The sequence below is a fragment of the Hemibagrus wyckioides genome, linkage group LG22 (assembly GCF_019097595.1).
Source record: "Hemibagrus wyckioides isolate EC202008001 linkage group LG22, SWU_Hwy_1.0, whole genome shotgun sequence".
Classification (NCBI taxonomy): Eukaryota; Metazoa; Chordata; class Actinopteri; order Siluriformes; family Bagridae; genus Hemibagrus; species Hemibagrus wyckioides.
The window spans coordinates 11,480,981-11,550,659 of record NC_080731.1 but is presented as its reverse complement, the minus strand read 5'-3'; the positions used below and the strand labels follow the sequence as shown (position 1 = coordinate 11,550,659).

General features: G+C 38.9%; 7 protein-coding genes across 10 annotated transcripts; 5 read left to right on the top strand and 2 right to left on the bottom strand.

Moving 5' to 3' along the window:
• Positions 1-5,889: 5,889 nt before the first annotated feature.
• On the top strand, positions 5,890-9,068 carry LOC131343059 (protein FAM163B). The gene is made up of 3 exons (XM_058374434.1): positions 5,890-6,357; positions 7,469-7,584; positions 8,085-9,068. The coding sequence occupies exons 2-3, from the start codon at positions 7,492-7,494 to the stop codon at positions 8,613-8,615; spliced, it is 624 nt and encodes a 207-aa protein (XP_058230417.1). The 5' UTR covers positions 5,890-6,357; positions 7,469-7,491; the 3' UTR covers positions 8,616-9,068.
• Positions 9,069-9,323: 255 nt separating this feature from the next.
• adamtsl2 (ADAMTS-like 2) lies at positions 9,324-20,189 on the bottom strand. Its single transcript, XM_058374433.1, has 19 exons — positions 20,051-20,189; positions 17,995-18,097; positions 17,687-17,829; positions 17,462-17,537; positions 17,139-17,241; positions 16,912-17,057; positions 16,627-16,750; positions 16,468-16,548; positions 16,070-16,245; positions 15,312-15,639; positions 14,267-14,612; positions 13,181-13,281; positions 12,938-13,064; positions 12,497-12,710; positions 12,098-12,253; positions 11,755-11,925; positions 11,264-11,440; positions 11,038-11,182; positions 9,324-10,873 (listed from the first exon to the last, which is right to left on the bottom strand). The coding sequence occupies exons 2-19, from the start codon at positions 18,094-18,096 to the stop codon at positions 10,752-10,754; spliced, it is 2,838 nt and encodes a 945-aa protein (XP_058230416.1). The 5' UTR covers position 18,097; positions 20,051-20,189; the 3' UTR covers positions 9,324-10,751.
• Positions 20,190-23,718: 3,529 nt separating this feature from the next.
• mymk (myomaker, myoblast fusion factor) lies at positions 23,719-27,256 on the top strand. 2 transcript variants are annotated; one of them, XM_058375352.1, is made up of 6 exons: positions 23,719-24,133; positions 24,691-24,805; positions 25,099-25,247; positions 25,663-25,779; positions 26,123-26,303; positions 26,416-26,541. In XM_058375352.1, the coding sequence occupies exons 1-5, from the start codon at positions 23,999-24,001 to the stop codon at positions 26,267-26,269; spliced, it is 663 nt and encodes a 220-aa protein (XP_058231335.1). In that variant the 5' UTR covers positions 23,719-23,998; the 3' UTR covers positions 26,270-26,303; positions 26,416-26,541. The 2 variants fall into 2 exon arrangements, with proteins under 2 accessions (XP_058231335.1, XP_058231334.1); XM_058375351.1 differs by having other exon boundaries at positions 23,723-24,133; positions 26,123-26,263; positions 26,416-27,256.
• Positions 27,257-31,054: 3,798 nt separating this feature from the next.
• On the bottom strand, positions 31,055-40,668 carry LOC131343021 (tetratricopeptide repeat protein 16). Of its 2 annotated transcripts, XM_058374368.1 has the most exons (13): positions 40,444-40,668; positions 39,251-39,393; positions 39,080-39,170; positions 38,845-38,988; positions 38,519-38,619; positions 38,119-38,248; positions 37,795-38,009; positions 35,633-35,910; positions 35,208-35,349; positions 34,466-34,631; positions 32,192-32,328; positions 31,913-32,063; positions 31,055-31,651 (listed from the first exon to the last, which is right to left on the bottom strand). In XM_058374368.1, the coding sequence occupies exons 1-13, from the start codon at positions 40,465-40,467 to the stop codon at positions 31,487-31,489; spliced, it is 1,887 nt and encodes a 628-aa protein (XP_058230351.1). In that variant the 5' UTR covers positions 40,468-40,668; the 3' UTR covers positions 31,055-31,486. The 2 variants fall into 2 exon arrangements, with proteins under 2 accessions (XP_058230351.1, XP_058230352.1); XM_058374369.1 differs by lacking the exons at positions 31,055-31,651; positions 31,913-32,063; positions 32,192-32,328; ... (1 more) ...; positions 35,208-35,349; positions 35,633-35,910 and adding an exon at positions 36,017-37,197.
• Positions 40,669-40,938: 270 nt separating this feature from the next.
• On the top strand, positions 40,939-50,155 carry slc2a8 (solute carrier family 2 member 8). The gene is made up of 10 exons (XM_058375397.1): positions 40,939-41,194; positions 42,391-42,553; positions 43,188-43,394; positions 44,986-45,085; positions 45,833-46,044; positions 46,297-46,446; positions 46,830-46,938; positions 47,046-47,222; positions 47,566-47,711; positions 49,445-50,155. The coding sequence occupies exons 1-10, from the start codon at positions 41,103-41,105 to the stop codon at positions 49,589-49,591; spliced, it is 1,503 nt and encodes a 500-aa protein (XP_058231380.1). The 5' UTR covers positions 40,939-41,102; the 3' UTR covers positions 49,592-50,155.
• A 667-nt stretch (positions 50,156-50,822) lies between these two features.
• lcn15 (lipocalin 15) lies at positions 50,823-55,319 on the top strand. 2 transcript variants are annotated; one of them, XM_058375398.1, is made up of 8 exons: positions 50,823-51,005; positions 51,265-51,337; positions 52,621-52,756; positions 53,040-53,116; positions 53,259-53,369; positions 53,460-53,561; positions 53,936-53,960; positions 54,048-55,319. In XM_058375398.1, the coding sequence occupies exons 1-8, from the start codon at positions 50,907-50,909 to the stop codon at positions 54,070-54,072; spliced, it is 648 nt and encodes a 215-aa protein (XP_058231381.1). In that variant the 5' UTR covers positions 50,823-50,906; the 3' UTR covers positions 54,073-55,319. The 2 variants fall into 2 exon arrangements, with proteins under 2 accessions (XP_058231381.1, XP_058231382.1); XM_058375399.1 differs by lacking the exon at positions 51,265-51,337 and having other exon boundaries at positions 50,832-51,005; positions 52,614-52,756.
• Positions 55,320-60,220: 4,901 nt separating this feature from the next.
• nrarpb (NOTCH regulated ankyrin repeat protein b) lies at positions 60,221-61,679 on the top strand. Its single transcript, XM_058375655.1, has 2 exons — positions 60,221-60,381; positions 60,476-61,679. Exon 2 carries the CDS (start codon positions 60,795-60,797, stop codon positions 61,128-61,130), a length of 336 nt encoding a protein of 111 aa, XP_058231638.1. The 5' UTR covers positions 60,221-60,381; positions 60,476-60,794; the 3' UTR covers positions 61,131-61,679.
• Positions 61,680-69,679: the final 8,000 nt, after the last annotated feature.

Sequence of the window (69,679 nt, the reverse complement as noted above, 5' to 3'; positions counted from 1 at the left end):
CCAAGGCCTTAATCAAGTCATAGAGTAGTATCGCTATCCTCTGCCTTTAGTGCCAGCGGCTCTTTAACAACTATAAGAGGCCAAAATCTTCACAGAGCTCAACCTATGCAGTGCACAAGTGCAAAGACTGCATAATGCCATATGTGTTGCCTTGGCTGCTTGAAAACCATCTTTATGTCAAGGGTGAGAAATATGAAGTCCATGCCTACAAAATAGCATTTATGGACTCTATCATTTGGCCAGAGGGGGTTCTCATGGTCCAGGACCAAGTCTTTGCAGTCACACAATGGGCAGTCCCCACCACTGTGAAGGAGCTGCAATGCTGTCTGGGTTTTAGCAAATTTAATTGATGCTTCATCAGAGGAATTAGCATCATAGCATCCCTGTTAAGTGCATTGATGAAAAAAGGATAACAAATGAATGCAGTGGACGTCAGACTCTGGGCAAACCTCCTCCAAGTTTAAGGAAGCATGTAGATCAGCTCCCATCCTATGTCACCCCAATCAAAGCTCTTCAATGTGGAGATAAATATCTCAGAAGCAGTTATCGTGATCTCATAGCAATTCAGAAACTAAATCTCCACCAACTGCCATTCTTTTCTTCTCAAGGAATCTGAACCCCACCAAGCAGAATCTCTGTTTTTTGCTTAAAGGAATGGAAACATGGTCTTCTGACACCCATTTCCCATTAATCCTGTTCACCAAAATCTTGAAAAGACCAATGGCTGAACTCCCAGCACACGGTATGCTATTCTTCATTTCACTTGCCAAGGGCAATTCTCTGACCTGACTATACCCACCTCCACCTTGTGAACTCACCAAGGAGTGTATTCTGTCTGAGTGCTACTTTGTGGAGGCCCTGACTTAGAACCTGACACAGAGACTGACAATGCCCCACAGGTGAGAACCTCCAGACAGTGTCCAGTGGAAAAAACATGTGCTTTCCCAGTTCTGAGACAAATTGATCCTATAATCATGAACCACAACATACAGCTATCACAGACAATCTCACATTCACCCACCCCATATTCTTTCATAGTTCATGTTGACTGTTGAAGCCATTGCCTGCACTTTGACCTTGTTTCTAGATCATGTCTCTGTTTTCTTTGCCAAGTTCAATAAAGTCCTGTATACCTACACTTGTCTGTACAAGTGTCTGGCCTTGCCAACCTGAAATTGATAAGTATATGTTCATAAGACTCAGATAAGGATAAATATTAGGTTGTTAAGGTATTACAAAACAAGTGTCTTTGTAGGGTTCATTTTTTATAGGGCAAATTGTTTACAGGACAGCTTATAAGATCAAGGTCATCTGTAACATTGTTCTGTGGAACATATCCATCTTGAAAATGTATGGACTAATCACAAAGTTTTCAATATCAGTTATCAGAGATAGTCGACTAGGACCAGTACCAGGTTTGGAGTCAGCGGATAGAGGCTTGGGACCAGGACCAGGAACTCGAGTACCAGGAACTCCAGGGCCAGGAGCTCCAGGGCCAGACTGGACACCTAGCTCACTCTGGGAGAACTGCTCATAGTGTACTTCCCTCATTGCTGGAACCACATGGAACAGGATGAACAGGGAACGCATGGCCTGCCTGAATAAATCATGTGCTCTGGAAGAGTAAATAAACAAAATAATGAAGGGAAAAAAGTTAAATCAACAGTAAAAAAAATTGTGCATACTAGTAGATCAAATAATTTGATTAGTTCACAGACATTTGTGGCAAACAGCATTTTAGCATTTAGTTTTAGTTGTTAAGTCACAGGGCATGAAGGTTTGCATTTAATGCAGATGAGAGTTTCTTAAAGAAACCAAAGCAAACAGGCCAGTAGTGAAGAGCATGAATAAGAAATTATATTTAGCCAGGAATTTAGGTGATCTAGGCAAAGACCTAGGCAAAGACAGTCAATCATTCATTATTTTGTACAGTATTTGCATACAACATTACATCAGTGCCCTGATGTTGAATTACAAGATTGCCAGGGTGATTTACAGGATCACAGGAACATCAGTTTATAGAGTATTATTAAATATTATAGTATTCAATAATGTCAATACACTTGTTTATTTTGACCAAAAATCCTGCACACTTTAGCCTTAAAAAGAGGCATATAAATTGAATGCACTGCTTGGTATGTAATCATTCTTGTAGTTTCTTGGCAGGCTGGAGATTTTAGTTATTGTAGATCAGCGTAAGCAGAGAGATGATGCACTAAAAGTCACCTCATTACTGCAACCACCCTAAATGCTGTGTTCTTTCTCAAGCAAGCAATATATCTGTCTCGACGTGTTCAAGAACAGCAGGGGGCATCAAGAGATACAAAATACTGTGAAATATTTCTGTTTCAGAATTCTGTTTCTGTTTCAGACAAAAGTTGTGTCTGAAGCCTGACATCTGAGGTGGAATTGTTCAAGATTTGGATTCTGATGTTCAAGTCCTTTAAGTGGCAGGTACTGTGTTGTCAAAGAAAACTAACTGAATTATTATTATGGCTAGTTTGTCAAAATAGAGTTTAATTTCTTCATTCATGGCCAAATATTCTGAGGTAGCACTCTGTTGTGTGTTTCAACCACAAATGCACTAAAATTATTGCATATAGTCTTTGTGGAGTGAGTAAAATAGAAATAGAGATGGAAATCCAAATCTTTAGTATATATATATTTTTTAGTATTTTCTGGCATGCTATACTGAAAATCCAGCATGAACCGCAATGATTTATATTTAGTGTATGAAAAGTCAGGTGGTGGGGGCCATAGTTGTTGTCATCTCTACACTGCAATAGATGCATGAGTGTTTTTTTTTTTCACTTTGGACTTGCCACACTTTTGGATTTTAATAAATAAAATATGCTATTCCACTTTTGCAGTTCTCTCTTCTAGCTGAGATAAAATGCTCTAGTACATTTTCATTCATGTGGAATAACAGGTATACTCGGTATCTGTCTGCTGCCTTTGTCCTCCAAGCTTTATGTCATTGGGATGTAGGCCAGTGCAACTCTGAATCATCTAATTCAGGCTAGCACTTTTAAACGAAATGACCAAAACGGATGTTTATTAAATCACGTCAGAAATCATATGATGGTAGACATTGCTTAAAGCTGAAGCTTTTTTGATGAAGGGATGTTCTTGTACACTTATTCACTTAAGATATACACAGACCAGGCATAAGATTATGACCACCTGCCTGCTGCCAAAACAGCCCAGCGTTAACTTCTTCAGCAAGTTGAGCCACAGTAGCTCTCTGTTGGATCGGATCACACGGGCCAGCCTTCACTCCCCACGTGCATCAATGAGCCTTGGCCGTCCATGACCCTGTCGCCGGTTCACCACTGTTCCTTCCTTGGACCACTTTTGATAGATACTGACCACTGCAGACTGGGAACACCCCACAAGAGTTTTGGTTCTGCAGTTTTGGATCACAATTTGGCCCTTTGTCAAACTCGCTCAAATCCTTACGCTTATCCATTTTTCCTGCTTCTAACACATCAACTTTGAGGACAAAATGTTCACTTGCTGCTTAATAAAATATAGCCTAATATAGCCTAAAATAATGATGTGGAGATAATCAGTGTTATTCACTTCACTTGTCAGTGGTCATAATAGTCTTACAATACAGAATATCACCCTACTAGCAGGAAGATCTAGCATTAATTAACTTGACACCCTATAAATCTGATTGTTGAATGTAAATGATGCCAATGTCAGTGTGAGTATGGTAACAGCTTTTAGTTATTCAGAGTGGATCATATTCTGCTGTCCATGAATCCACAGTGCATTGAACCATCCTATTAATCACTGAGTCCATTCTTTTACATACATTCTACATTGCACAGAAGCAAAACAGTATGCTATTATATGCTAATATTATGTTAATATTCATTTTGAAATGATGAGTGTTAGTAATAAATGATCAGGTTATCAGGTCGATGAAATGAGATTGAATTTTTTGGGATTGGGGTTAATTCCAACTGCAAACTTACTTCTAAACCACTGCTTCTCATACAGAATAGAGAGGACACTGCCTTGTACTTTATCAAATATGCATGGCCTTTTGTCTTCAACACTTTTGCATGGCAAGGCTGTGAGAATACCCGTCTCCCCGCATTCATGTAAGCGTACATAATGCACATAATTCAGTTTGCTGACTTTTTTTTTAATTTAATAACAATGTTATGAACTTATGCCAAAACTTTAGACTTGCAGTTAAGGCCAACAGAAGCAAGACCAAGGCCTTATTATTTTCATCCTCATCAAACCATTAATTGAGCCAAAGGACTCATTGGGAGATAATGAGTTAAATGATAAGTATTAAATTGATGTAAATCCTACGCTACCGTGTGTGATCTATCTGAACTATCATAACCTCTCACACATGCTATCACACGCATGCACGCACAAAAACACACAGACACAAACGCTATCTTAAAGTCTCACAAGCTATCATAATAATGCTGTAAATATGAGTTAACCAGTGTCCAATCCACATCTAGGCTTCTGTAACTGATTTGTATGCTTGCAATACTATTAGACACAAACACCCTCCAAAGCAATCACACATTTTTCCTCTCCAAAGTATTCTTCTCTATAGACCCAATTTTATCGTGGGCACATACTCGGGATTGTGATTTAGGGGGTTTTTTCAAGGCAGCCATGCATGTGTATTGCCCCCAGCTCATTTATCTTTAAGTTTAATTAGACAAACTTCAAATGACAGACAAGCATAGAAAACCCAACACTGAGCTACAGGAAACCACATCTGCAAAAAAAATATATATAGTATATTTTGAAAGTTTGGGATCACTTGCATATTTCAGCTTGATTTCAGCTATGGAGGAAGAATCCATCTTGTGGAAGATGCTCTAGGAAGCATGGGGTGAAATCTCATCAGAGATTATCTTGAAAAATTATATATTATTATATATACACAAAATATAAATATAAATATATTATTTATAAAAATGCTGGAGAACAGAAGCAGCTCTTTGTACCTGAACCATTAGCAATGAAAGAAAGGGGATTGTTTTGGCCTCCAAAATATCTTTAACAATTTTCCTACTCCCATTAACATTACAGTAAACAAGTACTACTAAAATGTTAAGATATTATAATTCGGGTTGATACGAAACATCAGAACTATGCTCACATATTTCAAATCTTCATATATTGCTTTAAGGCAATCATTTATAGCATGTTAGCCGAAGTGAAGCAATAATTATTTAAGGAAAGAAAACCAAACGAGGATATACAGTGCATGCACAATAACAGCATTTGGAGGTCTTTGCCCTCAGCTCTACCAGCTGCTGCTGAGCTTAAGAGGCTCCTCCAGGGATTGTGAAAACTGTTCCTGAAAGACGATGCAAGCGAAATGGGAAAGAGTGGGGAAAATGACCACTCCATACCCTGCATCTTCTTGCATGAATATTTCACAGCCTTGTCTGTACAATGCACTGAAATCTCTGCTCCCTTTAATATTTGCAAGTTTAATAATGCATGTAATAAAAATCTGGTCGTCCTGCTACATGGGGTAAAAAAAAAACAAGAAAGGAAAGTGAAAATTTGATATTAATGCAAGTTTTGTCACGTCAAAATGCCAACAGTTAAAGCAGAGGTATGGTGCAATGATCAATTGTACTGTAAATACCATGAATGCACAAGGCAGACATTAGATTGCAACTACTTATGAATGACATTAAGGATCATATCTAAATTTATAATGGGACATGGCAAGCGTGAATAACAAGCTACGTTCAGAATAACATTTAAATCTCTCCAACCCAGAGTGACTGATTCACGTGTGTGTGTGTAAACAGTGCTCTCTACATGTTCCACACTGTGTCCTGAGGTTTGGGACCATGCTCGCCGGAGGGGCGCGTGCCGCCGCGTGCGCTTATGGAGTCACCAAAAAGCGTCGCGCGCTGTGGACTGTGAGAGAAATGCTAAGCTAATTGTTAGAAAGCCGCACTTTACCTCAGGACATGGAGCCGCATGTCGCCATGCTGCTCGTTTTCAATAGCGATTAGGGAAATGCTACATTTTGAAGAAAGGTTTTCCTCTAAAAAAGGAAGCGGCATCGTGTGTCTCATATCGTAAAATTCCTGAGGAGAATTAAGGAGCTGAGGAACAGCAGGTAACATTTCAGGTTTTATATTAGGGGTAGGGTTTTTTGTCGAATATCTCGACACATGGAAGTGTCCAGTGTTTTTCCTGGAATAGCCTCTATATGTTAGAGGTGTTGGAGTGGACTGAATACAGTGGCTTGCCGAGTTGAAGACTTTTGGCGCGAGACTCAGAGATCAGAAGGGCGGACAGTCACAGAGCCACTGGACCTCATCAACACTCAGGAGCTTCTGACCGGTAATAACTGTTTATTGTTCTCTATTGTTCTCTCTATCTGTAAATATAACTGATATATAACTGACCTGAGACCTAAAAACGCAAATTATTATATATATATATATATATATATTTGATAAATTCATATATATATATATATATATATATATATATATATATATATATATATATATATGTATAAATTTCATATATATATATATATATATATATATATATATATATATATATATATATATATATATATATTATATATATATATATATAATTATTTTTTTGCTTTGTCTCTGTGGTGGAATCAACAAGGTTACAAATTTTTTCACCTTCATTAGGCTCTAAATATTTCACTTTAAAACCGTTCCATATAATTTAGGGTACTTAATTGGACTGTAATTGGTCATAGGACCACTGCTATACATCACTTATTTTTCTGGGCAAAAAACATACATTCAAACACCGATCAGGCATAACTTATATGACCACTGACAAGTGATTTGATTATCTCCTCATCATTATTTTAGGCTAAATTATATTAAGCAGCAAGTGAACATTTTGTCCTCAAAGTTGATGTGTTAGAAGCAGGAAAAATGGACAAGTGTAAGGATTTGGCCGAGTTTGACAAAGGGCCAAATTGTGATGGTTAGACGGCTGGATCAGAGCATCTCCAAAACTGCAGCTCTTGTGGGTGTTCCCGGTCTGCAGTGGTCAGTATCTATCAAAAGTGGTCCAAGGAAGGAACCGTGGTGAACCGGTGACAGGGTCATGGGGGCCAAGGCTCATTGATGCATGTGGGGATGGAAAGTTGGCCTGTGTGATCCGATCCAACAGACGAGCTACTGTTGCTCAGATTGCTAAAAAAGTTAATGCTGGTTCTGATAGAAAAGTGTCAGAATACACAGCGCATGACGGGTCAGGGCTGTTTTGGCAGCAAAAGGGGGACCAACACAATATTAGGCAGGTGGTCATAATGTTATGCCTGGTCTGTGTAGGTCCTCTTATACACATCAAACAAATGCACATTGATGCTCACAGACAAATGCTCACTTCAAAAAAAAAAAAAAAAAAACAGGGCATTTTTGTGGAAATTCGTACTTCTTCTCTTCTAAATATGCAGGTTGTTGATGGAGAAGATTTCGAATGACAGCCGGAACGGTGGTCATCACAGGTGGAATCATAGCTGCGGTCATCTTACTGACTATTGTTACGGTGCTGTGTTGCTGTAGGCTGCAGGTAAACAAACATTTTTCCACTAAAAGTTTGCTACTGCTGGGTAAATAAATCTAGAAAGTAGCTGTAACTAAGCTCATTATAAAAATAGAAATAAAATTCTAGGTTCATATAGGCCTATTAACTAGAAGAAAACGAAACATTGTGTATTAAAGCTGCAGACACCATGTTTTCTGACAGACATGTAAATTTTGATAGCAATTGTGATAGGATCTGCCTGAGATTCCCAAAACATACCAAGTCTACTATTCACTACTTCATATAGGTTTTATGTTGACATTTAATATGGTAGCCTGGGATTTGTGTGTATGTTTTATGGTTATGTAACATTGTTTAGGGTATTATTCAGGGTATCCTTTGGTACCCAGTCAAAAATATAGATTGTAAATATTTGTAAATATTTATTATTCAGAATCAGTCACCTGTTTTGTTTTTTTATCTCTCCTAATTTTTTGAAACCCACTTACATCATCAAACCTCTTGACCTCCTATGACTCTGCTAGTATTACTGTTGTAAGAGTGATGGGTCGGAGATGGAGGAGGAGGAGGAGGAGGAGGAGGAGCCTGACTTCACCAAATCCTTACCCAGTTCAGCACATCAGTCAGACTCTGCAATCCACCCGCATTCTCTGCAACCACCAAGCCCTCCAAGTCCTCCAAGTGTTTTGACTTCACCAAGCCCACTGAGTATTATATCTCTTCCAGAACAATCATTCTCTAAGCAGTTTCTCACAACCGCAGAGCTTCACAAGCCCAACGGGCCGGCAATCTGCAGACGCTATAGCCCGGCTCTATCCCCTGCTCCCATACGCTCATACATGTTCTGCCCCTCATGCTCTGGCCTACTGCCCTTCTACCTACCCCCAGAGCAGCAGGAAGTAAGGAACGGAGGAGGAAGGATCAGCTACAGGAGCTTAGAGCAGCAAGAGTTAGACTTGCCTACAGACATATCGAGCTTTAACCAGCTTAACCTCATACGTTCTATAACTATGAGGGAGGTGGTCACACACCAGAGCATCAGTACTGATGTGTAATTCTTATGAAGACCTGTGTTGAGACTTCATTTACTAGAGCGGGTTCACGTTGCTTTTTATCTGGAAAGGATATAAAGATTTACATGGGGTATCTGAACTGTGGAAGTGTGTTGGAGGATAATTAACAATATAAACCTTGATAGTGTTAAAAGACTTTGTGTTTATGGACAACAACAAAGAAGAATATGATAATGAACCTGAGATATGCTATCAATATCTGTACATGCGTTTATGTTTAAAAAAAATGTTTTATGGAATTGTTGTATGTTTTGTTTATCACAAGACTAATTAGACTTGTACAAGGTACACAAATTAGATATAAGTTTATCAGTAACAATTAAATTTTAATTAATTAATTAATTAATTAATTACATTTTTTTAAAACTACTATTAGTGACCGAAGGTGTTCATAAATATGTAAATATAATAATAATGACAACAACAACAACAACAATAATAATAATAATAATAATAATAATAATAATAATAATAAACAAACTGTACCATGTGCTAGAACGATTGATTGCTGTCTTTCTCACAGCAGATACAGCTTTGTTTTTGCTTTGGAATAGTAAAAAGCCTCCAAAAATCCATCGCTGTCATGAATGAGCGGAGACAGATGGACTCAGAAAGGATAGAGACACAGGCTGTTTATCAAAGCACAGGTAATATTTATTTTCATTTTTTTTATAATATAGAATTACATGCACTAGTGTAGTGGTCAAAAAAATAAAAGGATAATTTGTAACCTTTTGATTTTTTTAAAAAATATATAAGTTCACTAATATCGCTACACGTTTCTTAATGTTTTCCTTCTTTCACTTTACGGAACGCAAGTAAATAGATTCATCCCAATGACCAGAATGAGAGATATTACACATTCCTGTCAGGTCATTTTAATGAACAAGAATTTGGAAGACTTTTCCATCGTTGATCAGCAAGTGAAGCATCAGTGTGCGAGTTGTAAGTAAACCAGCAGATGGCGCAAGTTCTTTCACTCAGATAGCTGTTCACCACTTTGGCAAAAGTAAAAAAGAAATGTTGGAATGGCAGTCCACATCATGTTACAGTCTGTCACATTGAGGGTAGAAGGATCTGAATGTTGTTACGCTTACTGAGTAACTGCAGTGGTTATTTTAAATCAACCAAGACAGTTATTTCAATATCTGTCAAAAGTTATTGTTTTTATTCAAGCCTTGAAAAGTAAAAACTGTAATATGCATGAAAAATGCTGCATATGGTTGGATTAGAAATGGAATCTTATTTATCATGCTCTGAGAGGTAACAAAATGTGCATTTTTTTTCTACAATAAAATTACGACATTTATTTTATTTATTTATTTATTTTTTGTAATTGTTTATTCTTTACACTGAGGTAACAACAATGTATATTATATTAACTGGACTGTGCCACAAAGGAGAAATATATAAATTGCATACAGTTTAAAATATTACATGTTCAAGTGCCAGGTCACAGTCAATTACACATAATACGTCTCAGGAAAATCAAGTAAAAAGGGTATTTGTTGTTCCCTGCTGTCCAAAACAGCTGCTGACTGCAGAAATATAGTCAGAATGAGTGGTGAACGTGGGATGTTTAACCAAACACCTGCTCTGACTAATAAATAAACAATAGAAAAGCAATGGTCCAGTAACCGTTAAATCAGATACCAAGAAACCAGCAGAGCATTGTAACTAGCAGTGGATGAAGTGCCAGTTTGTATTCATATGTACAAATCGTTCATCTTAAGCTCATGGTTATATTCAGTACTGACTATCATCAGTGCCAGTTTGATGGATCATAAATATGCTCAAGCGTTATAATTATGGTTGACTGGAGCAATAATCAAAATAATTTAAAGTTTCCTAAATGTATCCCACAGTTGTAGGACTTTGTCATAAAACAGATATTGCTACTAAAATACTGACATCAATGGTAGTTTAATATACCTAGTTTTAAAACAAAAAAAAAAGGGGGGGATTAATGGGTAAACCGAGACGTTTTAAGATTCCAGATGTCTGCCACTGTCTGTGGATAATAGATATTCAATAACTGCCTCCTATGAAATTCTAGTTTTTGCATATTACCCAATGGTCCCGATTTAAGTGCATTAACTTTTTCCCCAGTGGGAAAAACTAGGTGGCACGTTGATTTCGGCATGAATGGCAACAGGCCTTGCTGTAATACCAGTGACTGCAAAGGTTGACTTTAATAGCCAGAGAGCAGTTGGTGCTGGGACGATCCTGGCAGTTGTCATCTGTATTGAAAAATCAGCACACCTTATCAGACAATTACCTTTTCAAGGAACTAAATTTATTCTAGGTAAAACCGGTATAGCCATTAGTCTACAGTCTGCAAGCAGAGTATTAACCAACTTCTACAAAGTGCAGGAGCACCATTCCTTATAACTTTGAGGTTTACCTGGTGGTTCAGTGGGACAAGGTTGCAATGCACAGGCCTGTTTGTTAACAGGCTTAGTCAGAGGGTCACATCCACGAACAAGTTCTCTTCCCTGGTAGCATTTCACATCCCTCATTCTCACCCCCACACCACATGTCTTGGTGCACTGTAATTCAAGTAACAGCCAAAGTTTTAATATACACTCAATATACATTCACATCCATATTCCTAGTTAAAAAGCAGCTACCTCAGACCAAGGTGTTGTATACCACTTGAAACAAGGCCTCTCAAAGCAAGTGTCCTCGTCCTCGGGTTGCTTGCTAGCATCACATTCCTCATCCTCATGGATTTGAAACTTGCCACCTGTGATGCCGACGCATAGTACAGTCCTCCTCTTTACACCACGTCCACATGTTGTGTTGCACTGAAGTGAGAAGTCTACTTTGAGAAAAGGCTCAGCATACATCCTTGAGTATAACCCATAATGAATTATTTGCCACTTATCTATGCAATTTTGGCTTCTCAGAATTTCATGAGAATGTCTAAAAGTATTTGTTCCAACTCTGCAAAAACACCCCCTGATTACACTAATGAGCTCTCCATCTTAACAAACAAGGAAAGAAAGAATCTAGGCGGTAGCCCACAATTTATAGATAAAAACCCAAATTGACATTTGGACAAAGCCCCAAAACTCATTAAGAAGCTCAGTTTACTTGAACTTGAAGTTCAGTTGCTTACCCTTTCCCAGTCTTGAACCAGCCAGTGCGGTGGGCACTCTTTATCTCCACAGGGATGAGTAGCCAATGGTTTGTTCTCTTGTGAACACTGAGATTCAGGCACCACACGGCCTTCAGGTGTTTTGCAGTACACATGCCGTACCATCTTCCCCTGCCCACATGGACCTGAGCACTGGATAGTAGACAACAATATTCTATATGTCTCTGTTCTTGAACAAGATTATGATCATGTTTGAAAGAATTCAGTGCAGTTCAAAGTATCTAACTCTAATGTGGTAACTCTGAAGCATAACAATGTTAGCGATTTATGTCTGCCTGCTTGACTGCTCTTCTATGAAGCTTACCGGGCCCCACATGGAGACTGTCCACTGGCGATCACAGGGTGGACCAGTGCAGTTCTTGGATGATGGTGGTCGAGTTGTCTCATCACATGGCCTGACTTCATCTGAGCACCTGACTTCACGAGTCACTAAACTTCTGTGGCCACATTTTGCTGGGCACTGCACAAAAATGGACAACTTAGTGCTATGTACTGCCTATAACCAACGGATGACTTTCCTTGAACCTTCTTTGAATCATGCAAGCCCGCAAGTAGAGTGTGAAGTTAAAGAAAGTAAAATTGTACTTTAAAGAACCACTTTTAATGTAGTAAGTCATGCAATCACAGACAATTAACATTTTGATGACATTTTTATAATAATAAAAATAATAAACAAGCAAAATGCAAGTCGTTGTTGAACCACCTCTAACCACTCAGCCATCTCCCACTGTGGGCCACAGGTGGGGCTCTTGCAGGGCCGTCGCTCCGGAGGGCGCTCTAGCTCAGCATCCGTGCACAGCTCGCTGTAGACTGAGCTATCCAGGCCAGGGGCTAGCATCTTCCAGCAACGCACTAGCCGGAACTGAAAACCCTCACCACATGTCCGTGAGCACTCACTCCAACTGCTGGCCTCCCACCTGCAGGTATGAAAGTGATGTGATGCCAGAGTGATTGAGCAACATTAGCTTTCATTTATAGTTACTCTCTGTTCACTTGAGAAACTTTTGAAAAAAAAAAAAAAGAACATAACATTGTTATTGTACAAATATGATATTCTATATATAATTTACCACAGCAGTGTAGTTTCATGAAGAGTACCCTCTTTGTGCTCAAGTGCATATTTTAATTAGAATGGCATACATGCCTTGGTTGGCACTCCCTTCCAATGCAGAAATCATGCACAGGTTCAGGGCGAGTCAAAGCGTCACAGTAAGAGTCATCCACCTCAACACCATCATATCGTACACACATAGCAAAGGACTTTGTCACACCTATCACCAAAATAAAATAGCAAATAACATTTAAATGAAAATGAAATCCATTTAGCATGTCCAAGAACCACTTTTATTATTGAAATACTGGTGTGGGTGTACGGTCTAGTTGGTACCTATCGAGCATGTCATGCTGCATGGTTCCTGAGAAGACAGTTTCCAACGATACATATCTGCAGAACTCAGTTTGTTCTTCCCGGTAACCCTTTGCTGGCTCCTGTGCAGTTGGGATCAAGGCATCAATGGCTATATATCAGGCTCGATCAGTAACAGCCATTTCATCATATATTTTACAATGCATGTGAATTTATTATTTATTTATGTTGTCATTCCAAGTGGTAATTTGGTCTCAACCACAGTTTTTATTTTATTTTTATTTTAAAACCGTTTTATATATATATATATATATATATATATATATATATATATATATATATATATATATATATATATATATATATATATATATATATATATATATAAAGAATAATATGAACCCATTGTGATTCCTGTAAACTAGAGCCAAAAATAAGACCTTGTGATTCATGTAAATTTAGCTGACTGGACTGGCATGGTCATAGTGTGATCTATGCTGCCCTCTTCCCATAAATACCAAAACCCCATCAATTATTTCTCTTTGAAAGACCATCATCTTCAGTCTTAGTCTATCTGCCTCTCTCTCATTCTTCGCCTGGGATCTCTTTTCCTCTAAGTGTGTGAAAGGGTGTGTCATGTGATGTGTTTTATGATCTTTGGCAGAGAGGCTGGTGAAGCGGTGTTTGGACACTGCAAGAAAGCCAACATGAATTATAAATATGATGGAATGCAATCCCACCAGCCCTCCACTTGGCTGTCTCTCCTCACCACTCTCTGAATGTCTCAAAGAGTGTAAAAAAGCAGGAGACTCCGAGGAGACTCTAGAGCACATTCCATTCCCTATGAGCTGGACTGTCCCACATGAGCATAGATATGAGCATAGCTATCCTGCATATCTTCATGTCTGTTAGAGAGGGCTACAATGCAGGTTCTATTAATTACAATGCACATGTGTCACATGTGACCTCACTGCATTAAGTATGGTCTAAATGATGCAAATATCACAACCCTAAGGTTTCTAAATGCTGGAACATCTTGATAAGGTATATGACACAACCCCGTCCTGAGATTAAGACAAGAGATACATGATTCATGATTTTGTTTACCTAGTGCGATTGCTGCGGCTGCTGTTCCTTGAGCTGGAAATTAGTGTCCTGTTCTGGAAAAGATCTCCTGTTTCATTCCGCCGCCGGCCTAGAGAGAACTCAAGCAGTGAACCATTGAGGTTCCCTTGCTCTGAGCTGCTGTAGTCCAACTCGGCTGGCTCTGCTTCAGTGATGAGGCTTTCTCTGTCACTAAGAAGCTGATTTGTAGAAATGTTAATGTGCAGTGTGCAACGTGCAAGAAACATCCTCCATATGAAATTTGCAGAATCCACCATCTCCTCTGCAGGTCTGCTTGCAGGCACACTGCCAGGGGCAACCACTCCACTTGGCCAGCTGCTATTTCCATCTTTGCAGACAAAAAGTTATAAAGGACATGCATTAGAAATAGAGGCATTACGGATGATATGAGCTTCAAGATATGATGGTGACTAGAGAAAGACAGAATAGCTGACTAAAAAAAAATACTACAAACCATGACAAATAGATCCTCTCTAAAAATAAATATTCAGACTTTCACAGTATTTGAGTCTGAATCAAAAGGCATTCCAGAGTAAACTGGCATCGGCAATTGAGAGGACCACCTTAGAGTCACTGGCTGCCCTCTTTCCAATGAGGTTGTGGTAGCTGGCATTATGAGTAGTTGAGGAACTGAGAAGGCAGAATGGTACCCTGCCACAGTTAGAGGACAATAACAGGCTATTGGGCTACTGGGCAATCAACTCTGAAACTGAACTCTTTTCATAATGAATGCAGCTGTGCCCAGAGAAGAAATGTACTGAACTACTGTGACAGCATGTCAAAGATATATCTAGGCTTAAAAATGTTTTCATTTTGTGTGGCTGCTCATGAATCAAGTCAAGAAGTTCAAGGTGAACTATATCCATCTCTCCCTTATTTATTATGAAATTATTGGTATGGTGCATCAGTACCACGTTTGGTTGTATCACTACTGTACGGCTGATCAAAATTATGGAAACAAACTTTCCCATTTATATCACAGATGACTGTCTTTAATGAATAACCCAATATTATACATATATCCTACCTGGGTAATGTGGGGGTTTTGGAGCATCCTGATCACAGTCTACAGCAGCTGTGTCTTCATATACTTCATTGGTCTCCTCGCCAGGCTTATCCACTGCTGCAGGCCCAATGTTCTGTATCCTCACCTGCTTCCTCTGTGTCTCTGGGAGAGACTTGTCATTCACAGTCTCATTGTGAGGTGACACATTGTTGATCTCCATGGAGACTTGGTGGCTGGATCCTCCATCTGAGCCAGTGTACATGGGTGGCTGGGAGATTGGAGTAAGAGGGTCACGCATCACTGTATACTCATAGGTGATATAAGGGTTGCGACCATTCTGGTTCCAAACCTTGGAAGACAGGAGATAAGAAGCAGACAGGTAACATATGAATTAAAGAGGGAAACAAAGATTCCATAAATGTGTGAATATGTTTAATAAATGTTCAGGATAAACGCTTCTCATGTATTGTCCTTTGCAGTTATTATAACCAACCATTAACAGGAGCTCCGCTGTCCATTGAGAAGACACTATGAAAATGCCGCAGCAGTTTTTATCAGTACAAATCACATACTCATGTCCTTCTGGGGTCATTTCATAGGCCAGTGCAAGACTGACATTTGGGATCATTGCTCCAGTGGCAATGTATTACATTGTTACAGCTTTTTTAGTATGAGCCATGGCACCTGAGGCCCACATTAAGACAAAGGCAGGGTCAGCTAGCCAAGTGAGATTACCCAGGGGCCCTTGGCGGCGGGAGGAAGGACCGCAGCTACAGTACCAGAACATTGATGGGCTGATTGATGGGCCCTTTCGCCACGATGTACTCAATCCCCGTCTCATACACATCGGTGGGCCTCCGGTACTTGAAGATCGTCCCTGCCACATGGAAGTTCTGAGGGCTGTCCACCTTGTAGGCGCCGTTAAAGAAGAAGTTTCCTGCTTGATCTGTCACAGCTGTAAAACAATGAAGTTCATTCAAATTTTGTTTGTTTGATTGCCCAGTGATAGGACATGGTAATTGTAAAATTTTGAAAATAAAGTAAATTGTCTTCTATTTTTCTTCCTTTAAAGAATCATATCACACTTGGCTTGCAAACTATTTTAGTCATCATATTATTCATTCACTCATTTGTAAAAAAAAAAAAAAAAAATCGCTCTGGTTTTATGGGTACACACCTAGTATATCTGGAGACTTCTTTCTCTCAATGATCTGGATGTCCCATGAGCCCTCGGGGATCTGGGTAATGAAGGAATATCCTGGAAAAAAAGAAAACAAAGGTGTTCATGTCTTCGAGTTGACTTATTATTCTAAATGAGGTATATGGGTATCCTTACCAAGGCTGGAAGATCCACGGCGAAAGTTTCCAGTTATCCTACTACAGCTGCTCCCATCTCCTTGACACACTCCACACTTATCCAGTGTGTTGGGAGAGAAAAGGATGCCGTCGCATCCTATAGGCTGCAGAGAGTTATAACACACTGAAGCATAATGTGTTTCAAAAGCACATCGACCTATGACTTGATAAGTAGAGCCTTGAATGGGTGTTCCTGAATAATTCTTGTATAGATCCTGCTTATCGGAACTGTTGAGTAACATGATCTTGAGGTCTATATATTTACCTCACACCTGCCATCAACACAGACGCCTCTGTAATTGCTGTACTTGCAGGAAGTTCCATCCCGGGCTGGTACCATCAGCTGCCTCTGACCATCTGATGTAGTGCAATGAAGGTCACAGGGATTGCTGGAGATGTGAACGTAGTCATCTATAGAATTACAAACGGGGTGTTGGTCTTTCAGCTTAAACATGCATTTGCAAAATGTGTATTCATTCTAATGACAAGTACCTGGGTAAAGGGGTTTCCAGTGGTAGTTCTTTCCATTAAACACCTGAGAGTTAAATGACCAGCACTGCTCCTCTCGGAAACTCCTTCCAGTTGAGGGGCATTCCTGAAAATCACAGTCAGTTGCGATTGAGTGACCATATCAGTGGTCTGTTTGTCATTCTCTAGTGGGAAATTAAATGATGGGTCGGTCATTTACTCATCGATATTTCAAGTAAAAAAAGTAGCTTAATTACCCGCCCTGTTGGGGTGTCTGTATTGTATTTCTGAGGTGCAAATGCATATTGTGTTTCAAAGGAAAAGCAAGACTGAGCGCATGAACTAACCTTCGTATTACAGAGATGGTACCTTTTTGCACTCCCTGTGCATGTCATGTTGTCCTTACCAGTTGTTGTTCTCTTTCTTTAAATGAAAGAGATATGTGTGATTAGATTATTTAAATGACATTTTAAGCATCTCTGAGCACTTTTAAACACCACTTTTGCAAAGTGCATAAAAATTAGATCATCCAAATTTTTATTTAAGGTAGTGTTTGTATGGAATCCACTGACCTTTGCTTAAGACAGTGTCTCTCCTGAGACATGACCCCCCCTCCACAAGTGCGTGTACAGGCTGTCCACTTTGCCCATTCCCCCCACCAATAAGTAGTCACCTCTAGCCCGTCTTCCAGACTGTTAGAGGCTACACCCTCATCCTGCCACAAACAAAGAGTCTGTTCAGGAAGCAAGTGAAAATTGGAAGCCAGCTTCTATGCTGAATACAACCTTTAAAAGCCTGTATACTGCTCCAATTATGATCATTTAAAGAAATTTGTTGAACTTTACAATGCAGAAAATGAAGATGATTGGTCATTACCAACCTGTACTCTACTTGAGATGTTCCCCAAAGAAAAGACCAGTGTTATGAGACCCAGGAGGACCACAGAGCACTCTGCACACTGGGCCCTTGACCAGGTCCTCATCCTGTGGGTGGGAAAATGTGAGAAAAGGAAAATGACTCTAAAACAGCAGCAAAATTAGTTCTATTACTTGACTTTAGGCAAGTTCACACTTAAATGTCAGAAAACACAGTCTTGTGCCTAAAGTGTGCTAAAATGCCTGTACACAGTAGCCTTGACACAGGACCGGGAAGAAATGGGCAGCATACTTAATAGGCATACCTGAAACCTGCAAAAGTGATCTGAGCATTTGCCTGACTTCAATTTCTAATTCTTGCAGTAGGGAGCCATTACCAGTTTTATTTCAGGTGGCTCTAGGCACCAAGATATCAAATGACATAGTGACAACATTTGTTGGTGAAAAAACCTCATATGCCTACTTTCGATCATTTTCAGTCTCCTCATCAGGCCTGTGCTTCCATTTAGGTTGGTTCCTTAAAATAAGCAAACAGATCGTCTAGCTCAGTTTGCAGTCTGGCTTTTTCTGGCACTAAATATTGGTGACAGGTGTCTTAAACTACCCACAGGAACACCTGGAGTTCATTATCCAGCCCAGACACAGCTGGAGTTCAGCCAACTCGCCAAAACACCAGTCTCCCACAGATCCGTGCAGCAAGCCCACGGCCGCTGAGACAGACCTTCCTCCTCTGGGCTTCTCAGTCCATAGAGGAGTGTAAACACAGGATCCCCCAATCCCCCTCTTGGGCCTCTGTTCAGGGGAAGGGGAGGTGTTTTTTTCCTGGCAGCAGACAGACAGCAGGACCATTCCCTCAAGGGAGAGGAACTAAGGGAGCAAGCCCTGGCCTGGAGGCTGAAGGAAGACTCATCCTTTTCTGGTAGAGTTTTTTCTCACCAGGGTTAGTGCTCTGCTTCCTTGTTTTTCAGCACCTTGCTCAATTCTGCAAGCCCAAAGGGTAAAATCAACAGGGTATTCGCTTGTCAATTGCCAGTGAGCAAGTGAGTGATACAGGCCCAGAGGCAGGGAAGAAGTTTCCAAAATTTCATGAACATCTCATGGCTGCAAAAGGGCAACAAGGGCTTTTCATGAAATTGATCTCCCCAAAATGACTGAATTGCTCATTTGTACAAAGGTACATCTGCTGTGTGTTTTTTTTTTGTTTGTTTTCTTTGAGCACAAAGTTGAATGTCACTAAATTTGTCAAAATATTTAAATGTTTTATGATTTTCTTAACATCCATTTCACTGTTAAAGAATCTGAATAATGCCCGTTGGGTTTCGGAAATAAGTTTTATTGGATGAAATTTCATAGCAAACTACATGACACTTTCCACAGAATCAATACCTATGGATTTCATTCCAAATTGTTTTTCATTAAATATAGAACAATTAAATTATTGAATTTTTAATTGTATCTGCCCTCCGACGTCTTCTTAGGCTCATTACTAAAGACAAAAGCTGACTTAGCACCTAACACTGAATGGATTTGCTGTCTTGAGTTACAAATCATTTAACTCCACAAGGGATGAGGAGTAAAGAAGCTTGCATCTTAAAATATTTAAAATATTTATTTCAACCCTTCAGCAATTTTGTTGTGCAATATAATATAACACATTTATTTGAAAACAGTTATCTAAATTCAGCTTAGGCCACATACTTCACTAATTCAAACTGTAAAAGAAATTGCACAGCAATAATTATTAATCACTAAAACAGTGACATACTTGCAGTCATTAATAAAAACATTATTGCATTTTATATTCATGTTAAATGTTCTAAAAGACATTGTCCCGTGCACACATAAAAAGTAGCTCATCCTACAGAAACCCCTGCTCCAATACAGTGTTTTACACCAGCAAAGCAATGCTACAGCAATGTCAACCCTGTTTGTTTGGGTTTGTTTTACTGTGGCTCAAGTGTCTACTCTTTCTAGTTCACTTGTCACTTCTCAAAAAGTTCCTCTGTTAATATACATGGGCAAACACAAACACAGTCAGTAAATATTTACCCATGTACCTACCTGTAGTCCTTGGGCTGTAGTGGAGCTGAGAAGTGGCTGGGCAGTGTTTGGGTGGTGTTGGTGTTGGTGGTGGTGGCAGTATAAGTCTGTAACAGTGTGCTCTGAGGATGTGTCTTGTGAGGAAGGTAAGGTGTACATCTGCATCCCTCCTCTCACCCCCCTCCCTTCTCTCTCCTCTCTCCCTCTTTCCCTCCCATCCCCTCTGCCATCCACCCGCCCACCCTCACTCTCCTCTTCTAGCCAGAGAGTGGCAGTGCAGGGGAACGCCCACATGAAAAGCACTCTTCCAGCTAGTGCCAAGCTTGAGGGCTGCTACCGCTGCTGAGCTGTGAAGCACAGCCCTGGCCCCATGAGTCTCTGCCAGACTGGGCTCGGCTCGCAGACAGACAGGGAGGAAGTCGTCGTTTCCCACAGATCAACACCCCTCCCCTCCTCCTCTGGCCCTTGAACACCCTTTTGCATCACAGCAATCCATTCGTAACCCCCTTCTCTTGGCCTCTCTGTCTCATATCAGGCTCTTCCCAGCCTCCTGCTAACATTTAATCTGTATGCTACCCCTAACCATGGCTGCTCCCCTCCAGATAGACCCATTCATTACACCTGGCCACATGACTGGAGGCAGAAGGAGTCCATTCATTACAAGCCAGCAAAGATGACAAAAAAGCCTGAAGAGAGGAAAGTTAATGAAGAAAAGGTGACAACAAAATCTCATAGGAATATGCTAGTCGTAAATTTATACAAACTGAAGTGCTAAATGGATACAGGTCCATGTGCATATAATTATATACATATAGAATGAGTGTATGTTAAGAAATGTGCAAAGTAATTTATTACATATACTACACATAAAAAATAAGGAGCATAAGGAGCATTAGAGAGATGGAGGGAGAGAGGGTTTGGCCAGTCGAGGCTGATAACTGAGACCACCATGCCTGTGTGTGACGCATATATAAAGACCACATGTTCTCTTGGTTGCCCCTGTGTCTGCTCTGTGCATTAGGGACGCTCTGCTACACTAAAAGCTCAATCAAGCACCATTCTCAGACCGCAGATCTGTATGGTGATAGACATAGTTCAGGAGATTTGCACAGTCTGCAAGTCTGGAGAAATGGTCGCTCTTTTAAAAACCCCAAAATTATGAGGCGGCAAACACGTGGAGTGTGTGGGACTGTGCGCATGTGTGTGTGTGTGTGTGTGTGTGTGCGTGCACGAACCCTGCACTGTGAAAGTGAGGTGTTGTGTAGTAAAAATGCTCTTTGGACCTTTTGGTTCTAAACACATAACAGGAAATACAAGAGAATTTTCTTCAACCCTAATGTGAGTAGCTGTTTGGGTGTGTACTGGGAAATCTCAGACACTCTGCTCATCTATTCTTCTCTGTTTTGTTAATCTTCTACTTCTTAAGCCATACCGCAACCTATAAGCTAAATAAAATGTATGATCATTTCATTTTTAGCTGTTTGATTAAAAACATGGTAGTGGGTAAGAAACACTACATCCAGTCTGACCTGCTGTTTTTATCCTGTCAAATATACCACACCTGACCGCATCTACTCTGATAGCCATCAAATTCCTTTCACAGTAGAGAATGCTGTGAGAAGCAAATTCCACGATGACTGTTTTGCTGGTACATTGGAGTAAACACGAATATCCTTTGTGGTTGGAAGTATAAGTGAAATCTCATCACCATATATTTTTCGGCAATTTGTATTGTTTACCGAGAAAATATAAGCAGCTGCCCAACAATCATGGAAGTGTTTCATTTGCCACGTCTAAGAACCATAATACCTTTTTTTCATGGACATCGGTCTGCTGTAACCAAATTTGTCTATATAACTAAGGTCGCAGAATCTATAGTCGGATTTATGATTTTTGACCCCTCAAAAAAACAAAAAAAAGCAACTGAAAACTAATTGTTTCTGATGTTAATGATAAAAAGACATGGGACATAAAAATCAGGCATTTCTCTGTTAGTAGATAATGTAACTTTGTGCAGACTTTATCTCATTGAACTGACTCCTTTTACGCAATTGCACTTTTTGACCATGCTGTACAACCATTGAGGGGAAATATTTATTTATAATCACACTACTAGACAAATAAAATTGCAATGAATTGTTTTCTTCTTAGCAATTTTGGCGTTTCTGATATATTTCCTAATGACGTGAATATTGTTTTAGATAAAAAAAAAAAACACATACAGTTTCTGCTATCATCCTTAATGAAAAGCACATAATAGCAAAAATATCCTCTTATGAAAGGCCTCTAGAGTTTAATTTCACCCCAAACACAGAAATAACGTGGAGCTTTTATTTGAAAGGTTATGTTAAATCCATACATGAACAATAACCACTTATAAGCTGATAGAATTTTACAAATCTGAAAAAGCAATGGTTCTAGTCTAGTTTAGACCAGTTTGTTAGTATACAGCTTTCAGTCTAATAGTCAGATTTCATCTTTGTTCCTGAAAGCAGAATACAGGATGAATGTAGTACAAATAGCACAGGAGCTTAAAGTGAAAGTAATGATACTGCAATTTCAGCAACCTATGACCCCACAACACACTTTCTATTCTCTCTGCAGAGAAAAGTTGGAAAGGGAAAGGGCAAAACAACACAGTCTTGTCCATAGGCCTTGAAAAGCAAGCTACTTTCTTGAGAGATAGATTTAGAAAGCTGCTTAGGGAATGTAAGGCGTGGACCATACACCCTCACAACACTGTAGTCTTTGTATCCCAAAGGCAGGTGTGACAGCTGAGTGCAGAGGGGTAGAGGGCAACTGTGAGGAACCACGAAGCCCATAGCTGTATTCTCACTTTTGAAGTGACAAAATTAGAACTCGTCATACTGATGGGAATTCCTGTGTGGAAGCTGAATTTGAGTCTTATGAAAAATGCAAAGTTTCCAAATGAAGAAGATTAAAGGCACAGTGTGTCAGGATAACAATTTGGCGTAGCAAAACTATCTGACATGGGTTTTACTTTGTGGGATGCTATACTGCTAAACTAATTTTTAGTGTTCTCTAATCAAGGATGGAGGTGGATATGAATCATTTATGACAGATCGGGAAACATGAATAAATGAGCTTTGAATAAATGGCAGAATGAATAAGATTGTAAACATACCACTGCAGTGACAGTCTGGTGTTATGGACTGCGCTTGTTGAAAATATGCCTTCTGAAGATGATTCAACCTCATAAAATATGGCCCTCCCTTCACTGTTCGTCTAATTTACAGAAAGTTGTCTGAGTAGATCTGCTTGAGTTCACAAGACTCTTACCATCTTGCTTCCCTAAACAAATCACATTCTTTAAACCCTTCGAACCACATTCACGTCAAAAGAGCAGCAGTGACGCATACAGGTGCTGTGGATTACTCTTGCATGGCCAACATCAATAACCCAAAAGACACAGTTGTTTCTATAGCCACTGCTGAGAATTGATTCACCCATAAGGATCAACATGACTAAGAGTGGCTATACTGACCAATAAATGGAGAAAAAAGTGAAGGAATTCATTTCGAAACTCAACCATTAACCATGAAGAAGTCTTGGAATGTTTGGTGCGAATGGTGTTTTGACTGTGTTAAGATGCTGTAGATCAAAATGTGTTACCAAAAAAGGCTTTGCTTGGTGTCACTCCTTTCTACTTTCTACAATTTCAAAAATGTGTGACATAGTAGGAGCAGGGGACTGTGTGGCCTGTACACCAACAGCTGCTCTGCTGATGATAGGGCACATGTAGGCCCTTCTGCTGCTCTCTGAGCCATTTAAATTTTAAAGGTCCTCTGAAGAGTCAGCTGTAGGTTCTCTGAGCATATGTGCATGCAGAGGGACAGCTCTCCAATCTCCTTGCCATATCTCCAAACTTATTAGCTTGGGAAACTCACATGAGAAAATTCTCTTTTAACTTGGTCCAGTGATTCAACCGGGTGCTTTATATCAGGGAAAATGGGAGCCCTTATTGCTAAGATGTTGCTGCCTACCATCAGCAGTTTGGTGTTTCTACCTGCAGCTAGTGTTGCCACAAAAAGAGGCTTCCACATGGAGGCCATGGTCTACTTCTTTACGATGTTCTTCACATCGGTAAGATACCTATACGCTTCAGTCCTATTAAGTTACAGTCATTAAGAGTACCTTTTTGCTTCATATATGCTGTAGCAATTAATAACAACTTATTCTTGTCATGGTAAAAAGTGAAAACTGTCTTTATCATGGATTAAAACATCTTTGGAGACAACAGCAGCAGTGCATGAACATGACATATTTGTCTATGAGAACATGTGTATTTTCTATGTATACTTCACATAAATAGCCATTAAGATTTATTTACGTAAATATCTTTATTTATGTAAATATCACTGACCTTTTAGATTAGATTAGATTAGATTAGATTAGATTAGATTAGATTAGATTAGATTAGATTCAACTTTATTGTCATTGTGCAGAGTACATGTACAGAGCCAATGAAATGCAGTAGCCTATGAATACAGTGTTCTTTAATTTCTCTATGATTAGGCTACAATAATATAGCACTGCAGATTTAATATTGTTGCACAATAATGGTAAGTAAATCTATTTAGATTAGAGGAAAAAAGGCATAAGCTCTTGTATTAAATATTTGAAGGTTTTCTATGTTTTAGATCTACCATGCATGTGATGGACCAGGCCTGTCTGTTCTGTGCTTCATGAAATATGAGATTTTGGAGTACTTCAGCGTTTATGGTACATCAGTCTCGATATGGGTTACATTATTAGGTAAGTCTAAATGTCTCAAGACCTGAAATGCCTTTTTTTTTGATAGATTCAAATAGATCTTGATAAATAAATGAGATAATAATTGGTAAGTTTGGAACTCTAGCCTGAACACCGGTGTGAGTGTTTCGAAAGTCATAGTTTTCCAGAATCTGGCAAACCGTTCCAATTGCACTGGACAGTGAATATTAATTTTTGCGAGTCATGCTAACAATATGACATGTGTTTATGTCTGGGATTCCAGCATGTCGTGTGAAGAGTGTGTACTCATTTTCTCTTCTTCCATGCACATACAGCTCTAGGAGATTTCGAAGAGCCTAAGCGCTCCACACTCACCATGTTTGGAGTGCTTACCTCTGCTGTGAGGATATACCAGGACCGCTGGGGCTACGGGATCTACTCTGGCCCCATCGGCACAGCTGTGCTCATGATCACAGTCAAATGGGTGAGAGAGAGAGAGAGAGAGAGAGAGAGAGAGAGAGAAAAGAACAATTGCAGATGCTGCTCATGAACTCAGAAACGTAGTATCATGTGATAAGAGCTGCAAAAAGGTTGCTGAGAATGAAAATGAAATTACTGGAGACTGCATTTCAAACATTTCCTGGACACCCAGATTTCAACAACAACGTTAATAGATTGGCTAACCAGGTTTATTTTGAAGGAAAATTACATGTGCAAATAATTCTTACAAAAACGAAAAATTTCATTACACGATACATCAAAAATACAGACACTATGACAGCTCTAACTGCTGCAGACACTTTCTTTATTCAAGCAGTCAGTTTTTCCAGGCATTGCACTCAAAGATGCTCCACCATGAAATTGTAACGATTACAAAATTTGTCCTCTTTTTGCTCCAGTTACAAAAAATGAAAGAAAAAAAGGGCCTGTACCCAGACAAAAGTGTGTACACTCAGCAAGTGGGACCAGGATGCTGCTTTGGAGCCCTGGCTTTGATGCTTCGCTTCTATTTTGAGGTAATTAATAGTAATACTGACTGTTTGTTTATTAAAGCAGTGGCTCTCCATGAAACCTAAAGCAAATGGGACTGATTTTGTATTTTTTTTTACAGTGTTGGACATCACAGCCCACCATTACCAAAACTGTATATAATTATTGTGTTCATTTTGACTGGTCACTTGAATTGCATGGTTTTAATCCAAACCTCAATTAATGAAAACAAGTAGGCCAAATGTCTTGGAGCAGTCTTACTGTTGGAGCAAATGTCTTGTCTTCAGGAATAAAAAATCTCTATAGCTCCAATATAAACCCAGAATATTATTGTTCAGCTTTGAAGACCTTCATTTTTCTTTTCTACAGGAGTGGGACTATGCTTATGTGCACAGTTTTTACCACCTGTCACTGGCAGTGTCCTTCGTACTTCTGCTTCCGAAGAAGAACCGCTATGCGGGGACGGGACGCAATGTAGCCAAACTCAACTGCTACACACTCTGCTGCTGTGTATGAAGCTGATTTACGCTGACACTCATTTCTTGTAGCGGTAGGGCTAGAAAGCATGGTGTTAGTTAAATAGCGGGACACAAAATATTTATTCACAGAGCATTAACTGCAGCATCCTAAACTGTTGTTGTTTTTGACTGGTTTGATCGCAGACATCGCAACCGCCGGTAAAAGCGAATGCTCGTACCATTTGGACGACACCCCAAAAGCCCTGGATGCGGGTATGCAGACCTGGCCTTCCATTTCACCACTCTCAGCCACGCACAATGTAACATGCAAAGATGTCTGCTACCAGCAATCCAACAGTGAGGACAGTTATATGACCTTCAGGCAAGCCAAGAATGTGTGGGGCGACACACTCAAGTACCACAACACAGACTTTAATGTTGAAAGGATGCCCTTGTAAAATTTCGAGCAAAAGGCTACTAAAGGCTTTGCCTCCAAATGTGTAGACATATGAAGCGGCCATATAAAAGCAGATAGTCGTAGGGTTAGTAAGACGGCTGACGTCCAGCTGGAAAGTTTACGAGTCGCGAAACATAGCAGACATTTTATTTCTCCAGAATGAATAAATTGTCTTTTAAGATGTACCTCAGGAGAGATTGCTTGTCTACATTTCTCTAAGAGAAATGGCCATTAAATGCAGTTAAAAAATGCTGAAAAATACCAGAACTAAAAAAAAAACAACCAAATCTTATTCTTCATATTTATTGCCATGTCATTTGGTACATCAGCCATCTGAACACAGCTGAAATAAACTGAAATGTTCCGGGAACAAGAAGCAAACAATCATGCTGATGTGTCTTGCAGCAGGTGGAAAGTAGTGTGTTTATTCCAGTGTACTGAGAGCATATTTTCAGAGCCCTTTTGAAATATATTACGTTGTATGTCAACAACTGTGTAAATAGATTTATTTATTCTAACGCCACTGCTAGTTCCAGGCTGTAATTTCATCATGATAGCTAACTTTTTTAACTACAAATTGTCGATTGCATTGGGAATGTTTATTTTTAATTAAAATGTTTTCTACAACTTGTATTTTGTTTCATTTACAAAGTGCTCCAGACAATTCATCTACATAATCCTCAGAGTTTCGAGCAACTAAAAAACCTTAGCAGTAATCCCCTTCACTTTTCGTCATCTGTCAAATTTCCATCCATTTAGTCTCGATCCATTAGCCTACTCCTACACTATCCAAAAATTACAAACGCACGCGACATGTTTTAGACAAAACAGTCTCCTGCCAAACGTGAATGAAATTTAGGTCCGCGAAGCATTTTTTGACCGTGGGCCAGGCCACTGGCTCGTGTGCCCAGAGAAAGGTGTTTTTGTCTGGGGGAAAGCTGCCAGCTCCTGTCTATCCTGGCTGCAAGTCCCGGTTCTGCCAAAACGAGTAACCTGACGCTTTTATTACGCCAGTATGAAGCACTTTTCAGCTCTTTTATGGCTACTGTCTGTTCAAAACCACTTTGTTTGTGGTTTAAGCCCTCACACATACACTACTGTGTAAAAGTCTAAAATTTATTTTTGTACATTTTGTGCATTAGCATGTTAGTAGAAAAGAAAGTCTTTTCCCTAGATTACCTAGAAATGTTTATACTTTAATAAAGTAGCTCAAATTTCTGATTAAAAACTAAAAGAAGCTTGCAATGAACTACCAGATTATTTTCTGAAAACATGTATTTTTACTGTTTTAAAGCAAAGACAAATTACGAATTGATTCCTTTTTTAATGATTCGCTCGTCTGCCTATTAACCCATCCGTCTGTATGCTTTTAACAGTCCTTCCTATCATAATTTGCTAGCCACACACTGAATGGCAGCTTGAATTTGATACCATCTGATGGGTACACCTGCTTGAAGCACAAGATGGAGACTTGAGCTGGCAGACAGGATGCACTGATCTGGAAGAGTTCTCAAGCTTCGCAACCCTAAAGCCAGAGCTTTCATCCATGCTTTAACTGACCATCATACAAGATTATCCATGTTAGCCTTTGATGAATGTGCTTGTGTACTTCTTTAAAATATTTTGGGCAGTGCAGAGCCTTTACTTAACTTAATCCCACTATGTCTGTTTAACCGACACTATTTCTGATGGAATCTGGCAATAAGGATCACATCCAAAATGATTTTGCTAGGATTTTTTTGTTGTTGCTTCTGTGCTACAGTCTATAAGAGAATTTTAACAAGCCTGACTCTTGACTCAACTGCACACAGCAGGCACATTAAGTCCCATGAACTCTGTGGTTTATTCTTCTGACAGCTGCACTATTGTTCAGCCCCCTTGTCAGTGACTGGACTGCACTGGATGGTCAATTACAGATTATAACTGATGTCTACATTTTCCAGAGAAAAAATGCTATCATCTTGGATAAGGGCATACGAAAAATATCTGAATTACAGACACCATATGATAAGTGATGCTCTATTGTTATTGTGCCAAAAAGTCTAGGGATCTCCTCTAGAGACTCAAAATATGTGTTGCACCATTTGTTTGAGGTTGTATGGTAGTCTCTGACAGGGACTTGGGATCAGCTGTTGGGGTGTTTCTAGACATCACAGCCCCCTCCTCTCTCTCGCTCTCAGCTGCTCTCCCAGCCGCTGAAGAACAGCTGCTCTGAACAAAACAAGACCTCTCGCAACTGTACTGAGCTAGCCATAGACCAAGCATAATTAAGGAATGATCTTCCAAAAACCTAGGTTATTTTTCTACAAATGCTTCCCCCTGAACAAACATGTAGGAGACTCACACACTGTGTGGCTTTGTTATAGCCACAGCAGCTGTCTGAGGAGCACCTCTCATTTATTTAGCTCAGTTTGCACAACAAAATGTTCAGTATATAAAACCTCTCCAGTCCAAGCCCATGATGGAGAGTTACAGGATATGGAGAGTTATACTGCAATGAACTGCTTTATTTTGTCTATAGTATTCTAATTTTAACATAATTGTTCCGAGTAAAAAGAGCTCATTCATAGAAATTTGTATGGCGGATGCTCCACCTAATCTAATACTAATAATAAACTAATTAAAAACATGCTGTTAATAAACAAAGTATTGACGGTCAGCACTTGGTAACAGTCAGCAACTTTTTCACCATGGGAAACTTCAGGCACCTTCAGGACACAGGACTTTGCTTTTTGTGGTGTTTCAGTATTATGACTAGATGAGTTGTTCTGGCATATTAAATTAAGAAGAGAGGAAAAAAGAGAGGCAGAGGAGGGAACAACTGTGTACATATACATATACAAATATTTACAATCTATATTTCTGACTGGGTACCAAAGGATACCCTGAATAATTTTTGGTCAAAACAATGTTACATAACCATAAAACATACACGCAAATCCCAGGCTACCATATTAAATGTCAACATAAAACCTATATGAAGTAGTGAATAGTAGACTTGGTATGTTTTGGGAATCTCAGGCAGATCCTATCACAATTGCTATCACAATTTAAATGTCTGTCAGAAAACATGGTGTCTGCAGCTTTAATACACAATGTTTCGTTTTCTTCTAGTTAATAGGCCTATAATTTTATTTCTATTTTTATAATGAGCTTAGTTACAGCTACTTTCTAGATTTATTTACCCAGCAGTAGCAAACTTTTAGTGGAAAAATGTTTGTTTACCTGCAGCCTACAGCAACACAGCACCGTAACAATAGTCAGTAAGATGACCGCAGCTATGATTCCACCTGTGATGACCACCGTTCCGGCTGTCATTCGAAATCTTCTCCATCAACAAGAGAAAAAGTAAGAATTTCCACAAAAATTCCCTGTTTTTTTTTTTTTTTTTTGGAGTGAGCATTTGTGTGTGAGCATCAATGTGCATTTGTTTCCCTGGGCGGACCAGGCATAACATTATGACCACCTGCCTAATATTGTGTTGGTCCCCCTTTTGCTGCCAAAACAGCCCTGACCCCTCATGCGCTGTGTATTCTGACACTTTTCTATCAGAACCAGCATTAACGTCTTCAGCAATTTGAGCAACAGTAGCTCGTCTGTTGGATCGGATCACACGGGCCAGCCTTCTCTTCCCACGTGCATCAATGAGCCTTGGCCACCCATGACCCTGTCCCCGGTTCACCACTGTTCCTTCCTTGGACCACTTTTGATAGATACTGACCACTGCAGACCGGGAAAACCCCATAAGAGCTGCAGTTTTGGAGATGCTCTGATCCAATGGTCTAGCCATCACAATTTAGCCCTTGTCAAACTCGCTCAAATCCTTACACTTGTCCATTTTTCCTGCTTCTAACACATCAACTTGTTCACTTGCTGTCTAATATATCCCACCCACTAACAGGTGCCATGATGAGGAGATAATCAGTGTTATTCACTTCACCTCTCAGTGCTATCATGTTATGCCTGATTGATGTGTGTGTGTGTATATATATATATATATATATATATACATATATATATATATATATATATATATATATATATATACATATATATATATACATATATATACATATATATATATATATACATATACATATATATATATATATATATACATATATATATATATACATATATATATATATACATATATATATATATATATATATATATATATACATATATATACATATATATACATATACATATATATATATATATATATATATATATATATATATATATATATATATATATATATATATATACACACATAGGATGTTCAGGATGTCTTTGGGGTGGACACACTATGACACTACTTCTTGTTATTTTATTTCCTACATGTTGTCAGGCAACAAAGACAGTGACAGTTGCAGGATAAGAAGATAAGATCATTTATTAATTATGTTCATCATTTGTGACATGCAAACAGAGTTACTTAAGCAAAAGACATAGAACAATGAACCTCAAACATTTATAAGCATACACCCAATAGTAAAAGACTATGAGACATGATGCAGTCCATTGTGGCCGCGTTTGTAGGCCTCTCTGTGTTACCTTTTTAGGGAAGTGACGCACTGTGTTTCAGCCTAACCTACACTTTACAGATTACATACATGTAAGATTGTTAATTACTTTTCAATTAGAATGTTATAATCCTTTTATACTGCAGTTCAAACTAAATAAAATATAACCACCAACACACAACAAGACTCTAAGACTCTTACTCTGTGTTTCAGGTTAAACTCGTGCATAAGACTCATTAGACAATTCATGAGGGCCAGTATAACTTTATTTCTACTTTCAGACATGTGGTTAGCAGTTAAGGCCCAAGCCTCCAAAGTTCCTCCAGGAGTATGGAGGTTTAGAAGTGCGAGCTGCCGGCTCCGAGTGGTGTGTGATGCAAAGCGGGGCAATGCGAGGTCCAGTGTAACTTAGAGACTGCCTCTGATGCAGGAGCTTCTTCACTACGTCACTCACCTTGTAAAAAAAACTGTGGTTATCATTAATATACACAGCTTAATTTTTAAAAAAAATATGCTATTTTATGTAATATGATACAATTACAGGGTTAGTTATTTTAAACAAATGGTTATATTTTCTCATCTTTGCACAAATATTCAACAAGCAACACAAATATTATTTAACAATACACCTGTGCTCCTGACTAGAAACAGGAAGTGTTTATTTAATTTCCATTTCAGACAATTAGATGAAAGGCTGGTCATTAAGTTGGAATACCTGTTCCTTGCTCCTGACCGGATCTTGCGTGTATTCAACAGGTTGAAATCTCCCCTCCACATCCTCTCTGCTTGAGGCACTTACAGAGTCTGTTTTCGCCTGGCTGTCAGTGTCGTGTCTGAGGACTGTCCTCTCAAGCTTATTGGAGAGTCTGGAAATGCGGAGGCAGCAGTTACAGGTAACCACAACGAATTATGCCACGGTGGCACAGAATACAGAAACAATTCTGTGAGTTAAGTGTGAATATGCTCATGTAAACCAAAGAAATCCGTTTCCCACCTTGACACAGGAAAGCTTGCTAGTTTCCAGGTCTGGATCCGCTCCATCAGCTGAGCTTTGACTGTTTGAGCCATGCCACTGGATATGACATCTGACAGAGAGCAGCCTGGGAAAAGTCTGAGCAGCAGAGGGACGAGCTGACCACAGACATTCAGAATAACACACACCACATAACACATTTGATACACATTTCATCTGCATAAGGCTTGCTTTCATTTTCTATTTTTTCCATTCTATTAACCAAGAATGCTCCATCTTACTTTTCAGTGTGTTTAATAATATACGTTCACATAACACTTCACATCATGCCAGTACTCAAAAAAAAAATTTTTTATTTACAGTTCATATATAATTGGACAGTGACATTTGGCTCTATACTTACTTTGAGATCCAGCAATTTCTTTGAAGTCAAAATACAAAATGGCAACTTAATTTAAGAACATTTCAATTGGATGAACCATACTTTCCATATACTGTACTGTAGTTCTTCTTTCAAAGGACCATAAGTAAATTAGCATTTGGCTCCTTATAGCCCTCACACAAGAGAAATAAATGAAGGTCCAGCATTGCTTCTAGATGTGGAGCTTGAATCTGGATTCTATTTATGTTGTCTTTCAACATAAGGACTAAAGTAAAGCAGACCTTTTTAAGGCTGGAAAATCACAATAAATCACTTATATACATAGCCAAAACATTAAGCCTTAAAGGCCACACAGCCAAAATATTAAGCCTTATGAATAAAAAGGCCAGTCTGTCATTTGAAAAAAAAAAAAAAAATACATAAAAACCTGTTGGGTTTTGGAACAAAATATTATGGATAGATGAGACAAAGATTTATCTGTACCCGAGTGATGGAATGAGGAAAGTCTGGACGGGAAAAAAGAAAATGATTGTGATCCAAAGCATACCACCTTATTTGTGAAGCATGGTGACATCAGCAGTTTGACTGCCTGTGAAACTGTATTGCTTGTTTTTATTGATGATGAGGAGACCATTGCACGATGAATCCTCAAGTATACAGGAGCATCTAAACAAATTCTTAAAAATGCTTCAGTTTGATGCTTTTTAAACTTTTCCAGAGATATAAAAACTATGGACAGAATTCTGAAGATGAGACTTAAACAGACACAATGGGATTAAAGGTTTAAGTACTGATCAGTGCACATGTGGGTATCTTAGTGGTGTGGTCAAATCCCACTAAGCCCTTGAGCAATGGGTCATTAGTCTTACCCACAAAGAGCAATATTTGTTTAATTGATCAGTCTGTCTTTAAAGAACTTAAACAAATTAATAAATGAAAAATATGTGAACTTAAATATACACTTCCTGTCCCATGTAATGGTAGACTGTTAGATACAGTAAATTCATTGTATATACAGTGAACATAAAAAAGACACACGTTCCTGTTAAAATTGCAGTTTTTCGCTATGTAAATAGTAAAACGTTCACAAAAATATATGACAACAATTTAATTCAAGTGAAAAAGAAACATTTTAAAGGACAAAAACTGAGAAATTCTGGTTGCATTGGTGTTTATAGCCCTTAAATTATACCTATAAATAATAAATAATACCTGTATTACCTTTTCATTATAATATAGCACTCAGTCATTTTACATAATTTTAGCACATCATGATTTGGCAAGTTTATTCCACTCTTCCTTACAAATATGCTCCAGATCCTTTAAACTGCATGGAGATCTTCTTTACACAGCCCTCTTCATGTCATTCCACAGGAGGCATGCAGATTCTGTGCCAAAATATAGGTTTTTGGAGCAGAGCATGAAGCTGCCATCACCATGCTTCACTGTGGGTATGGTGTCCTTAGTGTGATAGGATAAGGATTGTCTTATTTTTGTATGGTTAATTCTGAGCAAAGCCACATACCCCACTATAAAAAGGTGTGCAAGTTTTTCTTCTATATTTCTTTTTCCATAAAATGTTTCTACTGGCGTTTCAGTAAATCTTGTTGGTTGCTATATCACATTAAAGGTGGAACAAGATCTGATTTCATTTATCCTGCAATTTCAAAAGGGATGTGTAGACTTTTAATGCTCCTATGTGCCCACCTTCTGTGGTTCAGATCCCACTCATACCACACTTGCCACTTTTAGACCCTTAAGCCTTTTGCCAGTTGTTATTTGATTTGGAAAAAATGTAAATGAAGTTTTTTCTTCCACATGCAGTTGTGCCACTGGCCAATTACAGACAGTGTTCTTCAATTTACAATATTACCCTTCATTCTGCTTGGATGAACAAGTGCAGATGAACTTGCCTCATCATTAGCAGGGTCTAAGATGAGAGCACTGACAGCATCCTGTGTGGCTTCCTCCATACGCTGCAGCTTGAAGAGAGCCTTAACCCGATTCCCATAGTACTGAGATACACCAGGGTTGTACTTGATGGCCAGAGAAAACTTGTCTGCTGCGTCCTGAAAATTCCTAAGTACATTACATAAGAATAAACTGTAAGTGCCATAATAAGTGCAGTGTTGAATATATAGTCTGCGTATAATAGTTCAATAGGTTCTCAATACTAACATGCCCTTTAAATAATAAATGCAACTTGCCTGGGTATACTGTCAACAACAGCGTGGCATGAGACGTTACTACCACGAAGTTGATGATTTTCCAAAAGTCTTTTATTCCTCTTACAGCACAACAATTTGCAATCCCTATAATTTTACCTGCCACCAGCCTGACACTGGGGGCTAACTAAATCTATATTCACAGAAAATCACCATTACATAATCTGTTTATATGGAATCAACCATACAAGTCCCTATTGAATCAGCTGTTAGAATATAAATGATAAAGTATTCGAGTGAGTGCATTAATAGAAACTTGATTTCACCCACACTACTGCTGCTATTACTGAAATTTAACCCATACCTTCAGACAATACAGAGAATTGAACAGTACAGTAATAAAGAGCCTTTTTTTAATGTTAAGAACCAAGTTAGTATCACCATGTTTAAGATGACCTGTGCAAAACTTCATTATATCAGGTAAACTTACAGGTTCTCATAACTGTGCAGGCCCAGTGTGTTGTGAATAACAGCCAAACGAAGGCAAATGGCTGTATTTTTGGGGTCCAACTCCTCAGCCTGCTGGTAGTCAGCCAGGGCAAAAAGCCACTCCTTCTGCCTAAAGAAACAGTCTGAAGTAAAAGAAATATGGTTATGGGTATACAAATTGAGCAATGGTTTTGGGAGGTGAACTCGATCTTAAGTAAATAAAAGAGACTAATTTCTAAAATACCTATAAATAATCAAATTGGATTATGTTGTAATGTATAGTTGATCCACTCTTACATTTAAATGGAATATATTGTAAAACACACCAAATATAAATTTCCTACTGGTTGAAATGAAAATAAAAACCCACTTCCAATATATAATGTATAAAGCCTAAAGTCGCTAAACCCACACCCCTACTCATACCTCCTCGGTTAATAAAGAGCCCACTCTCATCTCTCTGCTCATGGATGGCTTTCGTGAGAAGCATGGTGGCCTCGCTGTAGAAGCCTTGGGTGAAGCACTGGACCGCGAAATCATTGTAAGCGAGCACTAGTTGGACATGAGCATCTTGTTCCAGATCCTTAGACTCCTCGGGCTTTTCCCCCTCGGGATGTTTTGCTCCATCATCACAGAACTCCACAGCAAGCATCAGATCCTCTATAGCAGCAGTGAAATCTTTCAGTCTGCGGTACAGTATCCCTCTGTAAAGAGATATATTTGCTGAAAGGGAGTACTGAATTTAATGATAAGAAAAAATAGGGTTACAAAACCCTCCATATTGTAGACTTGCCACTAAAATTATAGTGTTACTTATATACTTTTCATACACTATATTGCCAAAAGTATTCGCTCACCCATCCAAATAATCAGAATCAGGTGTTCCAATCACTTCCATGGCCACAGGTGTATAAAATCAAGCACCTAGGCATGCAGACTGTTTTTACAAACATTTGTGAAAGAATGGGTCGCTCTCAGGAGCTCAGTGAATTCCAGCGTGGAACTGTGATAGGATGCCACCTGTGCAACAAATCCAGTCGTGAAATTTCCTAAATATTCCACAGTCAACTGTCAGCTGTATTATAAGAACGTGGAAGTGTTTGGGAACGACAGCAACTCAGCCAGGAAGTGGTAGGCCACGTAAACTGACGGAGCGGGGTCAGCGGATGCTGAGGCGCATAGTGCGAAGAGATCACCAACTTTCTGCAGAGTCAATCGCTACAGACCTCCAAACTTCATGTGGCCTTCAGATTAGCTCAAGAACAGTGCGCAGAGAGCTTCATGGAATGGGTTTCCATGGCCGAGCAGCTGCATCCAAGCCATACATCACCAAGTGCAATGCAAAGCGTCGGATGCAGTGGTGTAAAGCACGCCGCCACTGGACTCTAGAGCAGTGGAGACGCGTTCTCTGGAGTGACGAATCGCGCTTCTCCATCTGGCAATCTGATGGACGAGTCTGGGTTTGGCGGTTGCCAGGAGAACGGTTCTTGTCTGACTGCATTGTGCCAAGTGTAAAGTTTGGTGGAGGGGGGATTATGGTGTGGGGTTGTTTTTCAGGAGCTGGGCTTGGCCCCTTAGTTCCAGTGAAAGGAACTCTGAATGCTTCAGCATACCAAGACATTTTGGACAATTCCATGCTCCCAACATTGTGGGAACAGTTTGGAGCTGGCCCCTTCCTCTTCCAACATGACTGTGCACCAGTGCACAAAGCAAGGTCCATAAAGACATGGATGACAGAGTCTGGTGTGGATGAACTTGACTGGCCTGCACAGAGTCCTGACCTCAACCCGATAGAACACCTTTGGGATGAATTAGAGCGGAGACTGAGAGCCAGGCCTTCTCGTCCAAAGTCAGTGTGTGACCTCACAAATGTGCTTCTGGAAGAATGGTCAAAAATTCCCATAAACACACTCCTAAACCTTGTGGACAGCCTTCCCAGAAGAGTTGAAGCTGTTATAGCTGCAAAGGGTGGACTGACGTCATATTGAACCCTATGGATTAGGAATGGGATGTCACTTAAGTTCATATGCGAGTCAAGGCAGGTGAGCGAATACTTTTGGCAATATAGTGTACATATCTCCTGATAAAACCTTCACCATATCAAACGTTTGTTTTTTTAATAATGAAAGTATTAGTTTATCAGTCTTTATTACTTTCTTTGTCTTATTTCTGGGGCGATTATAGCTGAAACCATGAAACGATAATATTTTACAATGAATGCATTAATATAAACCCCTGTTTTGAACTGCAGCTGGTGCTGTCACATTTGCTCTTACCAATGTAATACTTTCTGACCAATAAGAATCAAGAATGCAACAACGTAGGGGTGTAAATTATAAAAAATAAATTGCAATAAGCATACAATCACTTGTTCATCAACATCCACGATAAAATGTTGACGGGAACACTAAATTAAAGATAAACTTTCTTTTCTGTGATGCTAGACTATACAAGCCTGTGATCTTGTGATCTGTTCCTTTGATGGTGAAGAAGGGCTTAGCTGTGTACACCATATTCTCATTCTAAAATAACATGGCAGCAAAACATTTGGCTCACCCAACTAAAACTGTGCGCTAGTATCACCTCACCTAAAAAGGTAATGTTGCGCATTTTCAGGGTTCAGCTCTAGAGCTGTGGTAATCTTTGCCAGGGCATCAGACAGCTCTCCCTCCACAGCTTTAGTCACTGCCTGCTGGCGAGCGCGCTCGGCTCCCTGCTCCATCATCTCCAGCAAGGCCCGCGCCTCCGGACAGCTCGGATTAAGCTTCAGAGCCGACTTTAGGTCATAGTAACATAGCATGGGCTGAGGAGAAGCAGTCACCTTTAGATGAACTTCGTAACACAGAAGCTTTTCATTTTTGTTGCTTCATTTTTAAACTTTTCTTTTTATGTAATGAAGTGAGAGATTTGACCTGTCTGAGTTGGTGGTGTAAACGTGCTCTAAGCGTGAAGAGGTCGGCTGATGGAGTTTCACTCTCGAGCCAGTTAGTGACCAGTCGCATAGCGTCAGAGTAACGACCCAGTGCGGTCAGACATGCCAAGCTACGGAGAGATTTATGGAGAGTTTTATTTATGACATGATGATACACCAAGTACAACGTACACACCAAATTTCACTTTTCTCCCATTTTAGGATGAAGATAGAGGACCTAAATGGAGGCTCAGAACAACTGTAACGGAGAAATCTTTAATAGACTTACAGCTCCCCCTTCTGGTGGGTGAGATTAACATCACAAAGAAAGTCAGATGTCTAGGTTTAACTGAATCAGTACTTAAAGATTTAGCAACAGATGGCAACAGAGGTGTACAAACCTTCTCATGTGATAAGGTCTAAAGTCAGGCTTCAGTTCAACTGCCTTAGCAAAAGACTGCAAAGCCTCAAGGAACATTCCCCGGTCACAATAACACTGGCCCTGTTGGTATAAAGAACACATCCGAGCTTAAATCTTAACTTGAATGTCTAGACAATGTTGAGATCGGAGATGTTATCATAAACGTTTAAAGCTAATTTCATATCTAGATAAATTTTTTTATTCAGATTAATACTAAACATCATAAATTATTCTACATCTGGCACTTACATGATTCAATATTATATTATGCTTTACTATATTAGACCATGAAACCATTATAGTTACCTGCAGGTAATAAACAAAGGCAAGGCGATGAAAATGGGCCTTTTTCTGTGGTTCCAGGTTGCAGGCATGCTTATAATCGAGGGCTGCAGACTTGAAGTCGCACAGCTGAAGATAGGCCTCTGCTCTCGCTACATAAAGCTGAGTCTTCACGGGAAAATATATCAGAGGTAATTATGTACACTTCTCTGAATATTCAGTTTGACTGTATTAGTACTTATTACAGTCTTGTTTCTACCTGTTCTGTTTGTAGTGTTATGGCTTTTGTGAAGCAAATGACAGCCCTCTCAAACTCTAGCTGATCTACAGCCTTTATACCTGCTTGATAACTGCAAAACACACAAGCCAAGTCAATATACTTGTATCACTGGAAATGCTGTAAAATAACTTTAAAAACAAAAAAGGTTACTGAGTATTTGCTTTGTCCTTTATGATAAGGTCACCACACAAATGTCTGCTCTGCTTGACCTCTGAAGTCTCTGAAAAGAGTTTCTGGAGTGCATGTTGTTGAGAAGATGGGCATTTTGGCTCTGATTTCTTTGAGTCATCCATCTTAGACAAGTTAAGAAATAAACATTTTACACTGGATTTTATACAGTTAAGTAAAAGGATCTGTAAATCTTTAGGATAAAATAAAATTGAACTCAATCTATATTTCCAAAAGTTTTAGGACACCCCTCCAAATCATTGAATTCAGGGGTTGGGCTTGGCCACTTAGTTCCAGTGAAAGGAACTCTTAATGCTTCAGCATACCAAGAAATTTTGGATATTTTCATGCTCCCAACTTTGTGGGAACAGTTTGGGGATGACCCCGCAACGTCCATAAAGACATGGATGAGCGAGTTTGGTGTGGATGAACTTGACTGGCCTGCACCTCAACCTGATAGAACACCTTTGGGATGAATTAGAGCGTAGACTGTGAGCTGTTACAAAACTAGGTCGTCTAGCTATACATGCACATGAATGTAATATGGAGTTGGCCTGGTTGGTCTGGTGTACAGTCATGTTGGAACAGGAAGGGGTCATCCCCAAACTGTTCCCACAAAGTTGGGAGCATGAAATTGTCCAGAATGTCTTTGTATGCTGAAACATTAAGAGTTCCTTTGACTGGAACTAAGGGGCCGAGCACCACCCCTGAATTCAATTACTTGGAAGGGCGTCCCAAAACTTTTGGCAATATAGTGTATAACAGAAATAGCATAATCCCACTTTTTTGTATGTTGTAATAGCATGTCAGTTTACTCCTATAAAATTAGACTCTTTCTTTTTCCCCTCTGATTCCCAGTATTTTCTAAAGATATCAAGCTGATACTGATACTAAATATCAGTCTTAATACCATCTTACTAAATATAAATCCATTTCAGATAAATTGTAAAACAGAAATCCTCTTTTCCCCCCAAACCTCTTACAGGAGACACGGAAGAAAAACACACAAAAAAATAAACAAACAGCCCTCTACCATAGTACACCTTATAGAAATATCCGGTTTGTTTTAGCTCTTGTATTATCACATAAAACTTCATTCTAAACCCATGTACGTTTGCTATTGTTATAAAATAGTTATAATAAATTTACACAGTACACAATTTGTTTATACAAACCTCGCACAGGTTTTTCGAACTCATGTTTCCTGAGCATTCGCCTTATTTTATTAAATTTGATTATTATTTGGAGAAAATCTTCATAAATAGAGATCTGTTCCCATTGTGTATCTGGGGCTATAGTTTTAAACTGACAGATTATATTTTTTTCCACACCTAAATAAAAACCTGTTAATAAAATCCTTTCCCTCACTTTCAGAAACATAGTAGCTATGGGAACTGAAGAATGCGAGCAACTGAATCATTTCGAATGAATCTTTTAAAGTGAATCATTAGCCTAAAATTGAATAAGAATTTTCTTTCTTAAATCTTTAGCAACATTAATAACTCAAAAAAAAAAATTTTTTTTAGTGTATTTTTCTGGACATCTATTCTTTAAAAGCCCAAATGAATAAAGAATCAAAATCCTAAAAAGAATCGTTTTGCACATAAGAATCGCTGGCTTAAAGGAGTCACTTTGTCGTTTGCTTGCTGTGCTTTTACTTTGAAAGTCAAGGCGGAAGTCAGTTTGTTGTCGGTATGTCCATCACCTGACAAAGCTCTGTTCTTGGACACACGGGATATGATCAGATCAAATAGGGTTAGGACGCGAGGGGAATCTTTTTGCTGTAATGTTTAAGGGCAGTTTACTAAAATAAAATAAACTTTTCAGATCTGCAATGAATCATGAAGAGGAGTCGAGGCCTCTTCTGGCAGAGGAGGTTACTGAACAGGGAGCAGAGGACAGGTCCGAAACTGATGCCTATCTGGAGTAAGGAGTCTTTACATATTTTTTTTTTTGGAAATAGCATCAATCATTAATTCATTCCATACTATCAGCTGATTTGGCTTTTGTTTTTAATAAGCTATAATTCACGTCTAGTTTAGTTTGTATCAAGAATCCAAGACTCTACTCTCCTTTAAGTTGTTACTATAATATTTGTTATATATGTAATATATATATATATGCCTATAATATGTTTCACGTGTTTTTCTTTAACGTAATCAACATCTTAAATACCATTTATTTATTGGTATTTACGATAATTGACAATTTCTTTCTTCACCCTGACATTCTTCTGTTATTCAGTATTACGTGCTTCAGTTCATCTAGGAGTTCATTGTAAGCTAATGCAGTAAAAATGTATTTACAAACCATAAAGGATATGAATCACTTACATTTCCGGTCAAATACAGATGCATACACTATCCAGGCATAACTTTATGACCACCTGCCCAATATTGTGTTGGTTCCCCTTTTGCTGCTAAAACAGCCCTGACCCATCATGCACTGTGTATTCTGACACCTTTCTATCAGAACCAGCATTAACTTCTTTGCAACAGTAACAAGCAACAGTAAACAAGCAACAGTAGCTTGTTTGTTGGATGAGATCACGCGGGTCAGTCTTCGCTACACATGTGCATCAGTGAGCCTTGGCCGCCCATGACCCTGTTGCCGGTTCACCACTGTTCCTTCCTTGGACCACTGTTGATAGATACTGACCACTGCAGACCGGGAACACCCCACAAGAGCTGCAGTTTTGGAGATGCTCTGATCCAGTCGTCTAGACATCACAATTTGGCCCTTGTCAAACTCGCTCAAATCCTTACGCTTGCCCATTTTTCCTGCTTCTAAGACATTAAAATGTTCACTTGCTGCCTAATATATCCCACCCACTAACAGGTGCCGTGATGAGGAGATAATCAGTGTTATCCACTTCACCTGTCAGTAGTCATAATGTTATGCCTGAAGGTTGTATGTTGTGAAGGACAGGTTTACATTTTTTAAAGTTCAACCCAGAGTAGTTCTGGGAGATACTGGTAACTGGGCAGACATGAAAGAATTGTACTCAGTTAGATACTATGGATCTTTTACTCTCTTTTAATACAAGATCTATCAAGCAGCATGACCTTTGTCAATGTTTTCATCTTCTAAAACATTCTTTTTTGTTGTTGTTGTTTTTTAAGCAAAGTGAAAAATGGGAAGCTGTACATGGCCACGTTTGCAGCTGTTCTTGGTCCGCTCAGCTTTGGCTTCGTGCTTGGCTACAGCTCTCCTGCTATACCAGATCTGCAGCGAATCCCTGACCCAAGGCTCAGACTTACTGTTGAAGAAGCTTCGTGGTTTGGGGTAAAAAAAAAAAAACAAACTGTCAAAACTATGAGGCTAAGGCGCAGTGTCAACAGCATAGTTGACCAAGTGTTGACATGTTTTCATTTCCTGCTTGACATCTTGAACAACAATATCTAGCCTGAGAACAGTAGTTATCCTGCATTTAATTAATAATCCTTTAGTAAACTATTAAACTAATTATTCAGTATATTATTGTAATTAAAATATAATTCCTTAAATACTATTGGATAAGTAAGTAACTGAAACTAATAGGAAAGTGTATAGAGTTATAAGAGTGAGCCATCTAGCTGTATGATCCTGAAAGTTTGAGTAGTAACTGTCACTGACGATAACAAAATAGGAATTTTATTTTGGGAAATAATGTATAATATTGTATTTAGTTGAGTTCAGAACTTTCTTCAGCCCAGATCTAGGATCTGGAAAGTCCATTAATATCTAGGCAATCATCTTATTAATGATGCAGCAGCATTTTCCACTCCTCCTCTAAGTTTAATTGGTATCTGTAACACGTGATATGAATAAACAATAGTATAGTTGCAAGAATTGTGTATAACATTTGGTTTTGTGTCTCAAAACAGAGCATTTCAGCATCAGGTAGGAGCTTTAATAGTTGACTTTTTATCTTTTGCAGTCTGTGGTGACGATTGGAGCCGGTCTCGGAGGTCTGCTGGGAGGCTGGGTGGTGGATAAGATTGGCCGGAAGCTGAGTCTCATGTTTTGTGCTTTGCCATTCATTTTCGGTTTCACCATCATCATTGCTGCTCAAAACCACTGGATGCTGTATGTGGGACGGGTGCTTACCGGTGTAGCCAGTGGAGTTACATCTCTTGTTGTGCCTGTAAGTCTGACTGTGTTTGATATTTGTCAATGCTTAATCTAATCAAGTATAATTCCGAGCAAATTGCAAACGTATCTAAAGAAAAAGGTAAGAGGTGCAGATAAAATCGCATTTAAATTGCTAAATTATATTTCATTTTGGTTATCTCAATTTTATTTTATTTATATCTTTAATACTACTACTGCTGTACACATACATACAAAAGCACACACAAATATTCCTGAGATGATAAGGCCCTTGGCTTATATATAATCAATTAATATCAACTGGTTTTTACCTGCTACAGCTTCAGAAAAGCACTTTAGGGCACAGCTGATGAAAGAGACATCCTGTTTCTCATGTTTTGTGCAATTACATTAATGTGTTCAAGTGTTTAACATATACTTTTACTTAATTTGTACAGAATTCAGACATATGTGCACAAATGTCCACTATAGAGTGAAGACTGCGAGCCGGACCTTCTCGTCCATTATCAGTGTCTGACCTCACAAACGTGGTTCAAGAGGAATGGTCAAAGATTCCCATAAACACATTCCTAAACCTTGTGGAAAGCCTTCCCAGAGGATTTGAAGCTGTTATAGCTGCAAAGGGCGGGCCAACTCCATATTAAATTCATGTGCATGTAAAGGCAGACGTCCCAGTTTTGGCCTGGCCCACAGTCTACCCTCTAATTCATCCCAGAGGTGTTCTATCAGGTTGAGGTCAGGACTCTGTGAAGTTCCTCCACACCAAACTCACTCATCCATGTCTTTATGGAGCTTCCTTTGTGCACTGGTGTGCAGTCATGTTAGAACAGGAAGGGGTTATCCCCAAACTGTTCCCATAAAATCAGAAGCATGAAATTGTCCAAAATGTCTTGGTATACTGAAGCATTAAGAGTTCCTTTCACTGGAACTAAGGGGCTAATCCCAACCCCTGGGTGTCCCAAAACTTTTGGCAATATAGTGTATCTATGTGTGTGTGTGGGCTGATACAAAACATATCTACAATGGTGATAAACTGTTCTATATCTGTACTATCCTTTTGAATATTGCTCCGCATTCTCACAAGGTCACATGCCCATATACAACCTGACACTAGTCTTCTGCAGACAATAATGAAATTAAAATTAAATGCAACACATACTGGAAATACACTTAAACAATCAAAGTCAGTTGTAAAATAAAAACATAGCACAGTAAACTGTCAGGGCTTAAAGTTTATTCAGATAGAGCACCGGAGTGTGTGATGAGTCCTAAAGCATTTCCAGCAGTCTGTTGACACACCAGAGAGACCTTTAAACCAGCTACACTGCTCATAACAAGGCCACTGTGTACACTTTATGACATAGTCACCCTCTAACTGAATAACCGAAATAATGAAATTGGATTATTTTATATCTCTGTGTAATTTCACTTGTATTTGAAGTTTTTAAAAAGAATGTGTATAATGAGTTTGATGTAAGCCTTCAATTTGGAGTATTGCTGACTTTATATAAGCGTTATAATACCTTCATAAATCATAACGCTAGTCTTGTGAAATTTCAGCATGATGTTGAATCAGAGTTATTAGTAGGGAATTTCACCATTTTGTGTATGTTTTGCTCCTCTAGCTCTACATCTCAGAAACATCTCATGAGCGTGTACGAGGAACAATGGGCTCCTGTGTGCAGCTCATGGTGGTGATCGGAATCATGGGAGCCTATGTTACTGGTATCAGTATTGGGGTTTTTTTTACGCTCAGTACACATTCTCATGCAAATGACAATCTTCAAGGGATCTAGAATTACAGTGTCACATAAATCTGGATTATTAAAAAGATATTAAAAGGAAAAATGTTAAATTTAGTATTGTCGTCAAGAAATATAACTTAGCTTCAATCATTCATAAACATTACAGTGATTTCGCTAGAAGTGAAAATGCATCATACACAGTCTTGCTTTTCATTTATCATTTAGCTTCTGCTGTAGTCTTCTGCCTGCTCTTTTATAATAGAGTTAGTGTGTACCAGATTGTGCTGCGTCTTTCACCATCCGTATGTCATTAACCAAGCAGACTGAGCGAGCTCTGTTAGGAACATTGTCTTGTCTGTGTCCTTAAAATGACATTTCACCCTAAAATCGATCAGAATGCAGCTATAAACAAGTATATATTTATAGCAGGGATTTCTTTGATTAGATTTAGTCTGTTTAATAAAATCATTCGCATGGTGCCTGCTCTTTCAAAATTCTGAAGGAAACTGGCACAGATATTTTGAGAAGTGAAGACATGATTAATCTGACACTGGTTTATGGTTAAATATTACTATTAAGTTATGATGCCAGCAACAGTGTTCAAAACAATTCAGAGGACCTTACAAACTCATTTCATATCAAAAGTATCAAACCAAAGAGGTGACTGTGAAATCCAAGAGAATCGTGTCTCTAAACAGTACTAATCATTTGATAATGTTGGTTTCAGGTCTGTTCCTGGACTGGGGATGGCTGGCCGTCACCTCCTCCATTCCCCCTACGCTGATGCTGGTGTGTATGTGCTTTATGCCAGAGACTCCACGCTACCTGCTGTCTCGGGGGAAGAGGAGAGAAGCAGAAGACGCACTGCGCTTCCTTAGAGGACAAGACACGCCAGTCGAGTGGGAATGTGCCAGGATAGAAGCAGCCTCTCGATATGAGGTCTCGTCATGTGGTCTCATTTTTAAAGCATTTATATGATCAGATTTGTTCTTCCTTGTACAAGACATAAGTGACGAACCTGTAACAGATTCAATATTGTGTGTAAACGGTCTTGTTAGTGCACAGATTGAAGGTTATTGTAACAGCAAAGGGGGACTAAATGTTCAAAACACACACAAATGACTGTCTTGTGTCCAGATACTTTTGACTGTATAGTAGACATATTACAAACACATTTCTGTTTAATTCCAGGACGGAAGTCTCAGTCTGGCTGATCTGAAAGACCCTGGTGTGTTTAAACCTTTAGGAGTGGGCATCATGATGATGCTCTTGCAGCAGTTTACAGGCATCAACGCCATCATGTTCTATGCAGAAACTATATTTGAACAAGCTCACTTCCAGGTAGGAATTTTGAATCAAGCTCTGAATAATCTGTATCTGATATTCATTAGTATCCGAGCTGTATTTCTTATCAAACTAAACCAAATTTAGCATCTTTAAGCCTCACAAGAGCAAATGGATAGTTGTTGTTGGAGTATATTAGATCACTATAAAGAGGCAAATGACTGGTGTTGAGAATTTTATACTGATTAAGATTAAGGTCTTTTGCAGCTTTTTATTAATGACCCAGTTCAGGGGCCCTCTCTATACATCCCACTGTTTTCTTATTTGTGACTTCCAGTCTAGGATTTATATTTTGGGGTCTATGTTTAAAAAAAACCGCTCATTATCATCATAATTAATGTTAAAAACTCCAATCTAATGCTACGTTTGTTTTGTCTCAGAATGGCAATGTTGCGTCAGTGATTGTAGGAGCCACTCAGGTGATCTTCACAGCAGTCGCTGCTCTAATCATGGATCGAGCAGGAAGAAAAGTTCTGCTCATCCTGTCAGGTCAGTCTTTTTATACTTCCCTTTATTCATATGCTGATACTTTTACACTTTCATATGTCTGTTCCACAAACATCTACTCATTTCCTCATCTCCACTTTGCTGTTCAGGTGTTGCCATGTGTGTGAGTGAAGCAACGTTTGGTATTTATTTCAAGTTGTCTGTGACAAAGCACAGTAACGCCACGCTGTTCAGCACAATCATGGAAGCCCAGGATGCAGTCAGTGAAGCGGCACATGCTGATCTGTCCTGGCTCGCACTTACTAGCATGGGCATTTTTATAACAGGTAATCAGAACTTTCTTAGGTGACAAAAAAACATATGTTGGCAGGAACAGAGGGACCATCACAATATTAGGCAGGTGGTCATACGTAATGTTATGCCTGGTCGGTGTAATTGCGGTTTTCAGCACATCTTTATTAATTCATTAATGTATTCAGATTGTCAGTCTTATGACTGTTATTGCTAAATTGAATTGTAGGACTCAATTAATGTTCACACTTTTTCTCACAACACAATTCTTAAAACACATTACATTCTTTACGCATATATTTGAAATTGTGAATCTGCAGTCTAAATACTAGGCACCAAAAGACATTTCTGTTTGTTTTTAATGTATGTTTTTATCAGGTTTTGCACTGGGTTGGGGGCCTATACCATGGCTCGTGATGTCTGAGATTTTTCCCACCAAAGTTCGAGGGCTCGGAAGTGCTGTGTGTGTACTCACTAACTGGACCTGCGCCTTCATCGTCACCAAAACCTTCCAGAATATCACGGTAAAGAGTGTCTCTTCATGTTAAAACAAAAAAAAAAAATAAGTAGCTTAATCTTAGGGTATTAAGTAAGGACTATTAAAAATGAACAATATATAATTAGGCATGCTTTTACAATCAGTGACCAATAGCATCCCAAATGTTTTTCCATATAGCAGCAAATCCCAAAGTGTAATATTCTTCTGCAGACATTCCTTATTTACTCCTCAAGTAAGCTTCAGAAAACAAATGTACTCCCTATAGAAATTTTCATCATATAAATGATTGCATTTTTTCTTTGTTAAATATGCTCATATTTTTAATCTATGTATTTTCTGTCTTAGATTATGTATAGTGTACAACTTCCTGTGAATGAGATTTTAATGTTCTGTGGCTTGTAAAAGTATTCAAACCCCCTGGAATTTGGCAGATTTTTTGGCATTATTCCTCCAATCAGTATTTTTTTTTTTTTTTATTTTATTATAAGCCCATCTTCTCCTACAGCAGATCACAATAAGTATTTAGAAGAAAATCTGAAGAGAAAACCTAACTATAAAGGCTAAGAAGCATTCTAAAGAAGTTAAAGATAAGGTAATAGAATTGTATAACTTAGAAATCAGATTTAAGGTTATATCCAATAGGTTGGACAACCTCGTAAGCCCTTTTGGATCAGAACTGGAAGCTGCATCATACCACTCAAGCACTACCTTGACATTACCTTCAAAACTCCTTCACAACAAGACATAGACTAATTAGAGGAAACCACAGTGACTAGAAGGAAACCCCTGCACAAGCCATATGAGCCATTTAAAAGCACATAGTGAAGATGTGTTTTTGTTATCATGGGACCAAGGTACTGATACTGTATCTGGGCATGTTTCAAAGCTCTATGTGTTCAAAGCCCTAATGTCGGCCAATTAACATCCCTACAGTGAGATATGGTGGTGGCACCATCAGTACTGTGGGGAAACATTTCATCATCAGCTTCTTTTCAAACTTGATTGGAGAATAGATGGAGCGAAAATACTGGGGAAACCTACAAGAGAAACTGCTTTTAGTCTTTAAACAAACTAAAGCAAACAAGGCCTAAAACAAGGCCAAAGCAGCATAGAAACAAAAAGGTGAATGTTCTACAGTGACCAAGTCAAAGTCCAGATCTGAATCACATTGAGAATCTGTGGCACTGTTTGAAAATTGCAATCCACAAACAAAGTGAAGAACCTAGAGCAGATCTGTCAGTAAGAATTGGCAGAAATCACTGCTAAAGTGTGCAAAGCTGCTAAGAACAGATTTGAAGCTGATATTGCAGGAAAAGATAGTTCTACCAAGTACCTGAAGGGGTTAAATACATATGCAAGCAAGTTCTACTGAAAACCAGTCAATTTTGACTTTGAGAATGTTTAAGAGCGTCTTTGCAAAAATAATATTGTGCTGTAACAATCTGTATGCATCATTTGTAATCCAGATGACTTTTAATGGAGTGTGATTTGAATCGTAACCTGTGCTACTGTCAGAGATGTTGTCAGAGAATTAATCAACACTTTCTGATCACTCAGATTCCAGAGATCAACACTGCTTTGATTTAATGAGCAGCCATTATTGTTGTTGTAGGTAATAACGTCTGTAAGCTAAAGACGAGGCTTAATCTGTGTCCTGATTGTTCATCATTTGGGAAACACCCCACCTAATGTGGTTGTTGAAAGAAAGGTTTTGGAGAAAATATTTAACTTATAATAGTTATGTTGTAATCCTTACAGGATCTCATAACCAGTGCAGGGACGTTCTGGATGTTCTCGTGTATCTGTGCCCTCAATGTCATCTTCACTGTCTTCTTTGTCCCGGAGACTAAAGGCAAAACACTGGAAGAGATTCAGTCACATTTTAAAGGAACTCACTCTCACTAAATGAAGACTCTTTACTCACTGCTAGCACCAAAGTAAACATTTTGGACATCGGTGGATTTCTGAAACTTGATTTCTTGTCTCCAAAGACGAATAGAATGGAAACTAATGGGAACTATTTTTAAACTTGTCTTTCTAAAGAAGGTGCTAATACGGGGAATATTGAAAAATCCCTTAGTACAGCTGTACCACGGCTTACATTTCTACTTTTATTTGTTTTGATAATAAATGCACTTGCTCTATTAAAGTGTAATATCATCAGATTTATATCTTCTGATGTTTATCTGCTTCAGGGATCTTTACAAAATGGCACTTGTTTAAAACGTTATGCTACACTAACTCTCAACTTTTCATGAGGGTTAAGTTCTGTGAAACATCAGATGAAGGTACAGTAAATAACATGGCAGAATTGTGGGTTTAATAAGCTAATGTTCCTCCAACTACTAATGAACTAATGCTATACTTTAATACATGTGTAAATAATGCCTTGTGGTAACAATCTTTCCCAATATTTTGTTGTTTGTTTTTGTTATTTGTTTGTATTTGAGTAAACTAATCCAAACTCTATGCATCTGTGTACAGTTTTTTAATATATGTTTGGCAAGGTTACATTGAATAAATTCCCATTTTTGCGACAAATTGACAATTATGTTTTGTAAAATAAAATTTTCAGCCACATACTATGATCACCGCACATTTCGGACTAAATAATAAAATATTAGCTATATTGTAAAGGACAGAAAGTATTACTATAAAACCCTTTCAAATTGTAATTACTCTATAGTAGTTACAAAAACAATATTCTATCATTTTAGAGTCTTAAGAAATGGGTGCTAGTTCCTTTTGTGAGATTTCACAGAGCTTGTCCCACTTTTACACATCTGTTTTGTAGCCATGTGACACGTGGTTTGTTATTTTCAGATTTCCCCCCCCCCATGACATTTTAGCCTGGTTTCACATCTCATAAATATGATCTAGACACCATTGTGCCTACTATTTGCTTGTCCTTATTTTCAAAACATGTTTGAATCTTGTCCAGAGAATCATAAAAGCAGTCCAGAAGACCTGATAATAAACTTCTGTAGCACAGTTATCTTTTAATTATTTCAGGGAATGTGCTGTTACTAGATTTCCCTTTTTACTGGGTTGGGAGTCATGTATGCGCTTGAGTATGGGGGCTTGGCCTGCCATAAATCATGAACACTTCCCACTGTTGGCTGTCTACATAAGGCCCCCAGGTTCCTGGAAGAGCATTCACAGTTTTGCAGCCTGAGGTTTGCTTTTGAACACACAGACAGAGTCTGGATTACAGTTTAACATGTTGCTGGCTGTGGCGGTTCTGAGCAGCATAGTGCTATGGACGCACTCATTCAACTCCTCTGATATTCTGCCCCAGGCAGATTTTGACCTCGAAAGGGTGAGTCAAATATGCACAAAATGAAGAGAAGACATAAATTTTGTATATTTAATGAGTGCAACATACAGAGAAAGTTCATTATAGTAATAATGATAAAATCATAAAATAGTATAAGTTTGTAATATCCCCAATTAAATGTATGAAGTAGTAGTATTTTCTACTCAAGCACTAAACTGGAGAGACATTTGTGAAAATGTTGAATGACTTTACAAGCAAGCTTCAATAAGTCATGTTAAATCAAATAACATTTTACCAACAGATTCAGCACTTGATCAAACAACCCTCTTGGACTTTAGCTGCATCTGTAAACCTTGTCACTCTGGCAGAGGCCTGTATGTAATTCACAATAATGAGATTAACTCACTGAACTCAGCTATCCATCTATTTTGATACCTTGCATCTAAATCTCTTTAATCTCTGAGCTGTAATTCCAGGCAATATGTGTTACTACTCATGTATATGTATGCGTAACTTAACAAACAATACATTTGAGATTTATTTCATTTCTGGTTATTGTGGTAAATCAAGCCTGTGTCATCTAGTTGTATAAAAGTATAAAAATCGCTTCTACAATCCCTTTTATCCTATATATCTTGGCTCTCTTTAATTCAGTGTTTATCATCTAGTTGTTCTGGCACACAACTGAACTTCTCAACTACTCAGAGATGATCAAATTATGTATCTATGCTCTTAGCCCAAATCCTTGTGTGTTAATTTTACAAAGTGCTTTAATGTTCTCAATCCTGTTAATCCCAATCACATTTCTGACATCCTTAGATAGATAGATAGATAGATAGATAGATAGATAGATAGATAGATAGATAGATAGATAGATGGATGGATGGATGGATGGATGGATGGATGGATGGGTGGATGGATGGGTGGGTGGGTGGGTGGGTGGGTGGGTGGGCGGGCGGGCGGACGGACAGACGGACAGACGGACGCCACAATGCCAAGGCTTGTCTTTCTGTTCTCTTTCCTATTACTTTCCTATTTAATTAATCTCTCTTGCTACGTCACATCACCAGTTACTATCAGGCTGCGGTAAATAAAATTTTAAGAAATAATATTATTTATATAAGTTATCATTTGCACTCAGTTACCCATTTATCCCTAACTGGTTTGGTTTAATATACCAAATTAGGAAATACTCAACTGACTCCGGGGGCTTTAACATTCTCATTTCATTATATAAAAAATGCAGAGTCTGTGTGCCACTTCTGTTTAAATATATTATATATTGTTGAAGTCTTTCATTACTCTTTCAATACTACACTGGTGACATTCAGCATAAACCTTACCTTTGTACAAACTCCACTCATTGACAACATTCTGAACATCAGCAGTAACAGGAATGTGTTCTTATTCAATAGTTCAATAAAGAAAGCAGCCCATAATGCATCTAAGACCGTTTTAGACCATACCTCTCTCAAAACCAAAACCAGGACAAACTCAGACCATGCCTGCTTTCTCTGCTGCTGATTTCATTTGCATTGATGTCATTTCTCCTGTGTGGAATCTAAAGCTATTGCTAAACTCTGGTGTAGTCATCACCTCCTTATGCATATTGCATATACTTGCTCTAACAGTTGTTAACCTTATTGTTAGTTTACAGGTGAATGGTTTCGTGTTGGCTTTGCCTATGACCACCCAATAGTTATTAAATACAGAAGCAAAATGCTAATCTCAAAAGGTCAACTGATTGCTAATGAAAATGGAGGAGCCAACCTTACCATGTGGACCATGAATAGGTACAGTTCCTACTTTTTTCAGCATGGGTACCAAGCTATTTTAAACCAATAATATTATCATTTTTAGCTAAACCTTTAACTAATCCATGTACATATACAGAGCTCTAAGGCTTCATGGGTTTTTTTTATTTATTTTTGGTGCTATGTAGAAACGTACATAGCATACCTGTTTCAAAAAGTTTTGGAAGAACCCAAGCCTAAATTATTCATTGAATGCCTTTTGATTTATTATTCATGCTATTTAAACCAAAATGACTTTATAGTGTCATCTTTCTGCCCTTAGCCAAAAGACATGTGATCTAAGTTTGTATGCATATGAGAAGACAGAGCTTCCTGGAGTTTTCACTTATTTCAGTCAACGTAAGTCCTGTTTTTACTGTATGTGATGATAACCCACACAGTCTTCCTAAAATATTTAATGCCACATAGAAAGACTGAAAGAAAAGTGGTGATCTTATGTGCAGAACAGTTTTCTTTATTATTATATGTTATTTATTGTAAGGGCACAAGATTGAAAAGGACATTACAGTGGTGGAGACGAACTACACTGACTATGGACTCGTCCTGAAATATAAGGACATGAACAAAGACTACACTCAGCTGGCTCTCTATGGTGAGCTCATCAAGTTTCTGGGGAATTAAAGTTATACCTAAACATTTTGACATGGTGATAGCTTTTGTCAATCCTCTATGTATGCATTAGGACGAAAGCCAGAACTCAGGCCGGAGGTGGTAGAACATTTTAGATCATTTGCCTTGTCTATTGGGTTTCCTGAGGAGGCCATCGCTACACCAGCTATTGTGGGTGAGTTTGATGCAGAGCGAAAAGTAAATAAGACATTAGACCGTGATTTGTGTGGGGCGTCTGTTTGCAGGCCTTGTGATGTTTACCGAGCAAATATAATGCTGTACAGAGAGAATAAACATTATGATAGAGATAGAGTCTAGTTCATAGTTGTTGATAGTGCATGTCATGTTATGCTATGTTGCATGTTATATGTCCTGAAAGATAATATTCAGTAGGGTTAAAAGGAAAGTTTGAACCTTCGCTAGAACAGAACAGAGATTTCGTAGTAATTATTCTAATGCCGTCCTACACATTTATCTCTCGCTGTTATGAAATGTAATGTAAAATGTAATGTGGAAATCCATTGTGACCAATATTTTATTGTGTTATAGACCCATGCCCTCTTCCAGAGTCAAGGTAAGGATCAAATGACTCATATAACTGATTTACAATATTTTATATGTGACTTCAGAGCTTAATGATACTAAAACTTTCTACCTGCAGTAATATGACCGAATTGCTGGACTAGAAGAGACCATGTTCGCCCTTTCGTTGGTCATCGGTTCAGCTGACCTTGTAGCAGTGAAGTAGTTTAAATAGGACTGTTATCCAGATGTTATCCAGTTTGGTAAAGAAAAATTCTGTGCAACCTTGTCGTTATTTTCTAATCATGTTTATTTCTCTTATGTACAGTACATTCCAAGTAGTAACAGACTGAAGCAGTTATATACTGTTAATTCTGTAAAGTTATGGAATTTCTTATTTGCTATTATCATTTACAACTAGTAAAAAAAAAAAATACTGCACCATTTCATGTGTAGCCTGTGATATTTCTTTTTCACAGCAGAGGTCAGTGTAGTAAAGTGCTCTAGGCAGATTCGGCGAGGTCACAGAGTTAACACTGTCCAGCTGTTTTAACCTTTGATGGTCTGAGCCTCATACATCATAAGAAACAAAAGTACATGAGAAAATAAGACATTATCATGACTTTTTCTTCTATTTCTTGAGGCGGAATTTACCAGGGTTGCCAAGTCTCCTGTTTTTCTGTGGACTTGCCAAGTTTGCAGCCACAGGCTTATTTTTCTGTTTATTGGTTGGGTTTGAGCATACATCAGATTAATTCTGTCAAAGTTTTCCCAGATAAATACTTAAGCTGATTGGTTTTATTAACCCTTATTTTTGGCTCAATTCAAAATGACCCCTTTTTATTTTATTGATGCTAAAAAATGATATGTTCTTTACACTGCAAAGATATTATACTAGATAATCAGTTAAGAACCTGTAGAAGCAAATGTAACTAATATTTCTCTTTATTAGACTATTTCCTGATGTTTTAATTCATTTCAAGCTTGAATATTATGTCTAGAACTAGGCTTAACGAGCTTGCGTTTGTTATAATAATGTCAAAATGAGAAATATTAGATAGCTCTTTTTTACTTGCACTTTTCTCTAACGTATAATACTACGATACATAACTGTAAATGTGAACCTTAAAGGTAATGTTACCACATGTCCCAGTCTTTCTTATTTCTAATCCTACCTATAGCCTACACACACACACACACACACACACACACAGTCACACATCTTTGCCATGCATCCTGTTTTGTTACTGTGTTTCTTTAAGTTCTAAAGTGATAATATGAGTGAATGCGACATTTTATTGATTTAATACAAGCAGAACATGTGGTTTAACACAAAGGCTAAACGCGTAATAAATGTCTAATAAATGCATGTATATGGGCTGTGGTTATGATTAAAGTGCACATGAAATGACGTGTGTGTAATATGACCTTGACGTTTGAGGGATGATGTGTCTTTGTAAACAATTCAATATGTTTTGCAACGAAAAGTTGGAATTTATTGAACAGTAAGCTAGTTCTGAAAGCCCATTTGTCTGATTTTGTCACGCAAGCCTCAGAGCTACACTCTAAAAAGAAAAAAGTATTCAACTTTTTTATGCTCACATAAAGAAACATAATTCTAGGGAAGGATCTACTAAACATACATTTACATACAAAATAAGGGGTTTGATAGTTCAGCAGTTAAAGAGTCTATGCTAGTGGCTGCTAAGTCCCAGAACTTCCAGAGAGCAACAGCTGGGTCTTTAAAAAATTGCCAAATGCTCAGTTAGATGCTTGAATTGGGTTTGGCCTCACAAGTAGTTCATTATGAAGGAATCTGCCAAAATGTAGATAAAGAAAGAATACGAGTATAGAATACATTGAAGGAGTATTTTAGCTTAACGTTAAGGAAGATGCATAAGCAGCCTCATCAGATAAAGTGACATGAAATCTTTATAGACTTTTTTAATGTGAGTTGAGTGCAGTTTGATGACCAATGCCCAAAGTGCGGTCTTTACATAAATATAGACCGGTGTGGAAATGGAGCCTTGAGCACAGGCGCGGAAAGGAGAACTCCCTCGGGTACACTCCATAGACGCAAACTCAAGCCTTGATTAATATCAGGACCTCCTGAGTGTGTTGTGTTGTATAGAAACACGGTTGTGCAGCCTAGTTCTTTAAATTCCCACCAAGAAGGGCTACTGCAGTGCAGCTGCTGACATCACGATCCGTGTTGCCTTTTCCTGGGGATATCCGCGCCAAACAGAGAGGCTGGGAATGGGAGGGGAACAGGAAAGCATGCACACGGAGGAGGGTGGGCCCTGCTTGGGATACTGACATTTCAGCAGTGGCCCATGTGCATGCAGTCTTATGCTGCAGCTCACTCATATCTAATTTTTTCTTTATTTATTTATTTGCTAAACATTAGCACAGCCTTGGGCATGATCCACTTCCATAATATTTATATACAATAGGATGTGGGATGCCACGCTGTATTTATAATCATGTGATCTTGTCATGTCATGTGATTAAGAGTCTCCAGAGTCTCATAAACAAAACTAAATGAGATTATTGTGTTTCAAAACATGCCTAATTGGCGATTCAGTGAAAAAGGAACTATGGAGCACTGTTTTCCTTCTTTCTTTCTTTTTTCTTTCTTTCTTTCTTTTTTTTCTTTCTCTTTCTCACACACACACACACACACACACACACAGTGCCTCTCTAGCTCTCTCTCTCCCCCTTTGCTGACCTTATGGGCAATAGGAGCCCTTGCTGTTGTGGTCCAAGGGGCAGGAAGCAGCTTGATTCTCACACAAAGGTATCAAACACCCCGGCCGGTACAGACTCACTGGCTCACACACTCACACACACACACATACACACAAACATTAACACAAATGCCAGCCTTGTAAGCATAACACGCAGTACAGTGAACAAACACACACCAAGACAAACAGGACATTCCTACTGTCTGACGCCGCAGGCCGACAGAATTACTGCTCTTCTATGCACCAAATGTTTTCACCAATAACATCTGCGTTAAAAGTGTCCTCTTTACACAACACCTGACATCATCCTTTTACGCTGAATAATGTCCTGGCAGACATTTCCTATGCGCATGATGACCATATCGCAAATTAAGACCATATCGTTCTTTTCTGTTACAACAAGCACTTCACGTTTAATGTAGATAACCTGTTCAGTGTATTCTTCTGCGAGAAGGCAAGACATATTGGCGTTAATGTCAGGATACTTTCCGAACACTCAGCTCAAGCCATTGTGTCTTGTAATTGAGTCTTGCTTCATGCTTGTTATCTGTTAAGCTTGACCAGTCAGGAGGCATTTGGACTCGGTTAGGGGCTGACAGCAGGGGTCAGTTCCCATGCAAAATCAATAGGTCACAGTCAGGAGCAGGAAGTGTGGGCTCCTGAAACCTTTCACTTCGGACATGGCCATAATGCCAAATTTCTCCATTCCTACATCTTCTCATGTGAGCATGTGAAATCTTAAGCAACATCGGTTGGGAAACTGATCTGTCCTCAGTAGCTTAAAGACGTTTAGAGTCGCTGACATTCCTGTAACTGACTCGAGGTTATCAAACCTCCACACAGTCTCTGGTATCCTTTCTACACGCCAACTTTCCACAGGCAACTGTTTTTGAACTAGTCTACCCTCTCTCTCTCTCTCCCTCTCTCTCTCTCTCTCTCTCTCCCTCTCTCTCTCTCTCTCTCTTGAATTGTGCATACGCCTATGCTGGGAAGAAAAGCTCGACTCTTTCCCACGGTCCTAGAGCACGTGGTTTAAAATTGGATCCCGGCTGACCCACCCTCGCTATTGAAACGTCACTGCAATTCGACCACTGCGATCCTGTCATGCCGCCAGAGATTTTTTAAGCCATTTGAATGAAGCCTATTGAAAAGGGAGGGAAGAGAACATGATAAATTTGAATAACGCACCGTATCTGGAGACAAGTTTAGTCAAGTTGGACTGTTGAGACAAAAATTGTGGTGTTGTATTTATTTATTTATCTATCTTTTTATTTATTTACTTTTTATTTATTTATCCAGAAATAATTTTATGTTGCATAGGGGTTTTCATCTCAATAACCGATAACAAATCCTTCAACATGTGATAACAAAATGGAGAAGATTACAAATGAAGAAGTTTCTTTTATCTACATTATCTCTCTCCCTCCTCTCTTTTACTCTCATTCTCTCTATACACACACACACATATACCCACACATTATTTATAACAAAACATTGTTTTGTTATAAATATATATATATATATATAAGTATATATAAATAAATATATATATATATATATATATATATATATATATAACAATGTTTTTTTTCCTTTACTGTAGTGCAAAACTAAGACAATCTTGGTATATTTGGACACAAATAAATACACTTTCTCTATTCATTAAACCATTTTGTGTACTTTTGTTTAACAGCACATAAATTTACGATCGTTAATGAAGCAATTGCCTGTCAGTCCTCTTTCGGTCTTCCAATACCCTCGTTAGGCTGTTTGTGCCAAATCATGGCTGCGAGCCGATACAAGCCCAGCATGCAGTAGTCTAGTTCCCATGGGTCTGTTGGATTCTGTGTCACTTTATAAGCACTCCAACTGTTGCCAAAAAAAACTGGTGAGCAAGTAGCTTTCCCACTTGCCACTACATTTGAAACAAATGGACTGTTTATCAACAAATGTTATATAGGACTGAAAGCTTGTGGATATTTGTTTTAAAAGACCGGTATTTTGTCCCTATTTATTCTCTGCTTGAAACCATGCATGTAAAAGGGGAAGTGTGGATTGCAGCAAAATAAATGTGGAACCTGTACAGTCTCAACTGCACATGAGATGGAGCAATACCTGCAACAGATTTCACACGTAACTCACTGGGTGTTGAGAAACTAAGACCTGCCTATCATGGGAAAATTTGGGCTTCGGTGCATTACTACATTAATCTTTTTTCTTTTCACAGGATATAACAGAATAGTCTGTTTAGTTTGAGATTATCCCTATAAAAAGGGGATATGAAAATGATTTCACATGGGCGTCTTTTTTTATATACAGTATTAGAAGGGTTTACCTGCCTGACATTCTGGGATGTACTCTTACATGTTCTCTTGTAAATGTACTCGTACATGTACAACTGTACAGAAGATTTCCCTATCCCAGTTCTAGTTATAACACGTTTTGGTAGATAAGTGCAGAACTGTTAACCTTCCAGAGAACTCTCCTGAGAGCTGTGTTTGCATCTAAACACATCTCCAGGGTCCTTGTATTAATCCGGAGCTTGTCTTACCGTCTGTGTAGAGTTTTACATGTTCTCTGTGTGTTTCTTCCAACATCCTAAAAACATGTTTCTAGGTGGACTGATTATGATAAATTGCCCCTGAGTGTGTGAATATGTGTGCAAGGTGCCCTGTCATCCCATCCATGCTGAATTCCCAAGAGAGGTTCCAGATCCACCATGACCTTGATCGAGAATCGGCGGTTTCTGAAGATGAATGAATGATAGAATACATTTCACATAAAAACATGCAAAAGTTCATTTGAAATATGTGACAATTAAATCGGAAAAGCTTTAATTAAAAGTTGATTAATTTATAAAGTAATTCATTACTTATTAAAGTAATATATACATAATTTATTCATTTTTAATAACCACTTTATCCTGGACAGGGTCATGCTACTGACCTCTCAGGAAAAGGCCCCAGGTGTTTTGTACCTGTAGCTTGTATCTTTACCCTAGGGAAGATCCTCATAACTAACCTCTAAAACTAAATGGAGTTACAAGAGCGGTCCTTAAAGTCAAATTATTTACAATAAATCGTTTTAAAGATGTCCTAGATTCACCGTACCATGTCAAAGATACACACTAAAAGTACAAAAGGAGTACAATGAATAGTAACAAGCAAAAGCACACTTTTTTATCCTTGTTTTCTGAGAGTGTAGTGTGATGTTCCTATTTCCTCGAATTATGTAGTAGTAGTTTCTATTCACTTTGTACTCTAGTCTTCTCTATCAACAAGCAAACATGCTCTTTTATCTTTCTCCTTTCTATTTTCTAAACATGCTAAATGCAAACGCAGTTTAATCCACCTTACATGAGTCTGTGGCTCTATTTAGTACTTGCTACTATTTAGTAGAGTAGTATGCAGTGCGGAGAGGATGCATTCATGGTCTTTGTGCGGTGTTGCATACTCCATCAGGACGCTAGTATGCGGAGTTGGGATGTGAGCCAATGGCCTCCCGCGGCCCCCTCGCAGCCTGAGAAATGAGGCCAAGCCCCGCCCCTAACAGGCCGACTATAGGAGTGTCCATTGTTATTGAAATGAGCTGAACAGAGGGAGTTGAGGAAGATCAGCCAAAGCTGGGGAGCTACACAGTGCACACACAGGAGCAGGCGCAGGGTGGCCGCGGGGTAAAACTTCTCACCACGCACACAGACTTAGGGTAAATCGCAACAGTTTGAGGGTAAGATCCTACTTTTTTTATTTATATGCCAGAGTAATGTAAATCCTGAATGCTGTGTGATGTAATGCATACTAAATAAATATATCTGGAACAGATCGGGTCGGACTCCTGGACTCCGCTATGGGCTGCTGAAGGGGCCGATGCTCGCTGGATAGTCTGATGAAACTTGTGAATTGTAGGCGAGGAAGACATTTCTAAACATCAGTTTTCTGAACATTTATCCTGTTATCCTGTAAAAAAAAATAGCTTTTGGGGGTATTCCTACCGACTAAGTTGCAGGGACATTGCGGATTATACTTTCATCCAAAAAAAAGAGAGAAAAGAACAAGAACAAGAGGCGAGAGCACGCAAGGAAGGCAACTGGTTCCGGTCCGTTTCCGGTCTGTTTCCGGTGAGGTTTACCTGCTGAGAGCATGAGCCAGGCGGACGTGAGCTGCTCGGCGCGTCAGCGCGTCTTCCAGGAAGCCCTGCGCAAAGGCAACACGGCGGAGCTGCACTCTCTGCTGCGCGGCATGACCAACTGCGAGTTCAACGTGAACTCGTTCGGACCCGAGGGTCAGACGGCGCTGCACCAGTCCGTCATCGACGGAAACCTCGAGCTGGTCAAGTTGCTGGTGAAGTTCGGCGCAGACGTGCGCCTGGCGAACCGGGATGGCTGGAGCGCGCTGCACATGGCGGCTTTCGGAGGCCACCAGGACATCGCACTCTACCTCATCACGAGGGCCAAGTACTCATCCGGAGCGCTCTGAGAAAAGCAAGAAAATGCAGAAAAAAGCCGGACATTAGAGCAGTTTTTTTCTTTCTTAAACCTGGTCCTGGAGTGAAGCCCTAATCTAGAGCCGCACGATATATCGCTTGTTCATTTTTTTTTTTAACGCGATCATAGCTTTTGCGATACTTAATAATCATAATAATCTGCCCAGATCGGAATGACCGTTTATACACTCATCTCAATCACATGAAAGCATTCAGAATATCAAGCAATGGTCATTTAGGACCAATAATTCTATGTAATCAACTCCATTACAACAGATTAATCTATCAGGTGGTTATTTTCATCTGAGCAGGATTTTAGAGTAACACAACGCAATGTGGTAAGACAGGCTGCAGCATTCGAAAAGAAAACTTTAGAAACTTTTACCAAACCATCTTGTGACCACCCTCAGAAGATGAGAGTTTCTCCAACAGAGGTAACACCGTGCCATATCAGTGGTTCACCAATGTGTGTGTGGGTTTTTTTTTCTATGTATTGCAATCACAAAATGTAGCAATATGTGTATATATATATATATATATATATATATATATATATATATATATATATAATTTTTTTTTTTTTTTTGATATCATGCAGCCCTACCCTGCACATTTTTGTGTTCTCCCTGCTCTGCTGCACTCTTTTTAACCTCATTAGGGCTCTTTCAGTAGCCGGTGAGTTGAGTCAGGTGTGGACAAACACCAAAATGTGCAGTTCCTGAAGACTCCAGGACCAGGCTTGTGAAACGCTGCCTTAAGCCTATCGCATTCGACCACTTTTTGTGCCAAAGTCAAAGACTGATTATTGGTGATATAGTGTGGCACGGATTCAAGTCCAAAATGCAGACGGTGTTGGGTTGGTACAATGTCAAAGATGTGGTTTGTGAACAATGAATACAGTTTATATTATACATTTAATCAGTGCATGATTATAGATTACCTTCTGAATATATTCTACTCACAGATTGCTGACACTGAGATACAATGACATAGCTGGATTGATATATACATTTTAAACAGGTTCTTTGTGCTTTTTTTTTTATTATTTTTAAATGGCAGGAATGGTTATTAGCTGATTTGATGCATGTAGGTTTATGACTTTGTCAGGATTCTTACCTCAAAATTGGTGTGGAGACGTTCACACAGTAAAAGATTCAGGATCTCCAGCGAAATATGCATTTGTTCCATGGCTTTTAAAGGGCAATGGAAGCCTCAGCTTGTAAAACATAATAAATATTTGTAATAAACATTTCTCCCCTGACTTGCATGCAAAATAAAAACAATTCTATCAAATTTCAACTCGCACCAGTAGGCAAATTTTGCTACCTAATTCCAAAATGAGGAACGTCTGGATGCTTTCTGGGCCAAGCCTGTCACCATTATCGTTTTAAGCTTCATTCATTTCAAATCTTCGGCTGCTCACTCAGCTTAACTTATCAGCTTCAACCTTAAGAAGTCGAGCAGATTCACAGAATCATGTTGTATTGCGCATGTCTATACAATGCACTGCATATTGAAGGCCTGTTTTTTTTTGTTGTTGTTGTTGTTGTTGCCCAGTTTCACTGCCAATGCTGGAAAACTGTTCAAAGTTTAAAGGGTTGTGAGAAAACACTGATGAAGTATCATTCAAAGCCAGTATAGAAATATGCATCATTTATACTTGAGAATGTTTTAAACTATTGCACTGATGGCTGTTTTATGAACAGTTGGTGTCACAACCAACTTTGAAAGATACTATTTTTCTAAATGGAAAAAAAAAATCATATTGTATGGAAGCTCCATGATAGGTTAGTCTTCTTCTCTCACTTTTGGCATTGACATTGAAATGTCTGTAGATGTTGAATTTAGAACTTTTTTAAAGCGCTTTACTTGGTGTTCCTCCTTGCACAATATCAAACACCTGTCACAGAAACGTGGCGTCGTTTTAATATCTGAGCAATTTTTCAACACTCAGTGTGAGGTTGATTTTCTTTTACACGGAAGAACATTCAGGTAAAGTGTTCAGTAATTCTTGGAGCACTTCTTCACAGAAGTCCCGTCCTCCTCTTTTTAAGGGGGGCGTTACATGGTAAAATCAGTGTAGCGCAATGTTACACAATGCACAAGTCTTTACTTGATAATGCCATAACATTTATGACATGAGAGTAAAAAAAAAAAAATACCATCCTTGGTTGAGATAAATGTCAAATGACTGTGATTTTTTTTTATTGGACCAACTTTTTTGGAATTCTTATTTTCTGCAAAGAGAAGTTCAGAAAAAGAGACCAAACCACTGATCTCTTGTTATGCTTTTGTGAATTGTCGATATGTTGTTGTTTTTCTATCTGTCTAGAAGGTTTGTTCTTCATGTTTTAAATGGTGTAAGTGGACATATTTTGAAAGATATTACATGTTGTATTTGTATCTTTGTACAAAAGCCTTTTTAAATATTAAATTCTGCTTTTTTAAAAGAGGGTTATGTTGTTCATTGAGTGTCTGAGGATGTCCCTGGGTAGTGAATGACATTTTCCAATTACTCTTGAAGGAAAATGATAAAAGAAAATAGCCATTAAGCCCCTTAAAGTTTGGGTTTGGGCTTTTAAGAGAATGAAAACCTCAAAATTAGCCCATTTTACTAAAAAAAAACTGCCCAAACCCAAACTTTCATGGCTAAGATGGGTTTTTTCTTTTTATTTGGGTTACAAAGAATGGGGAAATAACACTTATTTCCCAGGAACAAGAAAAAAGTAAAAATTTGTTACGTAGTGTTATTAATGAGTTTTAGTAGTCTTGAATTTTTCAGCTTTATAATGTTCTTTCAACTCACCAGTATACACTGAACAGTAGAGTATACACAGTCAGGTTGATTTATATATTATTAGACACACTAATGCCTAATAATATATAAATTAACTTGTTTTCCCATACACAACACTCTTCAGGTGACTGTGTATATAGTGTTTATACATACTATACTATATGTTAACCCTGTTAACTTCATGCTACACTAGTATAGACAATGTTACTCTTGTGCCATACATCTCATTTACATTTAGTCATATAGCAAACACTCTTGTCCAGCGCAACGTACAAAATATGTCAAAAGTTTAAGGCACAATGATTCGAAGCAACCATGTGATATGCAAGGGTTTATATACTGAGTGATTTAAATGGTGAGAAAAAGGATCATTTTAAACCTAATTAACAAACAATATTGAGTTCAGAAAGCCAAGAAGTAAGAGAAAAAAATAATGAGTAATATAAAGGTCCATTTTTGGCTTAGGTGCATATGTAATTATATCAAATAAAAACGATGTGGTGTAGTAATTCACAAGGAGGAATTCAGGAAAGGATGTTAGAAAGTCTGAGAGAAGGATGAAAAAGAAAGTGGGGGGGGCTGTGTCATTGACATAGCAGTGATAAGAAAGGTCCATGTGAGCTGACTCCTGAGGGTCTCTAAGCACTAAGTGGTCAATTCTGGGATCAATTGAATTCTAGGATCAATTCTGTATTCTAATGTGCTACAGCATTCTTTGTGAAACGTCAATATATAAGCCCATGACCATGACGGTCAATACAGGCCAATCTTTTTATATGTATCCTGATTAACTCAATTAATTTGAAGTCCTGTAATGGCTGTTCTTTAACAAAGCCTAGTTTGGTTGATATGACTGTAAAAAGTCATTCTTCGTTAACCGTTATATCCTGGTAAGGCTCACATGGGTCCATAACCTATCCTAATAACACTGGGTGCGAGGTGGGAATACACCCTGGATGTGATGCCATGCTTGCATACATTCGAACACTTATTCACACCTAGTAGCAATTTAGTGTAGCCACTTCACCTAGCAGTAGAAACCAAAGAAGGAACCTAAGCAGACACAGAGAGGAACAAGTCCAGACAGATAGTAACCGGAGCTCAGGGATCATAGAGCTGTAAAATGATTGTTCTGTTTTGTGTGTTCAGTCAGAAGCACAATTAGACATAAACGGAGAGAATCACATAAATAGTTGCATACTCTAATGGAAATATTTCTGCTTGTTATATTCGAGAGTACAGGGTTTAATGTGGCTGAGACAAATTCAAATTCCCTCCTGGGTTTGGGAAATATTATGATTTAGCAGTCTTGGATAAGTAATAACTCTAATAAACCTATGTCTGTAGGCTGTAGGCTTCCTATGGGCTCCTATGGGGTTATTTTTTGCCACACATGCAGGTAGGTGGATTGGTTACACTAGATGTGAAGGTGTGCATGGATGGTGCCCTCTGCTGAACCAGTGTCCCATGCCGAGTGAGTTCTCCCGCCTTGCCCTCAGTGATGTCAGGATTGCTCTGGACCCACTAAGACCCTGCTCAAGATAAAGCAGTTACTGAAGATAAGTGAACGAATGAATAAAGGAGACAAGGCGAGTAAGGGGTTGCTTTAAATCGCAGACTATCAAACCTAACGCACACTGGGTTATATTTTCAGACATATCATGACAGCTGAGTTGAAGAGAGAGGTTTTTGCATACCTCAACACACATTTGCCCGAGAAGTCCAGGAAGGATTTAGCAATAGAGATCAGATAACCACATTGCACAAGTATCTACATCTACCATTCACAAATGAAATAAACCTGTTATCTGGGGGTCAATCTGCAAATTACATTGGTCTGATGATTCTCTGGAATACTTCTGATGTGTTTTTACTACAGCTGTTTTTTTTTTTTTTCAAGTACCAACAAAGAGCTTTTGTGTTCATCCTGCATCCCCCATATCACCAGCAACATACAGCGCATTTACAAAAATTTTCTTTTACACAAATCGCTCTGTCTCTCTCTCATAACTCTAACCTTTGGTCCCTGCATTGACAGAAGGGCCAAGAGACAGAGGGAGTGAGAGACAGGTGGCCAGGCCAATCCTCACATGCCCTCTGCTCCCTGTTTTTTTTATTCCTTTCTTTTACTATTTCACTCCGTTTTGCGTGCTCTAGCTCCTGGTGACAAGCCGCCCCATTCACTTGTTCGCTCTCCTCCACTCTCTCGCTTTTGTTCGGCCAGCTCGGCTCTCTGCTCCCCTATTCAAGTTACAGACGTCCCACCATTGACGGGAGCCCCTGCCCAAGTCACACTGCCCTACCCTGCCCCCCGCCCATGAACACACACATACGCGCACACACACATGCATGCTCACACATACACAGCTCTGCAGCTGCTATGGTAATGAGAGAGGAAGACGAGCGAGGTAGAAGGTTAGAGAGAGTAGAGGAGGAGGGGTGAAGGGGGAGAACAAAAAAAGAAAAAAGAAAAAGGGGGATCCTTCTCATGCAACTCAATAACCAGTGGCCCCAGTTTTTTTTTGTTTTTTTTTTCAAATGGAAAATCCCTCTACCCTAAGTACACCTCCTTTCTTTCCCCTCCTGTTGGTTTCCCACCCTGCTCCCTATTCCACTACCCCTCATCTTGCCTCTGCACCTCCTCTCCTGACCTTCTCTTTCTCATTGAAATCCATTTTACACTGAACCCTGAAAATGGATGCTCAAAGACGTGTAGTGTAATGTAACCCCCGATGCAGTGCAGCATGAGAAAAATGGTGTGTTTATGTGCACGCAGCCAATTCATGAAATGTGGAGTTTTGCACTGGGCTTCACTTGCCAAAAGTGTTGAAAGAGACCCTCTCTTTACCATCTGTTGAGCTCTCTGCTATGAGAGGGTTTTTTTTTTCTTTTGGGAAATGAGGGCCATAAATATGACTTGCATATGGACAGCTTGCTCCATAAGCTGTCTATGCTTTGGTAAAGGATGTAATATGCAGTATATAAAAGAACAAAAAAAGAGACAATATCATCACAATAGCAAATGATTCAAAATTCTATCAGCTCTCAATAACTGCATTAGTTCTAAGTCAGCAAATAGAGTATTTCCTTATATGAACAATTAAAAACACTACATATAAATGACTATATTGAAAAGTAGAAACTTAGTGCAACAAACATGAATACACCTGTGAGCACACATTTGATTTCATTAGCCTTATTGCATACGCATGGTTATAAAATGTCCTGTGAACAACAGGAGCCTCTTAATTTTAGACCTCTGCATGTCTGCATCGTTGCTCTACATTGAAAGAATTGCCAGAGCAACCGAAAAATCTGACACAGCAAGATCGGTAACCAACAGGAGCTATAGAATGAGCCATAACACCACTGATCAGAGCCGCTCCTAAACTGACACCACAGACACTGAGCTACTTGCAAAATCTAGCTCTAAAATACAGACTGACACGAGTGTTATCTGTGAAAATTTGAGCGTTTGTGACAGCGCAAAGGACATTGCATATTGTCAAAACCTACAGACAGCATCCATAGAATATAACCCTTGCTTGCTTATATAATTAGTTTATTACATTATTATTATCATATAATTTTTAGCTTCCATGGTTTTGCAAATTGAACACATAATGTAAGGCTATTCTCATTAGCAGTATACATTTATTTGAACAAATTAATATTCAAATGCATTCGGATTTTAAGTTATTGGACAATTTCTAAGGTCAAATCGCTATCACATTACTTAATATGAAATAGTCATTACTTAGTATGAAATCTAAACCAAATCTCTGTGCGGTCTGCGTTAGTGATCAGCATCAACACTGACTCGAAGAATGGACTTGGATCTGTCAGAAAATACGCAGTAAATATCACATCTGAATGCTCACATTAGCTCACGCTGAATGATGTGCTCCTCCACAGAGGGTTATGTGTTCTGTATGATTCAAAAAATTCTGTATATGGTGACCGATATGTTTAAATACTTTTGTCTCAGTGAATGTAAAATGTCTTTAATGTCATCATCACCATCATAATCACCGCTTGGTCTGGTTTAAATCTAATCCTGCGTAATGAGTAATGCTTTTTAAGTAATACATCTCTTGCTCGAGTAATAATTTAGATGATTGCTTCATTATTCTCTGCTAATGTATGTATATGAAAATGTTCATGTGTAAGAGAGAGAGAGAGAAGAGAGAGATAGAAAGTGTGTGTGTGTGTGTGTGTGAGAGAGAGAGAGAGAGAGTGTGTGTGTGGGACGGTGGATGTGTGGGAGCTGGGGGATGAGGTGACGGGAGCTGGACTATGCTGGCAGACGGTGGTGGGGCCCCATGCAGTTCTCTGCTGCTCAGCTATTCGTCTTACGTCTGTGCACGGTGACCTGTAGGATCACGTCTCATCTGCCCGCCTGTCGGATCAGAAAAGAGTTGCAGGAGGACCCATATGGAGCCTCCCCTCTCCAAATACTCACACATAACTCGAGCTGTGTGTGCGGGTGTGATTAATAAGGGCAGACACATAGTATGGAGTTAAACATCTGTGAGGTAACAGGTGGAGGGGCCATGACCTATTTCACAGACAGGATGCTCCAGACCAGGCAGTTTCATTCATTTTTCTCTCTTTGCTTGAACTTGTGCAAAGATGAGTGTCTGTCTTACTCGTAATGGTCATTGATATGTTAAATGCTGTATATATAAGGCTTAAGGACCTGCTGCTTTGTTATTTTGATCATGCATTTTCGGGATTTAGTATTGAACTTGAACATCCAGTTACGATTATGATCTGTAATCCGTGTAGAATCCCCGATCCGTTAATGAAGAGGGTATCAGTGTATTTTAAAATGTAACGAGTGTGGAGTAAAAGCAACTCAAAAAATACATTAACACACTCTGGAGACCTTTACTGGCCAGTATTCACCGACTGGCACGGAATTATTTATTTTGAAGAAATACTTTTTCCTCTTTTAGACAGTACATGTAGTATGTAGTTTTGTTGTTTTTTTTTTATTCATACAGGCATTCTGTAGGAACCGAAGACAAATTGGGACAGTTGGTCTGAACTGTAAAAGCATTTAACAGCAAATGGCACCAATTAATCTTTTCCTTTTGCTTTCTAAGTCACTGTGAGATAAAATCACACTCTGGCTGCAACTTGAACTTGAGTAGTACTGTGTGACACCTTTGATGTTGCACACATTAGGGTGACTGATTACACATAGATATATGGCATTGGATCTGTCTGAAAATAAGCCTTTTGCAGATTACAGATAGGTTTGCACTGATGTTTAAGCCTGTGTGTGCTCATGCAAGAACATATGCATCTATGTGTGAGCTTGCATGTAATTACAGAAGATAAATGCAGAGTTGTACTAAGTGAAACTTTGGGGTTTGGGAGTGCCGAACTGCTTTCTCTGTGCCTCCTGGCTTGACTGAATGGAGCCATTCACAAGGCTCTAACCACATGCTTTCTTTATCTGCATTGTTATCCCCCCTCCCCTTTACCCTCCGCTGCATAATTGGCACTCCATAATGGGTGCAGGGTTTGGGGAGGGGAAACACAGGGAGTATTTGGGTGAAAGTGAAAAGTGGAGTGGGGGTGGAGGGGACACAAAAAGCACCAGGCGGGAATCCAGCGAGGGGGTATAGGATAGCCTAACAGACCTAAAGTTCCCGAAGCACTATCCTATCCACCCTTTGTTCAGTCATACCTTCTGGGCATGTTCTTACAGTGTTTGTGTTATGTAATGAGGTCTAT

What these genes read in the sequence shown, in the direction of transcription:
- nrarpb (XM_058375655.1), top strand. Translation starts at nt 60,795, where the DNA reads ATGAGCCAGGCGGACGTGAGCTGCTCGGCGCGTCAGCGCGTCTTCCAG.
- LOC131343021 (XM_058374368.1), bottom strand. Translation starts at nt 40,467, where the DNA reads ATGAGTTCGAAAAACCTGTGCGAG. An exon ending in AAGGACAAAGCAAATACTCA is followed by an intron (nt 39,171 to 39,250) that starts GTAACCTTTTTT and finishes TGTGTTTTGCAG; the next exon opens with TTATCAAGCAGGTATAAAGG. An exon ending in GCAAGCTTTCCTGTGTCAAG is followed by an intron (nt 32,064 to 32,191) that starts GTGGGAAACGGA and finishes CCGCATTTCCAG; the next exon opens with ACTCTCCAATAAGCTTGAGA.
- LOC131343059 (XM_058374434.1), top strand. Translation starts at nt 7,492, where the DNA reads ATGACAGCCGGAACGGTGGTCATCACAGGTGGAATCATAGCTGCGGTC. An exon ending in TGTGTTGCTGTAGGCTGCAG is followed by an intron (nt 7,585 to 8,084) that starts GTAAACAAACAT and finishes TGACTCTGCTAG; the next exon opens with TATTACTGTTGTAAGAGTGA.
- slc2a8 (XM_058375397.1), top strand. Translation starts at nt 41,103, where the DNA reads ATGAATCATGAAGAGGAGTCGAGGCCTCTTCTGGCAGAGGAGGTTACT. An exon ending in AAGAAGCTTCGTGGTTTGGG is followed by an intron (nt 42,554 to 43,187) that starts GTAAAAAAAAAA and finishes TATCTTTTGCAG; the next exon opens with TCTGTGGTGACGATTGGAGC. An exon ending in CATGGGAGCCTATGTTACTG is followed by an intron (nt 45,086 to 45,832) that starts GTATCAGTATTG and finishes TGTTGGTTTCAG; the next exon opens with GTCTGTTCCTGGACTGGGGA.
- mymk (XM_058375351.1), top strand. Translation starts at nt 23,999, where the DNA reads ATGGGAGCCCTTATTGCTAAGATGTTGCTGCCTACCATCAGCAGTTTG. An exon ending in GATATGGGTTACATTATTAG is followed by an intron (nt 24,806 to 25,098) that starts GTAAGTCTAAAT and finishes ATGCACATACAG; the next exon opens with CTCTAGGAGATTTCGAAGAG. An exon ending in GCTACACACTCTGCTGCTGT is followed by an intron (nt 26,264 to 26,415) that starts GTATGAAGCTGA and finishes GTTTGATCGCAG; the next exon opens with ACATCGCAACCGCCGGTAAA.
- lcn15 (XM_058375398.1), top strand. Translation starts at nt 50,907, where the DNA reads ATGTTGCTGGCTGTGGCGGTTCTGAGCAGCATAGTGCTATGGACGCAC. An exon ending in TGTCACTCTGGCAGAGGCCT is followed by an intron (nt 51,338 to 52,620) that starts GTATGTAATTCA and finishes GTTAGTTTACAG; the next exon opens with GTGAATGGTTTCGTGTTGGC. An exon ending in CGCTACACCAGCTATTGTGG is followed by an intron (nt 53,562 to 53,935) that starts GTGAGTTTGATG and finishes ATTGTGTTATAG; the next exon opens with ACCCATGCCCTCTTCCAGAG.
- adamtsl2 (XM_058374433.1), bottom strand. Translation starts at nt 18,096, where the DNA reads ATGAGGACCTGGTCAAGGGCCCAGTGTGCAGAGTGCTCTGTGGTCCTC. An exon ending in ATCAGCCCATCAATGTTCTG is followed by an intron (nt 15,640 to 16,069) that starts GTACTGTAGCTG and finishes CTGTCTTCCAAG; the next exon opens with GTTTGGAACCAGAATGGTCG. An exon ending in AAAACCCCCACATTACCCAG is followed by an intron (nt 14,613 to 15,311) that starts GTAGGATATATG and finishes TTGTCTGCAAAG; the next exon opens with ATGGAAATAGCAGCTGGCCA.